The sequence below is a fragment of the Bombina bombina genome, chromosome 3 (assembly GCF_027579735.1).
Source record: "Bombina bombina isolate aBomBom1 chromosome 3, aBomBom1.pri, whole genome shotgun sequence".
Classification (NCBI taxonomy): Eukaryota; Metazoa; Chordata; class Amphibia; order Anura; family Bombinatoridae; genus Bombina; species Bombina bombina.
This window is the reverse complement of record NC_069501.1, coordinates 1,050,003,116-1,050,075,204: the sequence shown is the minus strand read 5'-3', so window position 1 is coordinate 1,050,075,204 and position 72,089 is coordinate 1,050,003,116. Positions and strand designations below refer to the sequence as shown.

The 72,089-nt window shown below is 37.2% G+C and overlaps 1 protein-coding gene across 1 annotated transcript; it reads left to right on the top strand.

The window, feature by feature from the left end:
- Positions 1-18,791: 18,791 nt before the first annotated feature.
- COPZ1 (COPI coat complex subunit zeta 1) lies at positions 18,792-45,713 on the top strand. Its single transcript, XM_053708278.1, has 9 exons — positions 18,792-18,838; positions 27,333-27,401; positions 27,653-27,734; positions 39,793-39,884; positions 39,999-40,054; positions 41,397-41,474; positions 43,824-43,875; positions 44,682-44,720; positions 45,084-45,713. Exons 1-9 carry the CDS (start codon positions 18,821-18,823, stop codon positions 45,129-45,131), a joined length of 534 nt encoding a protein of 177 aa, XP_053564253.1. The 5' UTR covers positions 18,792-18,820; the 3' UTR covers positions 45,132-45,713.
- The last annotated feature ends 26,376 nt before the right edge of the window (positions 45,714-72,089 follow it).

Sequence of the window (72,089 nt, the reverse complement as noted above, 5' to 3'; positions counted from 1 at the left end):
CTACCAAATAATAGAGCATTAAACATGGCGGGAAGAAGGCAGCAAGAAAAGAGATTAGTCAGGCGTAGTACAGAAAGTAGCCAAGATGCCTCTCAGGAAAGTGGAACAGAATTAGTTAACAGCTCAGGGTTTCTGAAACAAATTAGTGAACTTTTTCTACCTAAGTTTGAGGCCATTCAGTCTAGTGTAGATGCACTTTCACAAAATATTAAACAAATAGCGGCCAGAATAGGGTTAGCAGAACAGCGTATTTCAGATTTAGAGGACAGGGATATAGAGAAAGATAAAGAGCTAACAAATATTCGGAAGCAAGTTAAATTTCTAAATGAGAAAGCTGAAGACCTTGAAAATAGGTTGAGAAGGAACAATTTAAGAATCATCTGTATTTCTGAGGCACTGTCTGAGAAAAATCTAACACACTCTGCGGCAGTACAGTTACCTCTCCTATTAAAAATAACAGAAACAAATTTAACCTTTACAGTAGAGAGAGCACATAGAATATGTACCTTGAGAAATCAGGAAGATGGCAAGAATAGACCAAGACCGATAATCATTAAATATCTAAATTTTCAAGATAAAGTTAAAATTCTACAGGCATATAGACTACAGAAAGAAGTGTTTTTCCAAAATAAGAAATTTCTAATCTTCCAGGATTTTGCATATGAGAACTCGAACAAAAAGAAAGCTTTGTGCTCCAATTTGTTCACAATTGATTCAAGAGGGGAGAGTAGTGAGGCTTTTATACCCAGCTAAAATAAGTATTCAGACTAAGGAAGGATTTAAAATTTTTGAGAATCCCCAGGATCTGGAAAAAATTTTAAGGGATGAACATAGGTGAGAAATACAGGCCAAGGATTCTGATTGAAAATCTCTCACAGCAATAGTATTAATGTGGTTCAATTTGTTAAGAAATGATAATAAAGACAGCATTGAATGTTATGGAAGCTATGGGTTTAGGGGCTAGGGTGGGGTTTGTTCCCCCTCCCCCTTTTTTTTTTCTTCCCTTTTTTGATTTTGCTGTCCCTCGGCCTCCCTTCTCTCCTTGGATAGGCAAAATATTGGTGTTTAATGGTGGAGACATGTAGATTTGGATCATGGAATGTTGGTGGGTTTACCTCCCCAGTTAAGAGGAAGGCAGTATTACAATATTTAAATAAATTAAAAATAGATATAAGCTTATTACAAGAAACTCATCTGAATGAACTAAAAAGTCAAAAACTGAAATGGGGTTGGGTAGGGGAAGTGGTCTATGCTGCAGGTACACAACGAAAGAAAGGTGTAGCTATAGTCTTCAGGAAAACCTTACAATATAAAATCTTAAGACGAGAAATTAACCAACAAGGGAGGTTTGTTATACTCGAATTAGAACTAGGGCAGAAAAAAAATAGTATTATGTAATGTATATGGTCCAAATACAAAGAAAACCCCATTCTGGGACCTTTTACAATCCAAATGAATGGAATTTGATCAAAATATAATCCTTGGGGGTGATATGAATCTCGTAGCATCTGGTTTTTTAGATAGGAAACGGAATGGGAAAAATGTTCTGTCAGGGTGTAAAGTTACTAAAATCTTCAAAAAGCTTTGCTCTAACTTAGGCTTAATGGATATTTGGAGGAATGCTCATCCGGATTGTAGAGAGTTCACATGTTTGTCTAAAGCTCATAAATCCCTATCACGTATTGATATGCTCTTAGTTAGTGATAAACTTTTTTCTATAACTAAAAAATCAGAAATTCTGCCAATCACTATCTCTGATCACGCTCCAATTGTACTATCTTTGTCAATTATGACATTGAAATCATCCAATAATAGGTTTTTCTTTCCAACATATTTATATAACAATTTAAAATTTTGAAGATTCTTGGCCGGGGCTTGACTATTATGATAGAAATAGTGGATCAGTGTCGAATATAGAAACTATATGGCAAGCTTTCAAATCGGTAATAAGGGGGGAAATCCTTGCATAGACTCTCAGATTAAAAAAGAAAAATGATGCTGTCACGACCTTATAAAAATATCAAGTTGTTCTAGAGAATAAGAAAAACTTCAAATTAGACCACAGCTGCTGAGATGTAATTTTAGATTTATATGTGGCTTAGGATCATTTGGGAAGCACATAATTTACCTAATAGGTAAAGTGGGTCCCAGTTATATTCCTAAGCAGTTGTTATAAGTTTCAGGAATGATAAGGAAAAATGCTTATAACTGTCACCTGAGAGTGTTCACAGAAATACAGCTAAGCTACTGTTACTGAAACCAGCGTGGTATAATGACAGAAGTTGAGGAGAATGTTAATTAAGCTGAGGTACAATTACTAAGTATTAACTGAGATACACTTGTGAAACTGAAAATTAACATAGAATCCCTTTTCGGATAAGCTGAGAAGAAAATACACTATAGTGCTTTACAAACAATTAAGCAGTGGTATTGAGTGTAATACTTAAGTATGGATAGTTGTAGATACTACGTATAGTTCGTAGACTTAAAATAGGTTACCTTCAAAATAAGCCAGATGGTTAGGGTTCAGATTTAGATATAACTCCTAATACCCAGTTAAGAGGTCCGGTAACGATGAGCAGAAAGGCATTAGCCTGAATTGTCCGTTTCGTTGGCGTGTGACGTCACCGCGGATTGATCCAGTAGATCCGGCCGGAGTTGTAGTTGATATCGTAGGTGCTGGAATTGCCGAGTTGCGGTTAAGCGGCTTTGATGAATTAAAAGGTCATGTTGGTTTGAGCTGTAACTCACATAGGTGATAACTATAGGTAATTTGAGGAGCGTGGAATTAAGGTGTACTTCAATACCAAGCAATTTGCTAAGAGACTGATAGACCTTTATAGGAAACAGGAAGTGGGTAGGTCTGGAATTAAAGGGACAGCAGCTCAATGAACTGGTAAGCAAGTGATCCTTAAAGGGAATCCTGACAGAATCCCCCCTTCAAGGAGCAACTCCGGGGCTCAAGGACTGGGACGGTCAGGATTCCTGCGATGGAACAGTGCAACCAATCGAGGAGCAGAGATGTTGACAGCAGGCTCCCACGAATCATCATCCGGAGTATAATCCTTCCAACGGATGAGATATTGAAGAATTCCTCTATGGATTCGGGAGTCCAAAATAGATTGTACTTCGTATTCGATGTTAGGGTCCACAATAACCTCCGGAGAAATAGTAGCAGAAGAGGGATTCCTGAGAGCTTTATAAGGCTTTAATAGGGAAACATGAAAGGTGGGGTGCACCTTCATAGAATCGGGTAGTGTAAGACGAACAGCATTAGAGTTGACAATTTGAGCCACTGGAAAAGGTCCGATGAACAGAGGAGCGAATTTCCTAGAAGGGGTGTTGAGTCTAAGGTTTTTCGTAGATAACCAAACTAAGTCTCCAACAGAGTATATCGGAGACGGAATTCTCTTCCTGTCATAGTAGTACTTTTGAGTCTTCTTTGCATCCTCTATAGCAGCTTTGATAGTAGAAAAGTTAGATGTAATGAGAACGGAAAGATCAGATATAGTGGGTGATAAACTCTGATTGTCAGAGAGTAATTGAAATCTGGGATGGTAACCGTAGTTCACATAGAATGGAGTTTGTTTGGTTGTGGAGTGAGTGGTGTTATTGAAGCAGAACTCTGCGTAAGGCAAATGTTTTGACCATTGTAGTGGTTGCGAAGAGCAATAGATCCTAAGGAATTGCTCAAGCCACTGATTTGACCTTTCAGTCTGGCCATTGGTCTGAGGATGGTATGCTGAACTAAGCCTTTTATCAATTAAAAAAACCTTACAGAATTCATTCCAGAGTTTGCTGGAGAACTGAGTTCCACGGTCAGTAAGGATAGTATTGGGAATACCGTGATGTTTGAAAACATGAGCGATAAGAAGTTGAATGGTTTCAGATGCAGTAGGAAGTTTATGGTAAGGGATGAAGTGTGACATTTTACTGAAGAGATCGACAACAACTAAGATGGTAGTGTTATTGTCGGATTTCGGAAGGTCAACGATAAAATCTAGAGCAATCTCTTGCCAAGGTTTGCTAGGAGTAGGTAACGGAATCAAAAGTCCATAAGGAGCATGTTTAGCTCTTTTGGAGATAGTACATTCTGTACAAGTAAGGACATATTTCTTAATGTCTTGATAAATTCCCGGCCACCAGTATGAACGTGAGATAAGTTCTTGTGTTTTTTTAACTCCTGGATGTCCAGCAAGTAAAGATTCATGGGAAGACTGAAGAACTAGTTGTCTTAATGTAGGAGGTATATAAATCTTGTTCTTGAAATAGTATAATCCATCAGTTTTCTTCTGGAGCTGGGAGATTGGTTTAGTGGAGTCCAGAGATTGTTCATGAATCAGACTGGAGTTGGTGTCAGTGACGAAGGAGACAAAATTTTCCGCTGGGATGATAGTATCCTTTGGTAAATTGGATCGAGTATGTATGAGTAGGTAATCTAGACAAGGCATCTGCCTTGTGATTCTTCCCAGCTGGTCGGTATACAATCTGAAAATTAAACCTAGAAAAGAAAAGATTCCAGCGGACTTGTCTAGCGGAAAGTGTCCTTGTTGATTTAAGATATTGGAGGTTCCTATGGTCCGTATATATGATAGTGGGAAATGAAGTACCCTCTAGAAGGTGTCGCCAATGTTCCAATGACATCTTGATGGCAAGGAGCTCTTTGTCTCCAATGGGATAATTTTGTTCTGAGCTGGATAAACAGCGAGAAAAAAAGGCTACAGGATGAAGAGGTTGGTTTATGCCAGAACGTTGGGATAAAACTGCACCGACAGCTACATCTGAAGCATCGACCTCCAGAGTGTAAGGTAGTTCAGGGTTAGGAAATCTCAGAATCGGTGCAGTAGTGAACCGGATTTTTAACATATCAAAAGCTGATTGGGCTTCAGGATTCCATTTAAACGGTGTACCTGATTTGGTTAAATGAGTTAGAGGCTTTGTTATGTTCGAGAAGTTCTTTATGAACTTCCGATAGAAGTTAGCAAAGCCAAGAAACCTTTGTACCTCTTTCTTTGATTTAGGTGAAGGCCACTCTTTAATTGCCTGAATTTTAGTTTGTTCCATGTAAATTCCATTAGATGTTATAACATAACCTAAAAAGGTTATACTCTGTGTGTTGAAAATACATTTCTCTGGTTTGGCGTAGAGGAAATTGCTTCTTAACCTAGAGAGTACCTGTCTTACATGTAAAATATGTTCAGAAAAGGTCTTTGAGTAAATGAGTATGTCATCCAGATAAATGACAAGGAAAACATCTAGAAAATCTCTGAAAAGATCATTGATTAAATATTGGAAAGTGGCAGGGGCGTTACACAAACCGAATGGCATCACGGTGTATTCGTATAGACCATACCTAGTACGGAACGCCGTGAGCCATTCGTCACCACTTCTGACACGTATTAAATTGTAAGCCCCTCTGAGATCTAATTTGGTGAAGTATTTAGCCCCTTCTAGTCTTTCGATCAGTTCAGGGATAAGTGGTAAGGGGTACCGGTTCTTTATTGTAACTTTGTTAAGTTGTCTATAGTCTACAATAGGCCTTAAGGAGCCATCCTTATTTTTCACGAAAAATATACCCGCTCCTGCTGGAGAGGTGGAAGGGCGAATGAAACCCTTCCTTAAATTATCTTCTAGATAGGTCTTTAGATGTAAAAGCTCGGGTTTAGATAAAGGAAAAATATGACCGTATGGTATCTGTGCCCCTGGTACTAGCTCAATAGGACAGTCATACTTCCTGTGGGGTGGAAGGTTTTCAGATTCGGTTTTACTGAAAACATCTGCGAAATCCCTATACTGTTTAGGTAAAATTATCTCATCTTGTACAGGGGTGAAGTGCATGATATTAAGAGGAAAACATGTTGTACTGCAATATTTGGAAGGAAATTTAAGTGTCAAGTTTGTCCAGTTTATGTCAGGGTTATGTAAAACTAACCAATTCAATCCTAGTATGACTGGAGAAGCAGGTGAAGCAATTACATCAAATGTAAGATATTCTCTATGTTGTTCAGGGGTAGATACTAGAATTGGTATTGTTTGAAACTCTACTGGACCTGAAGAGATGGGCCTTCCATCAATACCCTTTAATAAAACAGGAGACTTTTTCCGAATAAGCGGAATTTTATTGATAAATGTATAATCTTTATCAATGTAACAAGCTGTCGCTCCAGAGTCAATTATTGCGGGCACGTTGAGACGGTGTTGATCCCACTGAAAAGAGAGTGAAAGCTTACAGTATATCGTTCTTGTGACAGACGTATTACAGCAAATATTAAAAGTTGTGAACTCACCCTTGTTAGATCTCTGTAGTGCAGGACATTCTTTAACTGAGTGTTCATCTGATGCGCAGTAGAGACACAGATTATTTTCTCTGCGCCTAATCTTTTCTTGGGGACTTAACGGGCCTTTCAGGAAGCCAATTTTCATTGGTTCAGCGTTAGTTTTGTGAGAAGATGTGGCAGACGTACTACCAGAACCCTTTTTAGAGTATGTCTCTGGATATGTTCTTTCATGTTGTCTTTCCCTTAATCTTCTATCTATAGTAATACTGAGCTTCATTAACTCTTCTAATGTGGCAGGAATGTCAGTGCGGGAGAGTTCATCTTTTACAGGATCAGATAGACCCAGGCGGAACTGATTCCTTAAAGATAAATTATTCCATTCGGAATCTTTTGCCCACCTCTTGAAATCTGAAATGTAATCCTCAACTACCCTTTTCCTCTGTTTCAGAGCCCTAAGTGCTGTCTCTGCAGTCTGCTGTTTGAAAGGGTCTTCATATAATTGACCCATGGCCAATAGAAATTGATCCAATGAATTGAGTATATTTTCATTGGTCTCAAAAAAACTGTTTGCCCAACTGCGTGGCTCCCCTCTAAGGAAAGAAATAATAGTTAGAACTCTGGTTCTATCATTGGGATAGGACTGGGGTTTTAACGTGAATAGCAGGAGACATGCATTTTTAAAGTCTCTGTAGTGTGCCCTGTCACCATAGAATTTTTCAGGGAGACTAACTTGTGGTTCAGGGGAATGTATTTTTGTCTCTAAGTAATCCTTTATATAAGCTTTAAGTGCTACATTTTCTGCTTTTAGTGTATTAAGGCCATCAGCCAGTAAATCAACTTTCTGGTTTAAAGACTGTATTTCTGCGGTCATCTCAGCTGGATCCATATTAAAGGGCTTGGTATTCTGTCACGACCTTATAAAAATATCAAGTTGTTCTAGAGAATAAGAAAAACTTCAAATTAGACCACAGCTGCTGAGATGTAATTTTAGATTTATATGTGGCTTAGGATCATTTGGGAAGCACATAATTTACCTAATAGGTAAAGTGGGTCCCAGTTATATTCCTAAGCAGTTGTTATAAGTTTCAGGAATGATAAGGAAAAATGCTTATAACTGTCACCTGAGAGTGTTCACAGAAATACAGCTAAGCTACTGTTACTGAAACCAGCGTGGTATAATGACAGAAGTTGAGGAGAATGTTAATTAAGCTGAGGTACAATTACTAAGTATTAACTGAGATACACTTGTGAAACTGAAAATTAACATAGAATCCCTTTTCAGATAAGGTGAGAAGAAAATACACTATAGTGCTTTACAAACAATTAAGCAGTGGTATTGAGTGTAATACTTAAGTATGGATAGTTGTAGATACTACGTATAGTTCGTAGACTTAAAATAGGTTACCTTCAAAATAAGCCAGATGGTTAGGGTTCAGATTTAGATATAACTCCTAATACCCAGTTAAGAGGTCCGGTAACGATGAGCAGAAAGGCATTAGCCTGAATTGTCCGTTTCGTTGGCGTGTGACGTCACCGCGGATTGATCCAGTAGATCCGGCCGGAGTTGTAGTTGATATCGTAGGTGCTGGAATTGCCGAGTTGCGGTTAAGCGGCTTTGATGAATTAAAAGGTCATGTTGGTTTGAGCTGTAACTCACATAGGTGATAACTATAGGTAATTTGAGGAGCGTGGAATTAAGGTGTACTTCAATACCAAGCAATTTGCTAAGAGACTGATAGACCTTTATAGGAAACAGGAAGTGGGTAGGTCTGGAATTACAGGGACAGCAGCTCAATGAACTGGTAAGCAAGTGATCCTTAAAGGGAATCCTGACAGATGCCTACTGAATCCAACTTACTAAACAAATTATAAATAAATATCAAAAATATATTATGAACAATAACAAAAATAACTGGATAGAATACTTAGAAGCTAAAAAACAAAGAGATAATTGGTATATTTCGAAAGAAACACAGAATGAGGGGAAGAGGAATAGTAATTACATGCAATATGGGAATAAAATAGGAAAATTCTTGGCTAAATTGGTGAATACACGTAAAGCTAATAGAACCATATCTCTTATAAAAACAAAAAATTAAATATGTACACTTCCCCAAGATATTTTAGAGGAATTTTTCCTATACTTTAAACGCTTATATCAAGATAAGGTAGTGGATCAACAAAAGAAAGATTCCTTTTGGAATGGGATCAAACTCCCCCCAATAGCAAAGGAGTATCTTAACTTATTAAACTCTCCGATTATGGAAGACGAGATTAAAAAAACTATAAACAAATTGAAGCTTAATAAGGCCCCAGGACCTGATGACCTTCCAGGAGAACTATATAAAATCCTTATGGAAGAAATCACCCCCATACTGAATAAAGTATTTAATTAATTTTTTTTTAGAAGACAAACCACCCTCTAGCTATTTTATTGAATCCAGAATAATTCTAATTCCAAAGCAAGGTAAAAACAAGGAACTAATGGACTCATATAGGCCCATTTCCTTGCTAAATGTCGATTATAAAGTTCTGACAGATATATTAGCTAATAGACTCCAAAAAGTTATAGGCGTAATGATTTATCCAGACCAAACGGGGTTTATTAAAGGCAGGACAATGTTAGGAAATTAGAAATAGCAATTAATTACTGTGAATCAAGAAAGAAAGCAGGACTAGCCATAACAGAAGATGTAGCGGTCATATCTATAGACACACAAAAGGCGTTTGATTTGTTATTATGGGATCATATGTTTACGACTATTGGTAACTTTGGTATACAAGGTAATTTTTATCAGATAATTGTGTTATTATATACAAACCCACTTGCTGCTTTAGGCATTAACTCTTTAACATCAGAGAAGTTTACCTTGCAACGAGGGACAAGACAGGGATGCCCACCGTCTCCTCTCCTTTTTGATTTGGCTCTGGAGCCTTCAGCAATATTTTTTAGACAAAAACTGGAGGGTATCAATATTGGAGGATATAGAATTAAACAGGCTATTTATGCAGATGATTTGCTTATTTTTACGCAAAATCTCCAGTTTAACCTGCCCCTAATTATGAATGCCTTAGATTCCTTTCAAGCCTTGGAATAAATAAAGAAAAATCTGAAATTTTGTGGCTTATCAAACAGAAAAATTCGCCACTAACACCATTTAAGGAGGTGAAAGATCATATTACATACTTATGGTTAAAATTTTCATCTGACTCAAAGAGATGGTACAGCTTAAATTTTATATCCGCTATTCTTTCTTTTAAAGAGGACTTAGAGAAGTGGAGGAAATTGCCATTATCACCATCAGGTCGAATACATTTAATTAAAATGGTATCTCTGCCAAGATTTATATATATGTCCCAGGTAATTTCATTGTTATTATTAAGGAAAGATCGTCTGATAATTAATAAATTAATAACACAATTTATCTGGGGAAATAAAAAGCCCAGGATAGCTCTTAGGCGTTTCTTTGCTAAAAAAGAGGCTATAGGCATGGCTGTACCGGACATTGAATCATACAACATAGCAGCTAACTTGAAATTTGTCTGGGACTGGCTCTCTGAGAAGGACCATTTCTCCTTCCTTAATATTGAAGGGGCCCTGGTTGCTCCCTTTGCGCTAAAAGCTCTTGTACACATGCCCTGAAATTAATTCCAAGAGTAACTAAAAGCTTTTTAGTTATAGATCAACCCATACAGGCTTGGCAAAAAATTTGTTTCAAATTAGGGGTTAATTATAGAGTCTCTTCTTTTTTGACGATCAGAGGCAACCCTGAATTTGAGGAAGGTTATGACTCTGCTAGGTTCAAGGCTTGGTCAGACTTAGGGATAAATTATCTTGCACAACTCATTAAAAAAGAACTTAACTAAAACCTTTGATGAATGTAAAATTGAGTTTAATATTCCAAATCATTTTTTTCTTTTCCTACTTACAACTACGGCACTACGCTGAACAATGCAGGAAAATGAAGCTTATAGAGTGGGATAATGATACACTTAGACAGATAAATAGTTTATGTCAAGTAGGGAAATTCTCTCTCTCTTATACATAACATGTCCTACTGTTGGCACAAGAACAAAGTAACTCTAGATATCTCAATTTAAAGTGGAGCCAGCTTTGCAAAAATCAAGTGGAATTAGAACTAATGAAGAGCTCAGGGGTCAGGTGGCTAAGGCCATGCAAGGGGAATATTTCAGGGAACAACAGGTAAAGATTATTTTTCAAAGCTTCTACACACCTCAGTGTATATCACGCTGGGACAAAACAAGCAATAAAATACTATGTATTAAATGTAAATTTTGTGCAGCAGATATGGTCCATCTATTTTGGACTTGTCCATCAATTCAAAAATTTGGGGGGAAAATTTCATTTTGGGCCACAAAATCTCTGAATCAATATATCCATTTTAACAAACATGATGTTTTTTTTCTACTAACACAGGATGAACTAGGCACTAATTGTTTACTGCTTAATTCCGCGGTTTTGATTGGTAGGAAACTCATTTTAAGGAATTGGCAGTCTAATAAAGAACCGAAAATTTAAGAATTTAAGAATGGGATGGTATACCAAATGTTCCTGGAACAAGCCTCAACGCAGGCGGAATTAGAAAATAATATTAAGTCTTTCTTTACTAAATGGGGGACATTTATTTAGACACTAGGATCTGAGACTCAGAAAGTAGCTATTCTACCTTTTAAAAACTCACTTTTCATAATGGAAGCTAATCTAAGGGGAGAATGGCAAATTACTTGAGAGGCTAGGAAGTGGAGGAGAGTAGGGGGTCATATTTTTTGGTGTTATTTCGTATATAGTTAAAAAGCCAATATTGAATATATAATTTTTAAAGTGGAAACATTTCTCTAGTTTTTTTCATCAGATACTGTTAGATGAGGTTTAACATAACGTATTTTTTGTTGGATTCTAATTCTATACTGTATGCTGGTATTTTTTGCCCTGCGCGGCATATCCTTATGTAATGTCCATAATGGCATATTTTGTTGGCTAAGAAAAATAATAAAGAAAAAAAAAAAAAAAAAAAAAAAGAAATCACAGGTTTATTAGTTTCCCACAAGGGATTAGCCCAGGCAAGGGCCGTGTCAGAGAGTAAAGAGATGAGAAATCCCACCTTAGCTCTGTCAGAGGGAAACGCATGAGGTAACATCTCAAAGTAAATTGCCTCCATAACGCTGAGGTAGAGGTGCAGAACTGGACATGCTCCTGGTAGGACTAGGTGCAGCAGCGGAAACAGAAGCAGCCATGACTTGTGGGACACTCTGGTACAAATGTGCAGTGCGAGTCAGCAGGGTTTGCAAGGCTAGTGCAAATTGATCCAAGCGGTGGTCCTGTTCATCAATCCTGGAAATAATTGTAGGTGAAGGTGGATTATTAGCACCATCAGGATTCATGGCTTTTGCGTAATGTCATGGTGCCAAGAATCAGACTGAGACAAGAAGTGCAAAAATAATAACACCTTTATTAATAACAAAAATAATAAAAAGTTCACAAGTCAAATAACAAGCCAGGAGTCAAAACCAGAGCTGGTAGTCAGACGAGCCGAAAACAGGAACAAGGAGAACAGCAAAGTCAGGAACAAGCCAGGGATCAGGAACCAGAAGAGACGTCAGACTAGCCAGGTAATACACAGGAACTCACAAACAGGTCTGAGACAACGCAAGGGCAAAGCATACTGAACAGAGGCCCTTTAAAAAATAAGTGATGACATCACAATTCTGAGACTGCAACCTGTCTCCACAGATGATGTACAACAGTCTGGAAATAAGAGGGTGTGCAGGAAATGAGCAGCATCACAGACTCTGAACCAGATTCAGCAAGAAAGGTTAGTAAAATGGCTGCAAGCAGCACATGGCAAACAAAGCAGAGAAAAAACCCTGACAGCCCTCTGCACTAGATTTTGTAGCCCTCATGAAAAAGCAGAACAATGTGTGCTATAGTTTTTGCGGCAATCAGAAAAAACTAAAATGTGAGCTTTGGGGGCTTCTGATGACTGGCCTAACAAGGTGGCCTCAACTCTCTGGAGGAGTAAAGCAGATTGAGGATAACTTGCAATTGTATCTAAATCAGACCTTGTGTCACTAGTAGGGTTGCTAGGTGTCCAGTTTTCAACCGGACAGTCCAGTATTTTAGCAGGCTGTCCAGTTAAATCTTCACAAAAATACTGGACACTTAAATGTCCAATTTCTTTAAAGTCCCTAAGTATTAGCTAATTGTAAATGGTCTCCTATGCCTCAACGTATTACAAATATGGAGAAGAAATAAGTGAGGGGCAGTCAATGAGTTAAATCACAACTGTTTATGTGTGTTACTAGCAACCAATGAGGTAACATTTTTTATTTTGAATGTTACTGGCAACAAAGTGATAAAATTACTGCCCAGTTGAGAAAAAAAAGCATGGTAGGATCAAGAGTGAGGGCTCAGGTAGAGCTTTTGGGGGTCATTGTGTGACCCCCAACTACCAATTTCCCCAGTCACCAAAAGATTTTCAGTATTTTTGTGGAGAACAGCGGCAAGCCTAACCACTGGACACTTTTCTGATTATTATTAGCATGTTTAATAGCCTTAACAGTATAAACGGGCCTTTAACCCCTTAACGACCAACAACGTACGGGGTACGTCCTCTAAAAAAATACAGTTAACGACCGAGGACTTACCCCGCACCTCGTCGGTCTTGGAAAGCGGTGGAAGCGATCCTGATCGCTTCCAGCTGCTTTCCGGTTATTGCAGTTATGCCTCGATATTGAGGCATCCTGCAATAAGGTTTTTTTAGCCATCCGATGCAGAGAGAGCCACTCTGTGGACCTCTCTTCCCCGGACATCGATGGCCGCAATCGTTGGTGGGTGGAAGCCGATGTGGGAGGTGGGTGGACAGCAATCGATGGTGTTGATAATGTCAGTATATGGCCGGGTTATAACACAATATATTTAATAATTATTCTTTATTCTAAACCCCAATAAAATATGCATATACCAAAAACCATAAAATTAATATAAATTCCTGAATTCTTTTTATTAGTTAATATTTATAAACACATTGAAATATATTTGTAGGAAAAAGAATATGAATCAATACTATACACATTTAAAACTATTAAAATATGCTATGCAAATCTCATAAAAAATTACCTTTAGAACTAGCCTTATTCACTCTATAAAATCAGAGTTGCATTTAAAATACCACAATGAGACCAAGATATAAGCTACTAACATTCATACAGTACAATCAGCTATATAGCTACAATTGATTCTAATACAATTCTAATTAGGACACTAAAAGTACATATATTCTTAATGTAAACAGTCTCTTTAAATGCCCATTTATTTAAGCTGAAATAAATTCTTAGTTACTTATAATTAAAACCAATTCTAAGATATATATATCTATATTTTGCAAAGATAAATTACTTAGCATACAAAAGACAAACTTAACACTAAACAGGACTATGAAATACAGTTTAAAATACTGAGTGCCCCTTTAAATCTATTAAAGGGACAGTCTACCATAGAATTGTTATTGTTTTAAAAGATAGATAATCCCTTTATTACCCATTCCCCAGTTTTGCATAACCAACACAGTAATATTAATATATTTTTTACCTCTGTGATTACCTTGTATCTAGGAACCTTCTTCCAGCCCCCTGATCACATGACTGTGACTGTTTATTATCTATTGTCTTAAATTTAGCATTGTTTTGTGCTAGATCTTAATTAACCCCCTGTGCCTGAACACAGTGTTATCTATATGGCCCACGTGTACTTTCTGTCTCTTTGTGTTTAAAAGAGATTTAAAAAGCATGTGATAAGAGGCAGCCCTCAAAGACTTAGAAATTAGAATATGAGCCTACCTATGTTTAGTTTAAACTAAGAATACCAAGAGAAAAAAGCAAATTTGATGATAAAAGTAAATTGGAAAGTGGATTAAAATTAAAAGTCCTATCTGAATAATGAAAGTTTAATTTATACTAGACTGTCCCTTTAACTACAATTTGACTATGGTCTTACCAATTACCTTTGTTTAAAATATTAAAAATTAGAACAATCATACATTACCCAGTTTATCCAACTCGCCTCAGAATACCAAAAATTAGTTTTTGCATGTGGAAAAGCAAGGTAGCTATTATGCCTTTTGTAACTGTATGTAACACAGCCAAATTTTCATCAGTCACAGTTTAGCACACTGACAGCCAGCCCTGAATTTTCTATGCTTGGGGATTTTATCATGTGATATCACCCCACCCCTTTTTGTTTTGTACCATCATTAGCGAATTGGATAGGCCCTCCGGATCTGCTTTGTGATTGGCCCTTAAGAAGCTAAGCATGGATTGGTTCATCTGGGAGTTATTTTTTAATCAGTCAAATCTTTTGACTGTTATACTGGATTTTGGCCATCAGGGGCAGCATGACAAACAAACAGTTTAATTTAATCATTTCTAACATTTAAAAACATTTCTTTAAAATTTGTAATTTAAAATGTTATGTCACATTATTTATTCTGATTATTTTAAGACCACATGTGAATTTATTCCACTTATAATATATAAAATGCATTTAAAACCATATATTTTATGAAATAACTTAAAATCATAATATCCTCATCCTGGATTCAATTTCCTTCTTCAGTCATCCGCTCAACATCACATACATAGATATATGTGGTTCTCACACAATTATATCTACATTGGATTATTATTGCATACAGATTAATATTTCATATCTGTATATCTATCTTTGAGAGGATAAAATATACAGAATATCATTTAAAATATAAATTATATGTGTACTTCTTAGATGCCTGAAATGAAAGAGATAATTGTTAGAATGCTCATTTTAAATCCTAAAACATTCTATGCTTCCAAAATATATATATAGGTAAAAACATTTTGAAATTTTAGCTCTCAGGTCTCCATGTTTAATATGTGTCTGAATATACTGTACATATGTGTATCCCACACACACAAATTATATATATATATACACACACATACACTCATTTGAGTATTCCCTTATTTATATAAAATCCAGCTGATTACACATTGTTATACACAAACGAAATTATATCAATTACTATAAAAAAAATGAATTCAACTAGCTACATTGTAAACATGTGTCTTTGCTGGTCAAACTTTCATTGTCTCAATACACAGCAGAGGTCATTTTACAAGTAGTTGGTAAAAGCTATAATTTCTTGAACATGTTTGTAGCTTCAGCCATTTCTCAGACATTGTGTCTGTGTAACACTGTATGAGGTTATCTATCCGACAATCCTGTTTTCAGATGTTCTGTTAATCAAGAAATTGAGATTTCTTGTTTGATCCAAGATTTATAACACACAAAAATATAGATGGTTTCAGAGTAGAAAGAAGGATTTTAAATTCACACCTCAGCGGGATATCTTTTGGAATCAATCCTTTGTTCTCAGATGTGGAATACATAGAATATACAGATAACTATCTTTTGAGGCAATCTGTCTTTTCTTGGAAATGGTTCAATGGTCCTATCCTATATCAAGCTATAAACCTCTGCTCTTCCTCAAGATAACTTTGACAACATTTCTTTTTAAGTGACTTTGTGACCCATCCTGTGTAATCAACAGAATTGGGGGAGGAGTGAATTTTGGTCAGTCAAAGATTTAATGTCTTATAAATGAATGAATCTGTTGGTCCTGATAGCCAAATATATAATAATATATATATTAATTCTCACATATACCTTGACAGTAAGAGGGGGGGCGGGATCGTGGATGGGGCCCACACGGATGCTTGCACCTGGGGGCGGCGGCGGGCGGGTGGGAACCGCTACACTACGGAAAAATGTTGTTGTAATAAGTGGGAGAGAGGGGGGAGAGAATTGGTAAATATAAGATCTAAGGGATCTGGGAGGGGGGAGCTACACTACAGAAAAACCACAACCTCCCTGATCTCCCCCCCCCCAAAAAAAAAAATCTATTTTTTTGTAAACTGGGTACTGGCAGGCAGCTGTCAGTACCCAAGATGGCTCCCAATAAGGTCGCGGGGGAGGATTAGAGAGCTGTTTGGGGGGGATCAGTGAGGTTGTGGCTAAAGGGGGATCCTACACAGCAGAATAATTTGTAAAAAAAAAACAACAAAAATAACTTATTTTAGTACAGGCAGCTTTCTGCCAGTCCTTAAAGGGACAGTATACACTCATTTTCATATAACTGCATGTAATAGACACTACTATAAAGAATAAGATGCACAGATACCGATATAAAAATCCAGTATAAAATGGTTTAAAAACGTACTTAGAAGCTTTCAGTTTAGCTCTGTTGAAAAGGTAGTTGGAAAGCCCACTGCAAGTGGGAAATAAGACACTCCCCCCTCCCCCTTCTTTTGCATATGAAAAGACCCTTTACACAAACAGGAGCAAGCTGGAGAAGGTAGCTGATGGTATTCAAATAAAACTTTGGGGCTTGGTTAGGGGTCTGAAAATCAGAGCAATGTTATTTAAAAATAAGCAAAATTATACATTTTTTTAAAAAAACTTTATGGGCTTTATAAATAGATCATCTACAAAACATTTATGCAAAGAAAAAATGAGTGTATAATGTCCCTTTAATATGGCAGGGACAATTGTGGGGTGGGGGAGGGAAGAGAGCTGTTTGGGAGGGATCAGGAGGTCTGATGTGTCAGGTGGGAGGCTGATCTCTACATTAAATCTAAAATTAACCCTGCAAGCTCCCTAATTAACCCCTTCACTGCTACACATAATACACGTGTGATGCGCAGCGGCATTTAGCGGCCTTCTAATTACCAAAAAGCAGCACCAAAGCAATATATGTCTGCTATTTCTGAACAAAGGGGATGCCAGAGAAGCAGTTACAATGATTCGTGCCATAATTACGCAAGCAGTTTGTAAATAATTTCCGTGAGAAACTTAAAGTTTGTGAAAAAGTGAACTATTTTTTGTATTTGATCGTATTTGGCGGTGAAATGGTGGCATGAAATATACCAAATTGGGCCTAGATCAATACTTTGGGATGTCTTCTAAATATAAATATACACATGTCAAGGGATATTCAGGTTTTCCTGACAGATATCAGGGTTCCAATATAACTATCGCTAATTCTGAAAAAAGTGGTTTGGAAATAGCAAAGTGCTACTTGTATTTATTGCCCTATAACTTACAAAAAAAGCAAAGAACATGTAAACATTGGGTATTTCTAAACTCAGGACAAAATTTAGAAACTATTTAGCATGGGTGTTTTTTGGTGGTTGTAGATGTGTAACAGATTGTGGGGGTCAAAGTTAGAAAAAGTGTGTTTTTTTCCATTTTTTCCCTCATATTTTATAATTTTTTTTATAGTAAATGATATATGATGAAAATAATGGTATCTTTAGAAAGTCCATTTAATGGTGAGAAAAACGGTATATAATATGTGTGGGTACAGTAAATGAGTAAGAGGAAAATTACAGCTAAACACAAACACCGCATAAATGTAAATATAGCCTTGGTCCCAAACGGACAGAAATCCGAAAAGTGCTGTGGTCATTAAGGGGTTAAGCTTCTAAAATACTGATCTTCGAAGTTCGACCCATATGTGTTTTGGAAATGTGGCTATCTATACAAGAGTTGTAATTTAAAGGTATCAAACATTTTCCCCAAAAATATAAACGAAAAATAACAGCAGTTGCGTATTTCACACAAATGCGTCCTCTTGTTTCCTGCAGTGTCAACTGTGCCACCTCCAACTTCCTGCTAATCGCTGTTCTATACGAATTGAACACGTGTGTACTTTATATACTGAGTGGAAAGTACCCAGCAGTTGTATATTAGTTTATGTACATTCCACCGGTTTTTAACATTCCCTTTTACAGAAAAAAAAAATCATGGTTAAATGTTCTCTAAGCGCCACTCTATTTGTACATTTCTAATTAGTATAAACATGATTTAAACTGATTTACTGCAATCCTTTAAGACTGCCATTTTGACTTTAAATACCGAATTTTATTTAAATACGTTAATTTAACAATGCGTTCAAAGCTTATGAAACATTGTCTTTTTCAGGTAACCATAAAACCTCCACGTAAACGGACAAGCACAGCCTGAACCAACCAAAAACACATAAGCTCGCTGTTAAAAAAAAAAGGGGGCGTAATTAAACGTCCCGGAAAACTACACCGGAAGTCACGTTTCCCATTGACGTTAAACTTTATACAGCTGCTGGGCCAATTAACTTTTTTTTACTAACCTTTACGTGCTTCTTATACAACCAATTATCTTATATCAGTAGGCGGGCACAAGTGTACTATAGGCGGGATTTTGCGTTCACAAATGAAAGATCGCTAATGACACCGCCATGGCAACAGATAAGCCAATGACAGCGTCTTCCTGTGCAGACTACTAAATCAGAGATAGATATTCTACACCAATCAGATACTTCAATTAAATAGTATCCCGCCCTCAACTCGTTTAGTCCAATCAGTAGAGTACAACGTCAGGGATTGCGTTGTAGATTAGCAGTTTAGTTGTCCAATCATTTTATTGCTCCACGTCGGCAAGAGAGAAGAAGATGGACGCTGTTCTGCAGGTGAGAGAGGTGGATGGTTAACGATCTGGTGCTTTATGGTGTATGCGTGAGTGATTCGTTGTGTAGTAGTATGTACTGTGTTGTGGCTTTTGTATGGGGATGGACTATAAGTACTTGGCACTGGAGTTAGTGACCAGATCTTTGGCTCACAGTACCTTGACAATATTGTTATTAAATTACCATGCCCCCTTATAAACTTACATCTTGTATTGAATATTTATTCCTTTTAAACTAATAAATATCGTGGGTTGAGATTTATTCAGTATTGTTAGCTCATGAATCGTGTTAACATAGAATTGTCACGATCATAGATAGGAATAAGAGGCATATTCTAATGAATTAGTAACATTGCAGTTGCTGATGTTTTATATTATTCCATTAATACTCTTACATATGGCTTAATTAAATACATTCTACCGATGTTCCCTGATTTTCACTCAATAAAAGAACAAGATGTTATTTTTTAAGAAATGTATTCTTATTAGGGTTTATCTGGGTGTTAATATTATCAGCCTTCAATTGTCAGTTTCAATAATACACTCTAGCCTGTGGTTGTCCACTCTAAGATCTAAGGATCACAGTGTGGCTGCATGAGCTTCTATGCTTGCCAGCTGCTAGGTCACACAATGCCCCCCCCCCCCAAAAAAAAAATAATAATAATAATATATATTCTACCTTAGGGCCCACTCTTGATTCCACATATATATACATTTTTTTTTACAGCTGTGCAGTCATTTTACCCCATGGCTGCTAGCAACATACAAATCCATACATTTACCTCTAGCTGTCATTAACACATGTAAACAGAAGTGATTTTACCCCCTTGACTGCTCCCACTTTTAACTGCTTTGTATTTGTACTATGATCAGGGATAGGAAGTTTTTTTTATATTTAGCAAACACACACGGGCATTTAAAGGTACATTAGACACTAAATAAATGCTAGATAGAATAATGCATTTAAAGAAAACATTAGACTGAGAATAACATGTAGATGTATTTGTTAAAGGTTAACCGGATGTTTAAACATTGACAAAATAAGTGTAAAGTCTATAAAACAAAGGGAGCGCCGCCATCTTGTAACTTAGGTTACCGTCTCTGCTGTGGCCAATTAGACAGTTCTAAATAGGTCACTAGAGTGTGTGTATGTATATAAGTGTTCTGCACTTCAATTTTTAGTAGAAATTGAAAAGCTCACAATTTCAGAATGGAATAACTGGAACAGGGGACAAAATAAATAATTAACGTATATATTGCAGATTTATATACACAATTCATCATTTTATATTACAATCTCAAAGTGTTTAATGTCCCTTTTTAAGTGTTCAGTATTTTTGAGAATATTTGACTGACCGGCCTGCTTAAATAGTGGACTCTCTGGTTGAACACATGTACAATTATTTAAATAGATTCATTAGTTCCCAAAGGCTCAGAAGTGTCTCCCTGTCTTTAATCTGTTTTGTTGAACCTATAGCAAAAGAAATAACAAACTGTGTGTGGTGAAAGGAGTCTATTCTATAATGAATGTCAATGTTTTGGAAAAAGTTTATTTTGAGGGGGTTGTTCTCTCCTTGAACATGGTGTAAGGTGCTGGGGAAGTATCAGAGGATTGTGTGTGTGTGTGTGTGTGTGTGTGTGTGTGTGTGTGTATGATGTCATTTTTAAATCTGCTTAAAATCTTGCAAAATGCCTGTATGGTTCAGACACAGTTATATTCTGTACTGTGGATATAATGTTTGGGATATCTTCCATAAAAAAAGATTCAACTAACAGAAAATATAAGGTACCTGGAGAATACAAGGAGGTATTCAATGGAGAGAAAACAGGGAGCCTTTGAGTCCTGAAATATCGATGGTAAACATTCACAATCTACAGGCAGTTAAAAGCCAGTTAGTAGAGTCTGGTGTCAATTAAAGGGTTACATTAAAGGGACAGTCAAGTAAAAAAAAAAAAACTTTCATGATTTAAATAGGGCATGTAATTCTAAACCAGTGATTTTCAACCTTTTTTTGCTGTGGCACACTTTTTTACATTAAAAAATCCTGCGGCACACCACCATCCGAAAATTTTACAAAATCACACATTGTAGCCTAATACAGAATATATATATATATATATATATATATATATATATATATATATATATATATATATATATATATATATATATATATATATATATATATATTCTAAACAACTTTCCAATTTACTTTTATTACCAATTTTGCTTTGTTCTTTTGGTATTCTTAGTTGAAAGCTAAATCTAGGAGGTATATATGCTAATTTCTTAGACCTTGAAGGCCACCTCCTAATCTGAAAGCATTTTGACAGTTTTTCACCACTAGATGGTGTTAGTTCATGTGTTTCATATAGATAACATTGAGCTCAGGCACATGAAGCTCCTAGGATTGGCTAAAAATGCAAGTCTGTCAAAAGAACTGAAATAAGGGGGGAAGTTTGCAGAGCCATAGATAAAAGGTAACCACAGAGGTAAAAAGTATATTATTATAACTGTGTTGGTTATGCAAAATTGGGGAATGGGTTATAAAGGGATTATCTACGTTTTTAAACAACAAAACTTCTGGTGTTTACTGTCCCTTTTAACTAGTTCTTGCAAGCAGAACCAGATTTGTTTGGATCTCAGATAGCAAGGGGCAGGATCCTGAGCTGCTGTGGAAAGCACACTGCAGTTAGAGGGACAGGCTAGCCAAAATTAAACTTTCATGATTCAGAAAGGGCATGCATTTTTAAACAACTTCCCAATTCACTTTAATCATCAAATTTGCTTTGTTCTTTTGGTATTCTTATTTGAAAGCTAATCCTAGGTAGGCTCATATGCTATTGCTAATTTTTAAGCCCTTGAAGGCCGTCTGTTATCTCAATGCATTTGAGAGTTTTTCTCAGATAGAGGGTGTTAGTTCATGTCTGCTCACGCCCGGGGAGTTACTTATGCAAGAATACTGATTGGCTAAAATACAAGTCTGTCAAAAGAGCTTAAATTAGGCGGCAGTCTGCAGAGGCATTAGATACAAGTTAATCACAGAGGTAAAAAGTAACCGTGTTGGTTATGCAAAACTAGGGAATGAGTACTAAAGGGATTATCTTTCTTTTTTTAACAGTACAATTCTGGAGTACACTGTTCTTTTAATTGTTGTACTAAGTAGTTATGGCTGCAAGAAAGCTGCTTTCTTTAAAGGGACATTAAACACCTCTTAATTACTAGACATTTCTGTTGTGTTTCTAAGAATAACATCAGTAAAATGGTTTTGATTTGCAGTTATCTGATAAAGTCAATTAGGGATAGATATGTTGCATAGTTAGCATTAAAGGATTACTTTCTGTTATAATTTTTAAGCTAAACAACTTACATATTAAAGTTAATAAACATTAATTAAAACTTACTGACCTATATTTTCTCCAAAACAAAGTTTCATAACGTTCTAAAAGTTATATCTTTTATTCGCCGATGATGTCACGTTATCCTGCCCACTATTTTCAGCACTGAGTGTTCAAAATACTTAAACCAATAACTTTGTGTTTAAAGCGCCATTTTGAAACCTAGGTATTGTAAACGAATTGGTACAGCGCAAAGGATACCCACGGAGTGGGTTTGGAAAACAATTAAATTTGCAGACAAGATTTCTGCTATACGGTAGAGATATGTTAATGAAATGCTATTGATAAAAAGCGTATTTGGGGTAGTTAGTAACAGGCATAGAAAATATTTACTTACAGTGGCCCTTTAAGAAGCCACCAGGGTGCATTTCTATTTCTGAGAATTAGACACTGACCATTTTCAGAGCTCAATAACATGAAAAGGAGACAAAATACACAAAATTATATTGCAAAGTTGTTTCATTACTCATAACTAAAATTATTATATATAAATCTTAAGGTGTTTACTGTCGCTCTAACTTCACTATACTATTATTTATGTGTTTGTTTTCAAAAAGGGTGACCGGTTAAACCATTTGAGTTTTGACAGTTAAATAAAATACTGGTCAAAAGTTTTTAATCGTAAACCACACACACACACACACACACACACAATATTTTAGTGTCATGTATAGGTTTGCTTTTGTGCACCTGATGAAATTCTTACAAAATTATGCATATTTTATTGGTCTTTGACTGATTACTTTTAAAATGTACACAAATTGCCTACATCGGAACAACTGTTCCGATGTAGGCAAATTGAAACCACGCGATCGTGCACACGATCGCAAGATTTCAATTATTGGATAGCGTCTGGGGGGGGCGTCCCTACAACCCTATGAACGCCCCCAAGACAGCGATCAAGTCCTGACAGCACAGAAGGCTTCAGGACAGCCGTTAGCTATGACGTTCTATTCCGTCATAACGGCTTTAAAGCCCAGTCTAATTATGACGGAATAGAACGGCATAACGACTTTAAAAGGTTAAAAGATCTCACACACACACACACACTTGGGCTTTTCTCTAGCTTAGCTCACTAGTGTCATAAGGCAACATGCTAGGGTTCTCAGCAAATGCGCACGCAAGCTCTGTGCTAAAATTAGTTAACAAGTGATAACTTTTAATAGAATATTGCAGAAATGTTTTTATATTCTGTAGACTACCCCCATATTTTACTTTTTTTTTTTGAGACTTGCATTTTAGCCAATCGGTGCTGACTCCTAGGTAAGTCAACGGGCGTGAGCACAATAAGAAATTAGCATATAAGCATTAGCCTACCTATGTTTAGTTTTCAAATAAGAATACCAAGAGAACAAAGCAAAATTGTTGATAAAAGTTAATTGGAAAGTTGTTTAAAATTACATTTCCTATCTAAATCATGAAAGTTTATTTTTGACTAGACTGTCCCTTTAATGAGTATTACTGTCAGTCAATGAGCATTTGCAAGATGTACCCAAATAATACAGCTGCTTGTTTTTTTTTTTTTGTTTTTTTTTTTTTTTTTCTCTTTTTAATCAACTAAAATCAGCATTTGGTAAAATACAAGTTAAGAAAATCATACATTTATATGAAACTTTGGAGTTGTTTAGTATATGGAAGGACTCAGTCACACAACTTTTCTGGAGATAATAAATGATGCCGAAATCTGTGTATTATAAATAAACAAAAACTTTTAAGAGATCAAAGTCAAATGTGGCTCCATGGTTTATGGCATTTGTCACATTTTGTTTTAGATAATTACTGCTGAAGAAATCTACCCAAACTGTTTAGGGTTGTCCACTTGTTGCCTTTGGATTTAATATTGTTTGAGCTTTGCACTGCATGTTTTACATGTACATCTCCAGTTAAAAAATTCTGGTAAATAATTTAGAGCAGTGCTTGACAAATCTGTTTAAAATTTAAGGGCCAGTAAGAATATTTAGGAGCCTGACATATTTTTAGGAGCCAGACAGTGGGATTTGTATATAGATATATGGAGAATAACTAAAAAAAATTAGGAGCCAGTGGCTCCCAGGCTCCTGGGTTTGTCGAGCCCTGTTATAGAGCACTGTTGTCATTTAAGACATTAGCTGGTACAAATCTAAGCATTTTTGAGCTTGGGTATTCTCTCCTATGTGCAGTCCCCACTACTTTATTTATTAAGCAGGACCTGAAAAACACTGGGTTTGTATCATAATCAATTATTGACACGTCCTTCATGTCCACATGTAAGTTCTTCATAAAATCAGTATGGTTGTTGGCAGCATTGTTTCCTGTGCTGTCCTTGCACCACTTTCCCTTTTTATTTTTTTGTATTTATTTTTAAATACTTGTTACTTAACCCTTGCCAGAGAGAGTGATTGCATAGTCCGTTTCATGCATCTTCATGTGTGCCCTAACTAACATTTTTTTTCTCACTTGGGCTCTTTTTATAACTTGCCCTTCTCATTTTTAAACTGAAATACATATATTGTGGGAAGTTTGAGGAAAGACTGAAGTTCATAAAGATTGTTCATCACTGTGGCATTTACCAAAAAGAAACAGATTGCGGAATGGCATTGTAAAAGGACATTGCTGCAAAAGTCAGCTTGGACAGGTGGATAATAGATATTTGTTTCAGCGAGGTGCATCCAGTACGCACTTGAAACCAGGGGCTGTTAAAGGGTATTTTCATGTCAGTCATGCAGAAATAATGGAGAAATGTCCATTAGCTTAGAGCTGCATATGTCGCACAGTTCTGTTTTTTTTTTTTTTTTATTGATTTGAATGAAAATTGATTGTTTTAATAACTATTGTTGGAGTTTATCAAATAACTACAATACTCTGTGTAACAGGGCTCAACAAATCTGCAGGAACCATGGTCGTTATTTTTTATTTTTATTTATAAACAGTTGGTACATAATGATACATTATAAAAATAGGTAAAGCAAAATAGTTACAAAATATAACGTTTATTCTAATAATGAAAAACCTAATCCAATCCATTGTTTGTGTACTTGTATGAACTAAATATCCAACCTGTTACTTATGGTTATGTGATTACAAGAAACATTCTGTCAGATTGCTCCCAAACTTGGTGTACATTTGTCAAGCCCTGCTCTTTGAGAAACTACTATAGGAAATATCTTCATGTTAAGAACATAGGTTGCAGTATTACATGTAATTCTATGGATTTTCACTTATTTTAATATATTGGCATTAACGTGTTTTTTTACTTTATGAAGTGAAATATTAGCTTTAATTGCAAATGTATCTGTAGCTTAAATGTACTGAAAGATGTATTCCCGATGACGTTGGCCTATGGCGCTGAGCTGTGCACTACTGAGAATCAGCGTTTGAGGTGAAGTTCTGTTATACACTCAGGCTGTGAGTATGTGGAAGTCAGTGCATCACAGAACTTTGTCTCGAGGGCTTTAGTGTTCCACAAATCGTAGCAGGCTGGCTACTTATCTCACAATGCAAACACTAAAAAAGTGATGTCATTTACTACATTATTGCTTTTTATATATGCACATAATATGTCAGCATTTAAAGGGACACCAAACCTTGTGAGATGTATTAATTTATCAGCAACTGGCCTCAGTAGAAAAGTTTGAACAGACTTTTAAAACCGTTACAGCATGACTACACCCATTACTTTATAGAAAATAAAACGTTAGTTATTTCTTCAATATTTAAAGGATATGAAACCCAAAATTTTTTTTATGATTTAGACAAAGTATACAATTTTAAACACTTTTTAACATTTTATTTTTTATCAAATTTGCTCCTTTCTCTTGCTATCCTTTGTTATAGGAGTAGCAATGTACTACTGTGAGCTACCCGAACACATTGGATGAGCCAATACATCCACCAATCAGCAAATTGATCCCACTGGTGCATTGCTACTCCTGAGCCTACCTAGATATTCTTTTCAGCAAAGGATACTAAGTGAACCAAGCAAATTAGATAACAGATGTAAATTGGAAAGCTGTTTAAAAGTGTGTGCTCTTTCTGAATAATTAACATTTTTAAAAAAAAATCATGTAGTGAAGTGATTGTTACTTTAGTTGCTGAATTGTAAAAGATGTGCATACAAAATAAGTTTTTATTAAAAGCATTTAAGAAGAATTAAAATGTGATCAATTTTATTTCACCTCTTGCACTCCTGCTTTGTTTGTTAAATTGATATTAAATGCTTAAAGGGACACTGTACCCAATTTTTTTCTTTCATGATTCAGATAGAGCATGCAATTTTAAGCATCTTTCTAATTTACTCCTATTGTCAAATTTTCTTTATTCTCTTGGTATCTTCATTTGAAAAGCAAGAATTTAAGTTTAGATGCCGGCCCATTTTTGGTGAACAACCTGGGTTGTCCTTGCTGATTGGACAGCACCAATAAACAAGTGCTGTCCATGGTTCTGAACTACAAATTGGCTGCCTCCTTAGCTTAGATTTCTTCTTTTTCAAATAAAGAAAGCAAGAGAACGAAGAAAAATTTATAATAGGAGTAAATTAGAAAGTTGCTTAAAATTGCTTGCTCTATATGAATCGCAAAAGAAAAAATTTGGGTTCAGTGTCCCTTTAATACATATTATGCACACACCCTAATTGTGAGTGCTGCCATTTTGCACTCCATTTATTGTTTAATGTCCTTAAATTCCTTTTTTTTCTGTGTGTTTTGTGTATGCTAATATAGGGTAAAATTATGTAACTGATGATTTGTTACTGTTCTTGGTGCACAAAATTAGTGTGCGGATATTCAGAATTGTAGGATTGTGCAAAGAATTAATGTATGAATAGGTGCACTGCAGAGCAGACGCACTTTGTCTCTTTCTTGTGGAATACATGCAGAAAAAGACTGTTTTTATTGGACATTGAGCTTCAGTAATACACTACTGGGACCTAGCTGAACACATGTTGTGGGCTAATGAAAAGATGCATTTGTTTGTAGCCACCAGTCACAAGCTAGTTCCCATTAGTAGAATGTATTGCACACTCTATAGGAAGCATGTTTCATGTTCCTTTAACAGAACTTCCCCCGGTTGGGAGACAAGTGAATGGTAGATGAATGACTTTATTTTTTAACTTCTTGTGGCAGGACCCCTCTCTGTATACAGTGAAAGCTGTCTTAATCTTAGACAACGATGGAGAGAGACTGTTAGCCAAGGTGAGCGCTAAAGAAATCTCTTGCAGTGATAGGTGAGACATTTATTGTGAGGTAAAGGTCACTTAAACTAGATGTTTGTTCTTTATTGCTGTTTCTCTTTTTTACAGTGGCACAGAGGTGGGTTGGCTTTATATATCCGGGTATTTAGTTCTCATTGCCCGACAAAGCTATGGTAGTGCCTCTTGTGATAATCTGTATTCAGAATTAGCGTGCAAAAATAGCTCTTAAACGTGTGTTAATTTAACCCACAGTACTATGATGAGACCTATCCCACGGTGAAGGAACAGAAGGCATTTGAGAAGAACATCTTCAATAAAACTCATCGAACAGACAGTAAGTGTAGAAGGCAATAAAAATTGTTTTAAAGAAAGAAGTTGCTTACAGGCCAATCTTGGATCTCAAAACTCTGAAAGTTCTAAGTTTTTAAAATGGAGATGTTTCACACTATATTACTTTTAGTGCAGGAGGGTCAATTTATGTCTACCATAGACTGGAAAGATGTCGATTTGCATATCCCTAATCACAGAGATCATACAAAATTTATCAGATTTGCCTTTCTCTTTTTCTCTTTTCTTTTTGTTTGTATTGAGGTTATAACACGCCATACAAGCAATATACCACAATAAATGTCAGGTACAGTACAACAGGAAATATCCAACATAAATATTAAAAAACAGTTCTCATATACATCAATATTTGGATAGCATGCCTGTCAAAGTATAAACCTTCTTAGTTATTTAGGAGGCCACTCTTGGACCTCATACAGATAGATAATGATTTTAAGATTAGAAGCTATTCTGATTTAAAGGAGACCGCTCAAAGGGCGTACAAGCAATGTACCACGATAAAGTACAGTACAACAGTGAATGTTTAGAAATATCTAACATAGATATTAGAAGACAGTTCTCATACATAACATTTGGATAGTGTGCCCATCAAAGTTCAAACCTTCTTGGGAACTCAGGAGGCCACTTTTGGACCTCATACAGATGGATAATTAATTTAAAAATAAAAGGTATACTGATTTCAAAGGAAACCGCTCATGGGTCTCATATGTCAAACCTAATTTTTTGAAAAGCTAGTAAGTGCTGATAGTATGTATGGTAGTATTAAGGGGTTGTATAGAAAAAAAAATCCTCATTTTATGACCTAGTAATATGCTACTAGAATGATCCTGTGGGGAACTCAAAACACATTCCCGGACTTATTTCCTAGTTTCAAAATCTAGCTATGTCTTTAGAAGGAAGCATAGGTAGTATTTATACTCTCCACATATAAGTTTCACCATCACTAAAGTTTAAAGCAAAAAAAGGATTGCTTATATATTGGCTGCTACTCTCAGAAATAAAATCTATAGTTGTTCAGTAGGTAAACTATAGATCCAATTCATATCCTAGTAGTTTATTTAAGTAGATCATGCTGTCTCGGCCGCAGACAGCACAGAATGGAGAGAGAAGAAAGAGAAAAATTAATAATCTGAGAGAGAGGCTTGCTATAGTATTGTAGGTAAAAAAAGTATTACTCTACAAAGTAGAATACAAACTTCTACAATAAACAGTTACTTATGCTTACTTTCACTATCATCTGCAGTATAAAAAAAAGCTCAACAATAGTCCATAGAGCCCCTTATGTACCAGTAATCCAGTCTTTCATATGAAGAGTAATACAAGACCATCATATAGGTACAGAGCAGGTATAACAGGGTTCAGATAAGGTGGGAATATGGTGGTTAAATTTGTAGGCCAGTGGCGTCAGGGCTCAGTCATTGAGGTTTTGGGTAACGGGGTATCCGCTTTGTGGTCGACTATGATTAGAGTGGATAGAATCTCACGTGGCTCCTTAGGAATACTTAAGGGTTCTGGTGCCGCATCTCTGTCGCTAGCCATAATTGAAGGTGTAGCCTTCAAGCTTAGGGCCCCATCGTCAGTCACCGAACCTCCCCCATCACATACAGAGAAGATCTGTAGTTTGAGATATCTCGCTGCAGCAGCGCTACTGGTGAAAGTGGCCCACAAGGTCTTGCAATGTGATAAGCCAGCAGGTCCCTGATTTTCTTGTATAATACTGTCCTCCATCCCCACAGGTTACTAGAGCAAGTGGAAGCAGCCAATTTTTATGATAAGTTGGGAACTTTCTTTCTGTAGTGACAACAAGAGAGCACTACTATGTAACGACAGACGCTGTCTGCTGGGGGTTATTTAGTAGGCTGCAGCCTAATGTAATTTCCGGAGGACTGAAGCTACAAACGATGTTTAAGATGGTAACATTAATCAGTAAGGCTTATTCTGCTATGTGGTATAAGGTAATAGTCAGTACCCGATGGGGCAGTTTAAAAGTATATTTGAAGCAGATTAGTTCTTTTGCTCCGTTGCAGCAAGCAATCTTGCGACCTGTCATGGTTGCTGCCCGGAAGTCCCCCCCCCCAGATTTGCCTTTCTTAACAGGCATTACCAATTTTCCCAACTGGTCTTCTCAAAGCTTCTGCGAGCTCTTTTGTCCGTAGTGATAGCTCAGGGCTTGGCAGTAGCTCCTTACCTAGACTATATTATGTGCTGCGTCTTTCAGATGGCTGAGATACATAAAAACACAGTTTCCTCAGTTCCGCCGTTCTCAATGGTTGGAAAATCAACCATCTGAAAATCTCTCTACTGCCACATACCAGAGTTCTCTTTCTGGGCTTCATCATAAACTCTGTAAAACTAATACTATCTTGCTCACAGATGCTTGCAGACTCAAATTGCAGATACCCTATGCTCTTCTCAGTCAAACCCTTATTCCTACACTGCTTCAATGTGTGGAAGTGGTTGATGGCACCTTCAGATGTCGTTCCATTTGCCTGATTCCACTTACATTCTTTGCAGCTCCAAATGTTGCAACAGTGGAATGGAGATTTCAACCGTCTCAAAAGACTTATTTAGACTTCAAGGCAAGACATTCCCTATCTTGGTGACAGACTTACCAGTTTTGATATAAGAAGCCTCTTTCCTCAATCTGAATTGGGTAGTGTTTGCCACGGATACTAGCCTGCTGATTTGGGACTCTGTCTGGAGTTCTCAAAGTTCATGGAGTTTGGTCTCTTTGGGGGTCGAGGTTTCAGATCAACATTTTAGAGCTTTAAGGCTGTCTTGAGTTTGGACCCTAATAAGACTGGAGTCTTTTCTGAGGTTTCAGTTAGACATTGTTAAAGTAGTGGCTTACATCAATCACCAAGGTGGTACTCAAAGTGCCTTTGCAAGGAAAGTAGTTCTGACTTGGGCAGACTGCCATCATTGCATCATTTCAGCTATTCACATTCCAGGTGCAGACAATTGGGAAGTGGATTTCCTTAGTAGTTAGTACCTTCACCCCAGTGAAGGTCAGACCTAGACCTTATGTGTTCTCGCTTGAGGTACAAGCTACCCCAGTATTTTGCAAGATCTTTAGATGCACTAGTGTTTTCCTGGTCATGAAATCTTATTTACATCTTTCCTCGTTTTGCTATGGAGGATAATAGCCAGGACAAAACATCAAAGGGCATTTTATATGCATTTGCATGGCCTCTCAGGACTTGGTACGCAGATCTGGTATAATTGTCCTCAAGCCAACAATCTTCCGATCATTGTCCCTTCTTCCATCAACATCTCAAATCTCTAAATTTGATGGCATGGCGATTGAACATCCTGATTTTTCAGATATAGTGAGACACTTTGATTCAGGCAAGTAAGCCTGTTACAAGACAAATTTATCACAAAGTCTGAAAAGTTTTTTTTTTTTTTTTTTTTGTTTTCCTGGTGTGAGTCTAAAAATTACTTTTGGAACTCTTTCAGATTTCTCTTATACAGTATATTTATTTTGCATTATGGTCTGGATAAGGGGTTATCAGCCAGTTCCCATTAAAGGCAAAATTTCTGCCCTTTTAGTCTTGTACCACAAGAAGAGTTTTAGACTTCCGTACATTCAAGCCTTTTGTTCAAGATTTGGTCAGGATAAGACCAGTTATCAGGCCTGCTTCCCCCTCTATGGAACCTTTAACTTCGTTTTGAGGTTTTCTTCTACTCGGCTGTTTTGAACCTATGCATAGTCTGGACATTCAACAGTTGTCTTGAAAGTTTCTCTTAGTACTTTTCTATCCAGAAGAGCATGAGTGATCTTGTGATTCTCCTTACTTGAGATTTTTTTTTTTTTTTTTTTAGCAATCCAAGGATTAGGAGAGATGCACAGACAGGCAGCGGGTAAATAAAAAAGTGTCCAATCTTTATTGTAGAAAAGGATAAAAAGCACATCATACGGTCAGAGATAAAAGCAGTACATCCAACAGGTGTGTGAACGTGGAGCTCCACGTCACACACCTGTTGGATGTACTGCTTTTATCTCTGACCGTATGATGTGCTTTTTTATCCTTTTCTACAATAAAGATTGGACACTTTTTTTTAAATTTACCCGCTGCCTGTCTGTGCGTCTCTCCTAATCCTTGGATTGCTGTTTTATTGTTCAGCGTGTATTGCAGACACGCTTGTGTGAGACGCTGACACAGGGCTCAGGAAAGGACTTCCTGCCCACTCTCCATTGCGCTGCGTGGATACTAACGGAGGCGGAGGTAAGACAGACGCTGCACTCCATAAAGGCTCGATACATTGTGTGTATTTCTTCTTCTTTCTTCTTTTTTTCTTCTCTTTCCCCCGCAAGGGACAGAAAATTACTGCAATCACCCTGGCAGCATTCATAAAGCTTTGATTCGCCTAGCGTACCTAGTTGTGGGGAATTCTCTCCCAGAAGGAATTACTACTTATTCTACCAGCGTAGAATTTTTAGAAATAAAAGGGATAGTCTAGTCAAAATTAAACTCCATCACATATACCTTACACTGGCTTTTGGAGCACTAAACTTTATACGTACTAGCTCCCCCCCCCCCCCCCACGCACACACATTCAGAGCCCACATCAGGGTTCAATTTAGGTGAATTATTTTCACCACAAACTCCCTTATTTTACCTATTCTTCCCTTCTGATCCCTCTTCTCCAAAAATATTGTATTATAGAAGAGTGAGTTCCCCAATGGTCAGATCTATTTTGGTTTCTTTAAAACAAAAACATTCAAGTCAATCTGATGTCTTCTATTTATATGACTGACTGAACCTTTCCACCCTAGTTTGACCTTGGGGGCGTAGGTATTCTATTTATTGTATTTGTATGTACTCAAGGGACCTGCGAGTCCTACTCAGTGTTTGACTTTGTTGATCTGTGTGCATTTGCCCATTATTGTACCTTTTTATTCGAAGATAAAAATGTATTAAAAAAAAAAAAAAAATGAAACGTCCATGATTCAGATAATGCATACAATTTTAAGCAACTTTCTAATTTATTCCTATTAAATTTTATTCCTGCTCTTGGTATCTTTATTTGAATGTAAGCTTAGGAGCCAGCCCATTTTTGGTTCTGCAACTGGGTAGCGCTTGCTTGATCGGCGGCTACATTTAGACACCAATCACAAAGCGCTACCCAGGTTCTGAACCAAAAATGGGCTGGCTCCTTATGCTTACATTCCTGCTTTTTCAAATAAAGATTCCAAGAGAACGAAAAATGTATAATGGGAGTAAGTTAGAAAGTAGCTTAACCCCTTAGTGACCACAGCACTTCAAGTTTCTTACCGTTTGTGACCAGGGCTGTTTTTAAATTTCTGCGGTGTTTGTGTTTAGCTGTAATTTTCCTCTTACTCATTTACTGTACCCACACATATTATATACTGTTTTTCTCGCCATTAAATGGACTTTCTAAAGATGCCATAATTTTCATCATATCATAATTTACTATTAAAAAATTACACTTTTTCAAAATCGGTTACACATCTACAACCACCAAATAACACCCATGCTAAATAGGTTCTAAATTTTGTCCTGAGTTTAGAAATACCCAATGTTTACATGTTCTTTGTAAGTTCTAGGGCAATAAATACAAATAGCACTTTTATATATATATACACTATATACACACACCCCGTATGTTCCGGCGTATAAGACGACTTTTTAACTCTTGAAAATCTTCTCAAAAGTCGAGGGTCGTCTTATACGCCGGGTGTCGTTTTAGAAACAGAGGCGGGCACCGGTGCTGTTAGGTCCTATCTACCTTTTATTTTTGTTACTGGCCCTTTATTTGTGGTTGTCCCGTTGCCTTATTTAAGTTCCCTGTTACCAGCATTCCTCACTGGATTAATTTTCCTCCTGCACTTGTGGGAGTGTTACCTATCGCCAATCCGGCTTCTCCATCCTCTCAGCTCCTCCTGCTGCAGCTGTCTTGCAGACTGAAGCGCTTGTCAGAACTTTGCTCCGTCTTCTCAGTGAGACGCCTTCTCTACCTGGCTACGTCATCAGCTGTGGCCGAACACGCTGCTCCTGTTACCTCTCTCAGGAAATTCTCCTCTACAGACGCGGCTTTCTCACGGACCTTGCAACTAATCCTGAATGTATGAATCAACATACGGTGAGCAGGTTGCTATTCATATATATTGCGCATAGTTAAGAGCTGGTTATTGTATTACCTTGGGCTTACCAACATAGCAGTCTAGTTACAACATCGGAAGTATACATTTCATATTACGATACTAGTCAGTGTCCCTTCCCTCATGATACGGTTAATGATATCTATGCCTTGACATTAGGAGGTACTATCCTTACTACTCTGTCACAAACCATTACCTAATCCTGTAAATAAAAATCCTTTCCTGAAAGATAAGAACTAGATAAGGTGTTTCTTGATAGGTGCAATTATTTGGTGTGCTTTCTGCATTCATTGAGGGGGTAAGGGGGTAGTCTTATACGGCGAGTATAGCACAAACCCTATATTTTTAACAGGAAAAGTAGAGGGTCGTCTTATACGCCCAGTCGTCCTATACGCCGGAAAATACGGTATTCCAGAAAGTAAGAATATAATAGCGGTTGCAACCGGGACAAACCAAGTCTGAAAGATCCTAATCGAAGTACCATACTCCCATGAGCCACTAAGACTCCAACCATCGGGAAAAGGTTCTACTGGGTAAAGATCGTATATATTAAAGCGACGGAATCCTGAGAAGGAAATCAGACCCACTTGCTTGAACCGGTATACCTGTAACATTTGGACTAGTGGGCACTACAGACAAGACAAAGATACTCCCTACATGAATAAATCTTACCTCATATGATTGGGGTAACATCTGGTAAGGAGACATCCTTTCAACTATCTATATATCCGAATAGACAAGTTACAGAACTCTAATAAGATTATTGTGTTTGCAAAACAAGACAAGCATTAATATATTAGAACTTTCTCAATTCTGAAGGTGTACTTTATTACCTACTACAGTGTTTACCACATCATTATTAGTGTGCAAATAACTTGTGTAAATAATTGTTTATTTTTATTTTTGTTGCGCTGTACCGCCCAGACATATCCGTTCTCTTTATTTATTATATATATATACCACACACACATGTATGTATGTAGTAGCACTCCAGCTTCAAATAGCTCCGTTGAGCTCTCCTTGCCCTGGGTGCACCTCAGAGTATAGATAAAGCAGCAAAGAGGAAGTCACTCACAGGGTCTTGCAAAAAGATAAAGTATTTATTTTGACGTTTCGGTTGTTACCCCTTTCTCAAAAAACAGCAAAGTGTGAAACAGTATACTCACCCCCCTTAAATACCCCTGCACAGCAAACGATCAGTGTGGTAAGCACCCGGAAGTAAAACCATGTCACATGACACAAGGTCAAGCCCGTTGGCATAGCAACCAGAAGCTCAGTAGTGTAAACCAAGTGAAAGTTAAAAACACCAGCAAAACAGATCGCTAGGAGCAATATACAAATACAAACATGGGTTTACACAAAAATGTTAACAACCAAACAAGCAGTAGTATATTATCATGCAGATAGCATTAATCACCAGGGTGACCGTAATCACACAGCATAAATACACGTAGCCATATACAGCCTCAACCATATCATAAAGTACAGGTAATGAACTACTGGACAATTTGCGGAGGCCAGGTATAGAACTACCAACAGCGGTCTTCTTAAGTCCCCAATGTCATTTCACGCAGGTAGAAGTAGCAAGGCATAGAGGCAAAACACACAAGCCTGGTCGAACCTGCAGTGACAGTCGTTATCACACACTCCATGTCACGGCACATAACCAATGCAGATACTCAAGGGAAGGTATCAGACAGCTTAGCAAAGCAAAAAATAGGACAACTTAAACAAAGTACACTTCAAAAAACATAACTTAAGAAAATACCCAAGAAAACGTAAACACATAGTTAGAGGCGGTCCCTTATATGCTGTACCTTACTTGATTAGATAATGTCCGATAGAACCAAAGGCAGGAACAGTCTTGAAAATAGAGAGGTGGTTCATTAGAGAGTCTTGTCCATATAAACAACAGTGCCAGTCAAGGTGGACATTGAGTTCCCGGGGGGTCATTGTCCCAAGATTGAAAATCGATCTTGACTCTCTTTGTAAAAGAATTTTAGCCCCGTCACCCCCCCCCCTGCTTAGTGGGGGGATGTGGTCGATAATATGTATTTAAGGTCGGTTACCTTGTGTCCTGCTTCCACGAAATGCCGTGCCACTTGCTGATCTGATGTGCCTTTATCCAATGCTACATGAATCACGGACCGGTGGTTGGCCATTCTGGTCCTTAAGTCATCCACCGTTTTTCCTACATAAAACATCCCGCACACACAATGCAGGAGGTATACAATGAATGTTGTGGTACAGGTTACCCTGTCTCTTATCTTAAACATTCTGGTGGAATACGGATGGATGGATGCAGAAGCTACCTGTAGAGAGACCTCCACAGGTGGTGCAACCCAGGCACCTAAAACAAGCTTTCTTAGTTTTAAGCCAGGTGTCATTGCTGTAACAGTTCCTGGGGTCAGTTTTTATTAGCTGATCCCTCAGTGAGGTAGCTCTGCGGTACTCAATTCTGGGTGGGGGCATGCATTTGAAAGGTAAGGTTTTTTTTTTATCAGATTATGAGTCCCCAGTTTTGCTTAAGGGTATCAGCAATCCCTTCTTTATTCTTTGTATAGGTGGTGGTAAACGTGAGTCTATCCTCAGGTGTGGTAGCATTAGTACCAGCAGGCAGGTCCTTTTGTGCTGTGTCCGATACTGCCATTATACTGTTTAAGAGATTGTTGTGGTTGTATCCCCTCCGTCTGAATTTAGTCATCATGTCAACCAGTTGTGCTTCTTTCAGCTCCTCAGTGGTATTATTCCTAGCTACCCTCTTGAATTGGGATAGTGGGAGTGCCTTCTTAAGGCTGGGTGGATGGCAACTGGTTGCATGAAGGAAGGAATTCTTAATATAAATATTAGACAACCCAAAGTATGGATCTAGGCCGATTTTGGTATATTTCATGCCACCATTTCACTCCCAAATGCGATCAAATAAAATAAACGTTCAATTTTTCACTAACTTTAGGTTTCTCACTCAAATTATTTACAGACAGCTTGTGCAATTATGACAAAAATGGTTGTAAATGCTTCTCTGGGGTCCCCTTTGTTCAGATATAGCAGACATATATGGCTTTGGCATTGCTTTTTGGTAATTAGAAGGCCGCTAAATGCTGCTGCTCTCCACACTTGTATTATGCCCAGCAGTGAAGGGGTTAATTAGGTAGCTTGTTAGGGCAATTTTCTGTAGCGTAGCTGCCCCCCTTCCCTCTCCCTCCATCCCATCACCTTCAAAGTAATTTTATTTTAAAGTACTTACAGGACAGTAAACTCAAAATTAAACTTTTAATTATTCAAATTGCAGTTCTTAATGAATTTTCAAATTCACTGCTATTAGCAAATTTGAGACGAGAGGGGCGCCTCGTGTGTGTGTGTGTGTATCGATATGTAAAACCAAATTAAAACATCTAAAAAGCCAAGTGGGTATTCACATTTGGCCTTAGTACACTTATGTACTAGTAGGTGCCGGCTAACCCTCTCCAGATGTACATAGGTCAAAGCAGGAGAAGCCTACTCTTCCGGATGGTACTGTGGAAAGTCAGTTGTAGCAGTATGGACTGCTATATATATGAAGGTGAACCAGTGCTTGTATTATAAAAATTAATTTATTAAAAACAAATATAAAAACAAATTTAAAACGTAAGCAAGCAAAGGTTTTAGATGCAACTCGTTTCTCAACCCCAGCATGGGCTGTTTCATCAGCCATAATGAACCTTCCAAATGACTAGCCATTTAAACTAAAATTTGACCAATGGTAAACAAAGACACACCCCTTATGGGTGTGTATAAAGATACACAGTATTAATTAGTTCATAATAGCAACATATTCACATAATTGTATGCAAAAAATACACAATATACAATACAAATTGATAAGACCCAAATATAGTAATCTAAGTATCATCCTATTATTATAAAACCATATATAGGAATCTATAAGTATCATTCTATTAATATATTGTGCTTTAACAAAGGTGCAACATGGGATGTGAATAAGTAGTTCAAATTATTTGGTGGCACTGAATGTGTATGAACTTTTAACACATACCCATCTCAAGATCTACATGAATGCAGGTTAGTGGAAATATGTTGATGACCAGATTAGGTAATAACAGTGGCGTGCTGCAAACTTTTTTTCACAGCTGAACTAACAACCAGATGGAATAGGCGTCTGGCGTCGGATCATTGTCTGAATACACACCCCTATATGCTGCAATCCCACTCAGTGAGTTGTTCTTAAAGCAGATGACATGATTCGCCCATGAAAGTATTGTTTGAACTACAACGATGCAAATTGATATAAATATATTAGTGACTAGATTTGGTGCTACAAAGCTTTTTCACACTGCTGAACTGACAGCCGAGTGGAAAGGGCGTCTGGCGATATTGCACCAATCAGATCATTGTGTCCGATCTACCCTCTGCTAAACCAATCCTCGAGTGTGTAGCTTCTATCACACTGTCAGTTCAGCAGTGTGAAAAAGCTTTGTAGCACTGAATCTGAGTAGGCTTCTCCTGCTTTGGCCTATCTACATCTGGAGAGGGTTAGCTGGTACACCCTAAGTTACTAGCCGGCACCTACTAGTACATAAGTGTACTAAGGCCAAATGTGAGTACCCACTTGGCTTTTTATATGTTTTAATTTGGTTTTACATATCGATACACACATGAGGCGCCCCTCTTGTCTCCTGTTTTTCATATAGCTCTGGATATATCTGTGAGGAGGAGAGCAGCCGTATTTCTGGTTCATAAAGGTTAGCCGGTACACCTAGAGTTACCAGCCTGCGTCTATTAGTACATATGTGTACTATGGCCTAATGTGAGTACCCATTTGGTATTCTTTCCTGTTTTTCCCTATGTGACATATTGATATACACATGAGGTGCCCCTCTTGTCTCTTTTTATCTATTATCAAATTTGCTTTGTTCTTTGGTATCTTTTGTTGAAGAGGTAGGCTCTTATGAACTCAGGAGCATGCACATGTCCTTAGCACTTTTGTGGCAGCAGTTTTTGCAAAAGTGTGTTACACTGTTACATAGATTGCTGCAATAGAGTGTTAGGCTTAGGAGGCTTACTACACTTTAAAAGGGGAGAGAATTAAAGGGAACAGTATACTGTAACATAGATTTTACTTTAATGTGTTTCAAATTTACTTTTTTTTTTCCAACTGCAGAGTATAAAATGTATAAGAGTTTGCTTTTTAAGTTTTATTTGTTTATATGAAAAAGCAGATTTTGTGTTTTGATGCCACAACCTAACAAAATGAGTTGAGCTTATAGATATAATCAGATCTCATTACTTTATCATATTATGTACATATACATACTTTCTAGGTGGGGGATACCACAGGCTAAATCAACTATTTTAAATGCCAATATAAGGGTAAATGAAACACTTGTAAATAATCTAATACACTCCAGGTAAAGTGGATTATTGGGAACAAATTAAAGGGGAGACCATTTTTGAATAAACTGTCCCTATAAGATACTTTGATAATGGAAGTAAATTGGAAAGGCATTTTTTGTTTTTTCCCTACACCATCTCTGAACGTTTAAATTTGACTACTCTCCCTTCAAATAGTGGATGTTTGGGAAGAAACTGTTCTGTCCTACTGTTGCACAAAGAAAGATTATCAATAATGATCAGCAACATAAAAAAAAGCACAACGCATTTTTTCTTTTACGAGCAGAACAAAAAGAAAACTATCATAACTGAAAGTGGAATAAAATATGACTTGGATACCTATATATGCGCATTGTGTTTTGGAGTATACAGTTTTATCAAATGAAAATCCTAATAGTACAAATTTCACTAATAACTTCTGTGTTTATAATTTAGCACACAATTTGCATGATGTAAGTGTAGACTCGTGGGTTCATATTGACTATTAAATAATGCCCCTCTAATTTCCTCTCTTTACCCTGTGCAGGTGAGATTGCTCTCCTGGAGGGGTTGACAGTGGTCTATAAGAGCAGTATAGATCTGTACTTCTATGTCATCGGAAGCTCACACGAGAATGAGGTAACCTCAGACTATGCGTAGAACTAAAGATTGTTTTATAGATAATTGGTTAGAAGTTTAATCTGTGAGATTAGATGGATATAAGAGGTGCTTTCTTACTTTTTATCCCCCCAGCTTATGTTGATGGCTGTTCTGAATTGTCTCTTTGACTCCTTGAGCCAAATGCTCCGGTAAGTACTATTTTCTCTTCCCTCAGCTCATATAGAGAAATCAGTGCATCTGATTACTTAGTTTTCTCTTTTTAAATATTTATTTCTAGGGTTGTATTTACTTCCTCCAATACCTCTATTTATCATTTGGTTTTTGAACAAATGCAAAATTGACAATGTTGCTATTTTTACATTCTTCAGAAATATGATGAACGACCATGTGACAATTTTTTGTCATTCGTGTGGTTGTAACCTTTTCTCTAAAAGTGGTAAAGCAGGGTGAATAAAAATCAGTTTAAAAAAAATTACAAAAAAATCTGCATACATATTAAAAACACATTTTATAAAGCAATATTTGTATTTTCCTATACCTGTTCACATCCCCTTGAAAAGATCTTGAGTACTATAATCTTATGTCCATTACTTCGTCCTATTAGGGATGGTTATAATAGAGTTTCTGCACGTATCAACCAATCACTGTGCAACATGTAGGAGAATCTGCGTTTTCCATTCCATCATTGTCATAAATACTCATTTAAATATTATTGTTTATTTGTAATGTGCCAAAAGATTCTGCAGCGCAATAGGAGGTACAATAAACCAGAACAGGGACAATTACAAGGCCCTTTTTGAAACATTTCTTAGAAATGGATCATGACCATTTAAGAGACATTAAAGTAATTCAGAAATTAATTAAAAAATATATATTAAAAAACAGTTTTAAAGGTGTATATATATCAACATGGTTTTACAGACCTAGTAACACATCCCCTGAATAGCTTCTGGTAATTATAGACGGGTAAACAAATCACTGTGCAGAATGTAGGAGGGTTAGGGTTCTGCATTATGCTTCTTTAGGGGCACTGGGAAAACTGCAGTAAATGTTTTTCAACCTATACATTTTTTTTACACATAGTACAGAATTATTTTACAGAAGGATAGTCCAGTTTCAAAAGTGACCTGAAAATACCAAATATGGCAACTAAAAGTATACTTACCTCTATAGCAAAGCGGTCCTCTTTGGATGGCAGTGTTTTTTGTTTTTTTTAACTAGCGCGTCACAGGCTCACTGTCTAATCACAGTGAGCCCAATTCAGCTACAATGCTATGCGCTCCTGCGCTAAGTAAAGCTGCTGTCTGCTTTACCTATCGCGTGATTGCACTGCATGTAGTTGAATTATGTAACATGTTGAAAAATGTTTGCTACCCTGTTAAAGGAAAAACAGGTAAAATATGAATGTGCATTTCAAAGTGGTTTCACTATATATAATTTTTTTTAAAAATTACCATGTATATACCTTCTATTTGTGTCTCTTTAATCTAGGTATCCTTGGTCAATAACTTCTTTTTTTCCTTCGTACAGTAAAAATGTAGAAAAACGAACTCTGCTTGAGAATATGGAAGGACTTTTCCTAGCAGTTGATGAGATAATAGATGGCGGGTAAGAGCAAATTTTGAATTAATTTTATAGAGATGCTCTCAAGTGTTCCATTATAAGGATTTAGTATTAAAACAGTGCATTGCTGAGGGGAAGAAAAAGATTGAAAGCTATATATCTTTAACCCCTTGAGCCATTTTGATGTAGGTACTACGTCCTACAGTAATTTGCCCAGCGTGTTGATATAGTACCTGCATCTAGCACAGAGGCGCATGCTGTTGTCCCCTCTGTCCGCTTAGACAGCGGAGACTGAAGCTGGGTGCAGAAGGCATCAGCCTTTATATAGTAAGGGAGAATTAATTGTGCTCTTTTACCATATGAAGGCAGATTACCGATTGTTACAGAGAGTAACACTATGTGTAACGGTCATCATTGGTGCTGAGTGGGAGGGACGGAGGGAGGGGTTCTATGCACTACAGCAAAAATTTGAGGGAGGGATTGGGTCCTACACTATGTCACAAAATCAGCTGGAGGGTGACCCTACACTACAGAACAGAAAAATAAAGTTAAACAAAAAAAAGTTATTTGTTACTGGCAGGCAGACTGTCAGTAACAAATATAGTGGTGGAGGGAGCTGTTGGGGAGGGTTGAGTGATTTGTACAGCAAAAAAAGACGATAACTGCATACTAGCAGACTGTGTCTCTCAGAACCTAAGATGGTGGTGACCAGTGTGTGTGGGGGGGAGCAGTGTTTGGGAGGGATCAGGGGGTGTGGAAGGTGTCAGATGGGAGGCTAATCTCTACGCTACAGCAAATTTCAGAAGTGTAGTGCAAAGCCATACATGTCTATTTCTGAATAAATGGGACCCCAGAGAAGCTTTTACAACCATTTGTCTTATGACTGCAGTAATCAAAACAGAGAAATATGCTTGGTCCTATTAGTTAGAGGTGTGAAGGCTCAGCAGTGAGAGTAATGAATGCACAAATTGTGGTGCATTATGAAACAGTTAGTCAGTCACAGTTCAGTAATGAGGTAACAAAGTTTTCCCTCTTCAGTGTGATAAGTTGATAATGAAATCGGGCACGTACCTCTCAATCCTCTGTGTGTGACATGTGGGGAGCGACGGGAGAAGAAAGAAAGCTGGATGACAATGGTGTCAGGTGCACCTATAGTTAGCGTCCTCTGTCTGGTAGTCAGATTAGCTCCAGAATTGGAGTGCGCGGATGGTACCATGATGAGGCTCCTCCTAGTGATGACGTGTGAGAGTGAAGGCCAAGTAAACGGTAACACTCACAAGCTGTGAAGGGGGTACCTCTGTGAATCGTCACTGCTGGTAGCGAAGACAAGTGCTGAACCGGTTCCAATCCTCAGGGCAAGCTCAGCCATAGACTCGAAGAAAAAGAGGACTGACTGGAACCAATGACCAAGTGGTTTTATTCAAGCTTTGAAAGCGGAGCACAAACAGTGTACAAGGCTTAGTAGTTACAGATCTGGCGCTCTGAGCATGCGCGAAACGCGTCAGTTCTGTAACTACTAAGCCTTGTACACTGTTTGTGCTCCACTTTGAAAGCTTGAATAAAACCACTTGGTCATCGGTTCCAGTCAGTCCTCTTTCCTTTTTTCCTCGAGTTTATGACTGCAGTAGTTTGGGTGCCATAATTTTAATTGTATTTTGTGACCAAATAGTGGCATCAAATATGCCAAAATGGGCCTAGATCGATACCTTTGGTTGTCTACTTTAAAAATATATTTAGTTTTCATAGGTAAATTAAACAGAGCCCTTTTTTTTTTTTTTTTTTTTTTTTTTTTTAACAGTGACCGCAAGAATGCTAAAATTAAGTTTTGTCTTTGAAATTCTTGCTAGTGAAGAGGTTAAACATTTAACATAGCCGCATTTAATGTTTCTTTTTGTTAAGATATGGCAGATGCAGCACTTCCTTCTAAATAGCTTTTGTATGATGGCATCTTAGTGGTTAAAATCCTAGGATGAACATCAGCGTTTCCGACTCAGACAAATGAGGACTGTAAAATTCTTCTGTAATTGTATATAGAAGTGTTAATCTGGAACTTGTACATTCTCCGTCTGCGCTTGTTTTTGTTTGAATTGTGATAGCGCAGCAGTTACCATCATAGAGACTCTGCGAGTGGAACAGATCCTAACAATGTCATTACAATGTAAGTGCTGCAATGTATCCGTGTAATGACATCATTAGGAATACTTCCATCATAGGGCTTCTGTAGATTGAACAGCCGTGCTTTGGATATTAAGAGATAAAAGTATGGTCTTCTTTTAACTCTTTCAGTGCGGAAGCCTTGATATAGGAAACCTTGTCTATAAAAATAAAAGAACAGCTGAAAATTATAAATACATTTATTATATTTTACATACTTTTTTTTTTCTCCCATTACAGAGTCATTTTGGAGAGTGATCCTCAGCAAGTTGTTCATCGTGTGGCACTAAGAGTAAGTATGCAGTTATTTTAGTTTTCTCATGTAGAAATTTATGGTTTATGTGTTTTTATTTTCTGTATCAGAAGCCAGTTATTGCAACTGTTTGCCAAGATATGGGAGAAGTGAAAATTAAATATATTGAATCAAACTGGATATTGCCTCCACTAACACTCCAAAAGATGTCTGGAATTTGTCAGGCCCTTATCAATGTATATAATATATATTTTTTTTATGTTCTTGGCTCATTTTACCCACACTGATTTCACCACTAGATTTGTAATATAAAAAAATTAGACTTTTAAGCTATAAAATAAATATATTATTAGAGGATATTTTGATCTTGGATATTATGGCTGGATGAACTTTGGAATGTGTTTATTGGATGGGCCAGTGCCGAAGTGGTTAAGTGCCATACTACCATATGGTGTTTCTCTCACTAGCATCTGTCCCCTGGGTACTTCTCACGGCTCCCCCTGAATGCCTGCTGAGCAGGCAGATTTATGGCCCCCATTAGCATGCTGTTAACATGTTTGCTGCATTCTCCTAGGGAATTATACCAAGCTACTGGCAGAGCCACCTGCAGTGCTGTGAGTAGATGAGTTTGGGGAGAGGTATCAGAAGCACTGTACTATAGCAGTCATCTGCGGGGTGTCTGTAGAAGTGAGGCCATTGATCTAGTAAAAAAAAAATAGCAAATGGGTCCCGTTTTATGTTTGAACAGGTGGTCTTATAATAAGTATAAGCCCTTAAGCATTTCCTGGAGGATAGGTGAAAAATGTAATTGTATCTATTTTCTGACCATAACGTGTCTTTTTCAGGGTGATGATGTCCCTCTTACCGAGCAAACTGTTTCTCAGGTAAGTGATTATTTCCATCTTATACCAAGTTTATTTATTGCTCTTTAATACAGAGATGCCAAAATTCAGTTCTTGATGCACCAGAATAAATGACCATAGTAACTTAACCTGATCTATTTAACTGTGTTCATTACATTTTGGATTGCTTTAGGCAGTTGAGGTCCTGATTTGTACATCCCCTGTAACTCTTGTGAATCTTAGCATTTTATTATCCCCACGCAAGTCAAATATTCGATTTAACATTTATGTAAGCTAGCTATTTGTCAGCGTCAGTGTCTACTGGAATATATCTCAACTTCACTAATTAATCCAGTGACTTGCAATATTTGTACTAAATGATGTTTATTCATGCTTTATTTCTAGGTGCTGCAGTCTGCAAAAGAACAAATCAAATGGTCACTCCTCCGATAGTTGATGCGAACAGTGCTGGACATGTATCCATGATTCATTCCATCTTGATGGGACCCCCCTCTTGTCCCTCCCACAACCCTTTTCCTCTATGATTACTATAAAGCACTATATGACTTTTTATTCCTTGCGTGTAGCAAGGGGCACAGAGGTTATTGCCTTGTTACCCAGAAAGCCTTTTTTTCAGTCACTTGCCCATAATTTTCCTGTAGTTTTTCGAAACCTCTTAACCCAATTATACCACAATGGTTGCAATAATAGCTAAAAGCTGTACCAAAATCACTATGAACAGAGCCTGTCAGGGAATTGGACACAGTCACCTGACGCCTCATTCTAGTTATTGAGAAATGTCTGTAATCTGCCACTGAGGGGCATACTGAACTACCATATTGAAAGGTGTGTTGTTTAAGGCAAAAGCATGTCATAGAGGAACAAGCGTACAGTATACGTTTTATAAGGGGAAGAAGTGAAAGATTATGTAGTGGACCAATTTGATGTACACAAGTTTTATACTTGGGCTAAAGAGCTGTACAAATGTATACAGATTCAGATTATTATTATTAAATAACATACTAAACAAAAAAAGCAACCGTGTTTTGTTTTCCCTTTAGTGTTATATAATGTAAACTATTCAGTATGTGTGTGATATATAGATATATCTTTTTAATCTATGTCTGAATGTTTTAATAGGAAAATTTAACAACTCTCTTTTGTGAACAACTTGTACTTTGTTCCATATTCCCTTGAGAGGCCAAAAAACTAAATCTTTAACCTAAGGTTTCAAAATGCTGCAACACTGTATGAACCAGTTGTTGATTTGCAGGTTACAAAATGTGCTTTTTGGCTTCTAGGATATGTTGAAGAACAATTTTCACACAAAAGCTTTAGAAGGAATGCAAAAACTAAAATCTTTTGTTTTTACATGTGTAAGATTTCTGTAAGAATGATAAAATCAATACGCATTGTCTAAAGAATCACACCCAGAGCAAAACGTGATAGAGTGCACTTTGTGTGCAGCATAGAGTTAATTAAGGAAGTGTATAGACATGCAGGTGAATCTGATGTGCAGCAGAATATATATTCTATTTTGCAGATAAAATTTATTTTATTCCATTAGACTGCCAGTTGTACACCACTGCTTCATACAATGTAATAAACCTCACAATTGTTACATCAATCAAACATTTTATTCTACTAGGGTCTGTGTCCCATTGCCTCAGCGGTTTAACCTTCATGTGCGCTTCTCTGAAACAGCAGGTGTAATAAAAGCTAAAATATAGAATACACATTGTATAACTAAATATTTGCAAATACCAGCATAATGTATGAGGGTGGAGATTTATCAATTGTCCAAATTACATTAGTGTTATATCTCCAAACCATCCATGTTTTCCCATAGCTATATATTGTGCGTGTGTGTGTGTGTGTGTGTATATATGTGTATATATATATATATATATATATATATATATATATATATATATATATATATATATATATATATATATATATATATATATATATATATATATATATATATATATATATATATATATATATATATATATATATATAGAGAGAGAGAGAGACTCAAAATGAAATGGTGGTGAGTAAAGGTTAATGAGTGATTGTTGTGCTACAAATATTATCTAAAGGATATGGTATTACTCTAGGGCTAGAGAGACCCCATTAGTGCTTAGACTATTACTTTTTAGAGGTTAAACAGGGGGCAGAGAGAGATGGCGAGGAAAAGTGAAAGTGGAGAAAAAGATAGTGTTAAAGGGACAGTCAAGTCCAAAATAAACTTTCATGATTCAAATAGGGCATGTAATTTTAAACAACTTTCCAATTTACTTTTATCACCAATTTTGCTTTGTTCTCTTGGTATTCTTAGTTGAAAGCTAAACCTATGTAGGCTCATATATACTAATTTCTTAGACCTTGAAGGCCGACTCTAATCTGAATGCATTTTGACAGTTTTTCACCACTAGAGGGCGTTAGTTTGTGTGTCGGATAACATTGAGCTCACGCACGTGGTTACCTAGGAGTCGGCACTGACTAAAATACAAGTCTGTCAAAAGAACTGAAATAAGGGGCAGTTTGCAGAGGCTTAGATACAAGGTTATCACAGACGTAAAACGTGTATTTTAACTGTGTTGGTTATGTAAAAGACCTCTCCACTATGGGAGTGATTTGTCCCATTCCAATACAGGGGCAGGAGTTTTACTCAAATCTCTTTGTGGTTACCAAAAAAGAGGGAACGTTCCGACCCATTTTAGATCTCAAAAGTCTGAACAAGTTTCTCAGAGTTCCATCCTTCAAGATGGAGACTATTCGGACAATTCTTCCATTGATCCAGGAGGGTCAATATATGACTACCGTGGACTTAAAGGATGCATATCTTCATATTCCTATCCACAAGGATCATCACCAGTTCCTAATCTTTGCCTTCCTGGACAAACATTTTCAGTTCATGGCTCTTCCTTTCGGGCTGGCCACGGCACCCAGAATCTTCACAAAGGTTCTAAGGTCTCTGCTGGCGGTTCTCAGACCGCGGGGCATTGCAATGGCGCCTTATCTGGATGATATTCTGATCCAGGCGTCGTCTTATCAACTGACAAAGTCTCATACCGACATGGTTCTGTCCTTTCTAAGGACTCACGGGTGGAAGGTGAATCTAGAAAAGAGTTCACTAATTCCACAGACAAGGGTTTCTTTCCTGGGAACTCTAATAGACTCTATATCCATGAAAATCTTCTTGACGGAAGTCAGAAAGTTAAATATTCTAAATACATGCCGAGCCCTTCAGTCCAATCCTCGGCCATCAGTGGCTCAGTGCATGGAGGTAATTGGATTTATGGTGGCGGCAATGGACATCATTCCGTTTGCTCGTTTTCATCTCAGACCTCTACAACTGAGCATACGCAGACAATGGAATGGAGATTATGCAAATTTGTCTCCTCAGATCTGGATCAGGAGACAAGAGACTATCTTCTTTGGTGGTTGTCGGTGGATCATCTGTCCCAAGGGACGTGCTTCCGCAGACCTTCATGGGTGATAGTGACAACGGACGCCAGTCTACTAGGATGGGGTGCAGTCTGGAATTCCCTGAAGGCTCAGGGTGTGTGGACTCAGTCGGAGTCTCTAATTCCAATCAATATTCTGGAATTGAGAGCAATATTTAATGCGCTTCAGGCTTGGCCTCAGTTGGCTTTGGCCAAATTCATCTGATTTCAGTCGGACAACATCACGACTGTGGCTTACATCAATCATCAGGGAGGAACAAGGAGTTCCTTAGCGATGACAGAAGTATCCAAGATAATTCGGTGGGCGGAGGCTCACTCTTGTTATCTTTCAGCAATCTACATCCCAGGAGTGGACAACTGGGAGGTGGATTTTTTGAGCAGACAGATGTTTCATCCGGGGGAATGGGAACTCCACCAGGAGGTCTTTGCCACCCTGTTTCTCAGGTGGGGCAGACCGGAATTGGATCTGATGGCGTCTCGTCAGAATGCCAAGCTCCCAAGATACGGACCCAGGTCCAGGGATCCTCAGGCCGAACTGATAGATGCCTTGGCAGTGCCTTGGTCGTTCAACCTAGCTTATGTGTTTCCACCGTTTGCACTCCTTCCCCGGGTAATTGCACGGATCAAACAGGAGAGGGTGATTCTAATCGCTCCTGCGTGGCCTCGCAGGACTTGGTATGCCGATCTGGTGGACATGTCCTCTCTGCCGCCGTGGAAGCTTCCATTGAGGCAGGACCTTCTTATTCAAGGACCCTTCCATCATCCAAATCTAATTTCTCTGCAGCTGACTGCTTGGAGATTGAACGCTTTATTTTATCTAAGCGGGGGTTCTCTGATGCGGTCATTGATACTTTGATTCAGGCATGCAAGCCTGTTACTAGAAAAATTTACCATAAGATATGGCGTAAATATCTCTATTGGTGCGAATCCAAGGGCTACTCCATGGAGTAGGGTTAGGATTCCCAGGATTTTATCTTTTCTCCAAGAAGGATTGGGGAAATGGTTGTCGGCAAGTTCCTTAAAGGGACAGATTTCTGCTTAGTCTATTTTGCTACACAAGCGTCTGGCAGATGTTCAATCTTTTTGTCAGGCCCTGAATAGAATCCGGCCTGTGTTTATACCAATTGCTCCTCCTTGGAGTTTGAATTTAGTTCTTAATGTTCTTCAAGAGGTTCCGTTTGAACCTATGCATTCCATAGATATTAAGTTATTATCTTGGAAAGTTGTTTTTGGTTGCTATTTCTTCTGCTCGCAGAGTTTTGAGCTTTCGGCATTACAATGTGATTCTCCTTATCTTATTTTCCATTCGGATAAGGTGGTGTTACGTACCAAACCTGATTTTTTTTTTTTCCTAAGGTTGTTTCTAACAAAAATATTAATCGGGAAATTGTTGTTCCTTCCTTGTGTCCTAACCCTTCTTCTAAGAAGGAGCATCTGTTACATAATTTGGACGTAGTCCGTGCTTTGAAGTTCTACTTGCAGGCGACTAAGGATTTTCGTCAAACAACTTCTTTATTTGTTGTTTTTGCTGGGAAACATAGGGTTCAGAAGGCTAAGGCTACCTCTTTCTTTTTGGCTGAAGAGTATCATCAGTGTTGCATATGAGACTGCTGGACAGCAGCCTCCTGAACAAATTACGGCTCATTCTACTAGGGCTGTGGCTTCCTCATGGGCATTTAAAAATGATGCTTCTGTTGAACAGATTTGCAAGGCTGCAACTTGGTCGTCTCTTCACACTTTTTCCAAATTTGATACTTTTGCCTTGTCTGAGGCTGTTTTTGGGAGAAAGGTTCTTCAAGCAGTGGTGCCTTCCGTTTAGGTTCCTGTCTTGTTCCCTCCCTTTCATCCGTGTCCTATAGCTTTGGTATTGTATCCCATAAGTAAGGATGAAATCCGTGGACTCGTCATATCTTGTAAAAGAAAAGGAAATTTATGCTTACCTGATAAGTGTGTTTCTTTTACGATATGAGTCCACGGCCCACCCTGTCGTTGTTTTCTAAAGACAGGTTTTTATTTTTGTTAAACTTCAGTCACCTCTGTTCCTTGGCTTTTCCTTTCTCTTCCTAACTTTGGTCGAATGACTGGGTTGGGGGGGGAAGGGAGGAGCTATTTATGCAGCTCTGCTGTGGAGCTCTTTGCCTCCTCCTGCTGACCAGGAGGCGATATCCCATAAGTAAGGATGAAATCCGTGGACTTGTCATATCGTAAAAGAAATTTCCTTTTTATGCACTATTGATGCTTCAGAGCAAATAATTGTTGCACTACAATGTCCCTTTAATATGGCTGTTGAATCTGAAAAATGTCAGCACTGCAACACTTCTGTAGCTACTGTATGTACTATATGTATGTACTGTAAGAAGTATTCATTGTAATTAGCTATAGCAATGTCCCAATACTCTTTTTTTTTTTTTTTTTTTTTTTTTTTTTTGAGTCATTTTATTTATGAAATAATGCACTAATATTCTGTATGAGTTTGTTTAAAAACTTTTTTTTTTTACAAATATTAAAATATAGTCTCCACTCCGTACAGCCTGAGTAGATGTTCACTGTGTGTGCTCGGCACACCCACTCTTACTGGCTGAGGCCTGCAGGCAAACTCTCAAGATGTTGCAGAGCAGTAATCTATTCTTATAAAAATCAAACAGCACAGATGCAATACATAGTGCACAGGGTCGCACAGACATTTCTAGTTGCTATGACAACATGTTCTATTCATTGGAAGTATCCTAAGAGTGCAAACGCTTGTGCATTTCACCCCTTAGCCCTATTTAAAGGGCCATAATAGTTTAAAAATTGCATACTCTAATTCTTTTGACACTACACTACTACCTGCAATTGGGTTAGATATGCAGTAGAAGTGACCATCGGGATCCGCAGAGCACTGTTACAGATGTTCTATCTAGAGGACATAATAATGCAATATTGAAATTATCTAATGTACTATAAGATGATATTGCATTTCTGCATTGCCTCTAACTATGGTATTGATCATTCTGTGGTTTGATAATAATCAGGGTAAAACAAAATGATCACAATTAGCCATTATCAATGATTACCAGTAGACAAATAAGACCCAGGAGGAAGGGGTTAACAAAGCAGAGAACTATTTTTTCTGTTTCTGGGAAATAATCCTTTTGAGCTTCAGGAGTGTTAACAGCAGAAGCATTTTAGGATTATGATCGCTGAAAAAAAGAATTGACAATACCGTCCAAAGTTAAAGGGACAGTCTACACCAGAATTCTTATTGTTTTTCAAATATAGATAATCTCTTTATTACCCATTCCCTAGTTTTGCATAACCAACAAAGTTATATACATATACTTTTTACCTCTGTGATCTAAGCCTCTGCAAACGGCCCCCTTATTTCAGTTCTTTTGACAGACATGCATTTTATCCAACCAGTGCTGGCTCATAGGAACTCCACGTGTGTGAGCACAGTGTTATCTATATTACACACATGAACTAACACCCTCTAGTGGTGAAAAACTGTCAAAATGCCCTGAGAGAAGAGGCGGCCTTCAAGGGCTTAGAAATTAGCATATGAACCTCCTAGGTTTAGCTTTCAACTAAGAATACCAAGAGAACAAAGCAAAATTGGTGAAAAAAGTAAATTCAGACAATTGTTTAAAATTACATGCCCTCTCTGAGTCATGAAAGTTTATTTTGGACTAGACTGTCCCTTTAAGGAATCACTATCTGCTGAAAACAAGACTGATCACTTCCTATGTGCAAAAAAAAAACCCAAAAGGCTTTAAGGTAAAAGGTTAGTCACCTTGGTTATTTGCAGTAACCAATTCTGCAGGAAATGTGTTGCAGGTACAAGCCTGAATCCGCTCAGAGACGTCAACAGCAAATGCTACAAAAGGTCACAAATAGCGCCACCCTTAGTGCAGGAGACACACTTGGCATTATTAACAGAAGGGGTTTGTAAGCCCTCTGCACTAAACTTAGCACATTTTCCTGGATCCAACTCGGACATAGGGATATACACATCAGCAGCGCTAAGCACTGGACTTCAGCTGCCTCCACAGTCTTCAATTTAGCACACTTGCACCCTCACAGCAACGTTGCCCCGCAGCACACCTGTAAGCCAAGACAAAGGGGCATGAAACACAAAATGTGCCCCATGGTACACCTGTAAGCCATGACAAAGGGGCATTAAACCCAAAATGTGCCCCGTGGCACACTGGTAAGCCATGACAAAGGGGCATGAAACACAAAATGTTTTTCATGACTCAGTGTGTAATTTACTTACATTATGCAATTTGCTTCATTATCAGTAGGCAGACTCATAGGCTCAGGAGCATGCACATGTCTGGAGCACTAGCTGTTTGCTTTTACCAATGTTTACATTGTGAAAACACTGGTGCCATCTAGTGTTCAAAGGTATTATTACAAAACTTGCCATATAGTTCTCCATAAACGTGACTACTGCCTACACAAGTATTCTCTTTAACAAAGAATACCATGAGAATGGGGTCAATTTGATAATAGAAGTAAAGTGAAAGAGAACTTCTGGGATTATATTTCTTTAAAGACGTAGCTTAGGTCTGTTCAGGTGTGGCATGGCTGCTTATGGGTGATTACCCCATATGACACTCCTAATATGCTCACTGTCCATGTCCATCTTGGAGCGAGCTTTAACTATGTGTTTAACCCCTGCATCCAGCTATAAAGCATCATTTAATATATCTGTAGTATCTCCTTCAATGGAGTGATGCAACAATGTATATTACAGCAAGCACAAGTCTAAATAATCTGTTCACTCAGTATAAAAATGTAATCTGGTGCCTCAGTATTTTTTCAGATTTTTATTATTTTTCTAACTGAAAAACTGTGCTTTATTATTTATTTGCTAAAATACATACATTTACTCTAACAAATGAGATTAAGAGGATCAAAAATCTCCCCATAATTAAACAGGAATAGCTATTTATTTGTGTGGTTTTATTAAAGTATTATTTTTTATCATACCCAAAATGTTTAACTATGCAGACTACGCTAAACATAACATTGCAATTTCCCTTTAATTTGTAATGCACCGTAAAGTCAGATAAAATTGTTGGGGCCTCTTTAAGGATGTGGAGAATAGAGCTAGTTCAAGACTTTGAAGGTGTTTCTAATGTCAGCTTCAAAGACGAAATATATTTTCATTTTGACATTTTAATGTCAGCAAGGAAGGCGTTAGCAGGGAACACGCTTCTACCTTACTGAATTCCAAGTGTTCTGGGCTTGCAAAATTGTAGAAAGGTTTCTCCGCTCATAGTCAAGGTCAAGCTCTATTTAACTAATAAAATGCTTTTGTTACTTTCATCTGACTTTTAGTCAAAATGTACCTTCATAGACAGATTGGTAACCTTAGTCTGTCAGGTAGAGAAACACTATAGACATGCAATAGTCATGCTACTTTTTCTGCCAATACTTTCTTATTAAAGCGATTATGTGTCGGGTGTTACAATCTTTTCACATGATGGCCTATCTGGATTATTTTATCACAATAAATTGTAGATATTTAATATATATATATATAAATTCTTAGTGCACTATTGCAGCAGATGAGTGAGAAATTAGGCTTCTGCCTTTATTTATTATCTGATTAATAACTTTTTCTCTGACTAGTAAACTATAGTAATAATTGTCAAGCAATATATATAATGAGAGAGAAAAATAATAACATTCTCCTTTAAAGAAAGGGACATAAAACACTGAATAAATGCCCGAGATAATAATATGAATATATATAAAATTTTAAATTATAGTTTTGAAATATTGAAGAAATAAGTGTAAAGTTTGTTTCCGTGAAGAAATGTTTCCCCCCAGGTTTCTAGTATCTTCTTTCCTCTTCTTAGGCCAATTTAGACCCAATTGTTGTCAAATTAGCACTCTCCTCATATGTCACTTTTGTTGTAGCTAGAGCGCTGATTGGACAATTCAAACCTTTAGCTCACAAAAATATATTTGAAGTGGGCGGCGGAGTTCAGGGAATTTGAATTTCATATCTATATTAAAAATTAAGTTATAGCGCAACTTTGTTACAACTGGTTATTTAAACTCCATCTACAATATCACTAACATTCCAGATCTGTTTTTATAAAGGGGACAGTTTACCATAATTTTAAGGTTAGATTATGAGTGGCGGCGCGCGTTAAGTGTTGCACGCAAGCGAAAAGGGGTTTATCACAGTTGTTTGCGCGAGTCATGTTTTTCTCTCGTATTACAAGTTAAAAGTAAATGCGATCGCTTGAGTGTAATGGAAGTTAATGAGTGTCAGTTCAGCGCAACCTCAGAACTCTGGTAAACTGTTTTGCAAAACAAAAAAATTCTCACAAAACACATCAAAAGTACATTACTGAGTACAGGTACACTCATAACACCATCTAATAAAAATGATTTAAAAAAAATATTGCAGAACAAAGTTATATGGACTCCAAGATATGAGGTCTCAGGTGTTAGAAAAAAAGGCAGACAAAGGGCTTTAACATGTCTAAAGATGTATATGTATGTATATATACATGTCATGTATGTATACATATGAATTTATGTATTTATATGTCTATATATGTATTTACAGACATATATACACATATAAATACATATATACAGATATATAAATGGCAATGCATTGGACCCCTTTGCATTTAAAGGGACATAATACTCATATGCTAAATCACTTGAAACTGATGCAGTATAACTGTAAAAAGCTGACAGGAAAATATCATCTGAGCATCTCTATGTAAAAAAGGAAGATATTTTACCTCACAACTTCCTCAGCTCATCAGAGTAAGTGCTGTGTAAAAAGTTATACTCAGCTGCTCCCAGCTGCAGGTAAAAAAAAAGAAATGAACAGCAGCCAATCAGCATCAGCAGTGCTGAGGTCATGAACTCTTTTACTGTGATCTCATGAGATTTCACTTAACTCTCATGAGATTTCATTGTTACACTGAATAGGGAAATAACATGAGAGTGCACGAGGCTCATCCTTTCAGCTGTCCCAGGACAGACATACTAATATGCTGCTTAGAAATCCTTTACAATGGGAGGTGGCTACTGAGGAAGTTTTGAGGTAAAATATCTTTCTTTTTTACATAGAGATGTTCAGGTGATATTTTCTAGTCCGCTTTTTACAGCTATGCTGCATCACTTTCAAGTGTTTAAACATTTGGGTATTATGGCCCTTTAAGTAGATGGAAATATGAAAAAACATATTTATGCAATATTTATATTTAATAATGGTTTTAACTATGTATTTACTGTAAATATTTCACATTCCTATATTCCTATATTCTGCACATTTGTTTTAAGTATTTTTAAAAAGATATTCCTATATATATCTGTATATATCTATACCTACAGGGAGTGCAGAATTATTAGGCAAATGAGTATTTTGACCACATCATCCTCTTTATGCATGTTGTCTTACTCCAAGCTGTATAGGCTCGAAAGCCTACTACCAATTAAGCATATTAGGTGATGTGCATCTCTGTAATGAGAAGGGGTGTGGTCTAATGACATCAACACCCTATATCAGGTGTGCATAATTTTTAGGCAACTTCCTTTCCTTTGGCAAAATGGGTCAAAAGAAGGACTTGACAGGCTCAGAAAAGTCAAAAATAGTGAGATATCTTGCAGAGGGATGCAGCACTCTTAAAATTGCAAAGCTTCTGAAGCGTGATCATCGAACAATCAAGCGTTTCATTCAAAATAGTCAACAGGGTCGCAAGAAGCGTGTGGAAAAACCAAGGCGCAAAATAACTGCCCATGAACTGAGAAAAGTCAAGCGTGCAGCTGCCAAGATGCCACTTGCCACCAGTTTGGCCATATTTCAGAGCTGCAACATCACTGGAGTGCCCAAAAGCACAAGGTGTGCAATACTCAGAGACATGGCCAAGGTAAGAAAGGCTGAAAGACGACCACCACTGAACAAGACACACAAGCTGAAACGTCAAGACTGGGCCAAGAAATATCTCAAGACTGATTTTTCTAAGGTTTTATGGACTGATGAAATGAGAGTGAGTCTTGATGGGCCAGATGGATGGGCCCGTGGCTGGATTGGTAAAGGGCAGAGAGCTCCAGTCCGACTCAGACGCCAGCAAGGTGGAGGTGGAGTACTGGTTTGGGCTGGTATCATCAAAGATGAGCTTGTGGGGCCTTTTCGGGTTGAGGATGGAGTCAAGCTCAACTCCCAGTCCTACTGCCAGTTTCTGGAAGACACCTTCTTCAAGCAGTGGTACAGGAAGAAGTCTGCATCCTTCAAGAAAAACATGATTTTCATGCAGGACAATGCTCCATCACACGCGTCCAAGTACTCCATAGCGTGGCTGGCAAGAAAGGGTATAAAAGAAGAAAATCTAATGACATGGCCTCCTTGTTCACCTGATCTGAACCCCATTGAGAACCTGTGGTCCATCATCAAATGTGAGATTTACAAGGAGGGAAAACAGTACACCTCTCTGAACAGTGTCTGGGAGGCTGTGGTTGCTGCTGCATGCAATGTTGATGGTGAACAGATCAAAACACTGACAGAATCCATGGATGGCAGGCTTTTGAGTGTCCTTGCAAAGAAAGGTGGCTATATTGGTCACTGATTTGTTTTTGTTTTGTTTTTGAATGTCAGAAATGTATATTTGTGAATGTTGAAATGTTATATTGGTTTCACTGGTAAAAATAAATAATTGAAATGGGTATATATTTTTTTTGTTAAGTTGCCTAATAATTATGCACAGTAATAGTCACCTGCACACACAGATATCCCCCTAAAATAGCTAAAACTAAAAACAAACTAAAAACTACTTCCAAAAATATTCAGCTTTGATATTAATGAGTTTTTTGGGTTCATTGAGAACATGGTTGTTGTTCAATAATAAAATTAATCCTCAAAAATACAACTTGCCTAATAATTCTGCACTCCCTGTTTATATAATTTTTATATAGATATATATTGTACCAAAATACCATCAGATATATGTAGAAATATGTATTTATGAATAAATAGAACAAATTATACTATGTGCAGAACATTGGAATGTGAATTATTCATATTTTCATGTCGGTTAGCTTACTTGAGAATATGATATTGTGTTTGGGCGCGAGTAGGATGTTAGGTTTTTCCACTTTTTTTTACTCCATTGACTTCTATGGAAGTGTTGATAATATACTCACCCTGGACTGAATAACTTGTTCAGACCAAGACAGGTTAAAAAGAGTTTGTTTATTGATTACACACTGCAGTATGGAGAGAAACAATACAAAGTTTTCTCTGCAGGGGTCAGTCCCCATCCCAAATATTTATACACAAAAGACAGCGCATTTCCTGAGCTCCATATCTAGGCTAATACAATTAATGATTGGCTAGCTACAAAATGCAAGGATTTTAACAAATATGGTTACAACATAAGTAAATAACAGTTCTACACATCAGAATTGTAGGTTTAACTGTGTTTGACCATACATCAAGAAAAAGGCAAAGGTCAGGGATGAACTAGTGTCTACTTTTTATGAGACCTTCCCTATATTTACAAAAAGTTGTGTACATACATTCATATATCATATAACCAGGAAACTTAAGTGTTTACTGATACTAGCTGGAATGCAAGAATTTAAACAAGATTAGAAAAAGATTAGATTTAGAAAAATAAACAGACATACACTCAGAACTAGCTACATTTTATAGCCTCTTAAACCAGACTGGCCTCTCCTGACTAATAATGCCCGTATACAAATTAACCAATTCAGACCTCACAAGGCACTGCAAAAAACAGAGACAGATATTGCTTATTATTTTCAACAGAAGAATAGGTTATCAGACACGATATTGTAAGTTTGGCTTTTCACACTCAGATTAGCACACAAGCAAAAAGTTTACTTTCAACTTGTAATACATGTGCAACCTGACATGAGCAGAAAGCTTACTTCTAGCGCAGCTAATGTCCACGCGGGAGCGTTAAATAATGCTCCACTTGTATTCTGGCCCTTTTTTTTTTAGACTTCCCCACTTAGGGCAGGAACTACTATTGTGCTTCCAGAAAACATTGCTCCTTTTTCCCTGACAGCACATATAAGTGCACTTATGCTTACCCACTGGCCTAATTTGTTCCAAGAAATATCTCTGGAAGTAGCTGGTTCAGTGCTTTCAGTTTCTTCTATGGAGGAAGTTAAAGGAACATAAAACAAGTTGGGATAGAGACAAAATATAATCATATGTAATTTAATTACTTTACCTGCAAATTTATACTGCAGTGCCTCTCCATTAACCCTTTCTTTTTAGTTTCTGAATTGTAAAGCTCGAACTCTCCCCACACAATTCCTTTTATGGCTGTATCTATGTTTATTGTGCTTTTGGTAGAATGCAAAAGTGAACAGGGATTATCTGCTGGAGCATGCCTAGTAGTTGTGAACTCAGTTGAAATACAATGCCTGTGTCTAAACACTGATAAGAGGGGTGGAGTTAGCGGCTCCAGGCAGCTTAGCTATGTAATTAATTTAGCTTATTTTTGAAAATTATTTTAAAATACTTGCCAGCAATTTTTAAACATTTTTTATGCAAACTATTTAAAATTAATTAGCCCTTTTAGGAAATGCACAGATCTCAACCTGTTTTATGGCATTTTAAAGGGACATGGACACAGATAGAGGGTACACTTAAAATATATATATTTGTTCCATTTAACACTTTATTTTTGTAGGCTCATAATCATTTATGTGCCTTGAGCACTATATAGCAGCCATGTTTGTAATTATGATATACATTGTTGCAGTTATATTGTTCAATACAGACAGCTGTAAACACAATCTTCAAAAACTGAATAGTATTGTATTTAATGTATCCAGAAAGAAGATTTACCTCATTTTAATTCTATCTGTTTAAATTATTTCTGGAGAAAGAGTAAGCCACGCATATCAGTTTATAATTTTTACAGCTCAAAGAGTGTGGTGGTTTAGCATTTGCAAATCTTAAACAGTATAATAGGATCTGTTTGGCTAAAATAGCAGTAGACTGTCTGAAAAGAAAAAAAGTAGAACCTTTAATTTACCCTTATTCACTTAAAGGGACAGTAAACACCAGCATTTTTGTTGTTTAAAAATGTAGATAATCCCTTTATTACCCATTCCCCAGTTTTGCATAACCAACACAGTTATAATAATATACTTTTTACACCTGTGATTACCTTGTACCTAAGCCTCTGCAAACTGCCCCCTTATTTCAGTTCTTTTGATAGACATGCATTTTTTAGCCATTCAGTGCTGGCTCCTAGGAGCTTCACGTGCCTGAGCTCAATGTTATCTATGTGAAACACATGAACTAACGCCCTCTAGTGGTGAAAAACTGTCAAAATGCTTTCAGATTAGAGGCGGCCTTCAAGGTCTAAGAAGCTAGCATATGAACCTCCTAGGTTTAGCTTTCAACTAAGAATACCAAGAGAACAAAGCAAAATTGGTAATAAAAGTAAATTGGAAAGTTGTTTAAAATTACATTCCATATTTAAATCATGAAAGTTTTTTAAAGGGACAGTATACACCAGTTTTCATATAACTGAATGTAATAGACACTACTATAAAGAAGAATATGGACAGATACTGATGTACAAATCCAGTATAAAACCTTTTATAAACTTACTTAGAAGCTCCTAGTTTAGCAATGTTGATGAGGTTAGGCTGGGACACCCACTGAAAAGGGCTGAGAAAGCAGGAGCGGCAGACCTTCCCCTCCCCTGCATATGAAAAGACCCTTTACACAAAGAGGAGCAAGCAGAAGGCTGTAGACTTGGGTCTACATCTGACACTTTGGGGCTTGGTTAGGAGACTGAAAATCAGCACAATGTTATTAAAAAAAAATACAACTATACATTGCTACAAAAACACTCCCAGATGGGCTATATAAATGGATCATCTACAAGACATTTATGCAAAGAAAAATCTAGTGTAGAGTGTCCCTTTAAATCACATTTACATACTTCTAAGCGAGACTGGCCTAAAGAACTATAAAACAGACGGATATTCTCAAATGCAATTGAAGCCTGGCACAAACTGAGTAAAGAACTGCAGGTCGATAGTTCCTTGTCTAACTTTTTGCCTTTTACTGGCAACCCTAATTTTGATCCAGGCGTTAACTCGTTCATTTTTCAAAAGTGAAAATTATAAAGGATTAAAGTATTTGAATCAACTCAAACATCTCCTGCCCTATGGATTGTTGTTTTTATGCTTTGGTGTTTCTGCTAATAAATTGAATGGACATTTACCTCCGTGCCCGCCTGTCCTGTTTGCTAGACATTTTTATTATGCCTGGTCTAAGAAGTGTGTGAATGGTTGGTCATTGGGTGTATTAGAACAAAACATTAAGTGTAAAGACATGAGCCACTACATCTCTTATTGGTATAGGATATTAATGAGTAATCAAGGACAGCTTCATGTATCTATTCTATATAATAAATAGGTAAAAGATATTGATGAGGGGGGCGGAGCCTGTAGCTGTTGCGGCAGGACGTGTTTGTGGAGAGCTCTTGGATTATATTTGTGTACAAAAGGTTCTTTACTAAATTTAATACAGTATTCTCTACTGTTCCAAGGTATCCAGACTAGAGAAACTATAGAGAAGTCTAGGGGTTCATAACATAAAACCGGACCTGCCTATGTTCTTCAACTTAACTGCATAGAGGCAGCCACGACGCATAGGCCGAATGCCTGATTCTTTGTGCTGTTGGGGCTGCCCGCATTATTAACCCCCCCGGAGTTTCTGATTCTGGGTTACTAAGCCAGATATTTAACGCTGGCCCTACTTCTACCTAGTGGGACAATGGAAGAGTTCCAGTGCGCAGTTCAGCGGATCCTACTGGACTTTGAGCAAAAGTTCTGCGCTACACTAAAGGAGGCATTTCAACCCCAGCTCACCTCTGACTATGGAGATGAAGAGAAAGTCGACTTCATGCTTCCAATGATGGATACTGAAATGTGCCCTGTCTTGGGCCGGGATCAGAGAGCCTCTGATCCAGTGCTCCGGCCGCAACCTGTCTCCTCTGAGAAGCCAGACATTGAAGCTGAGCGTCGACCGGCTGCACCAGCAATTAAGATGTCTGACCATTTTGACAGTATCCGTCACCTCAATAGAGCCCAACAGCTGGAGGGGCCGACGGGGCTGACTCGGATGCAAGCAGAAACTCGGAGCCTCGACTCCCAACAAGGTCTGTTGCTATTACTGCATGAGGACAGCTCCGTTACGATCACACCGCAGACAGGGCATATGAAGCCACCTAGCCTGCGATTCTTAAAGCCACACTCTGCCTATATGACAGCTACCGAAGAGACAGGTATAGGATAAAGCTCCAGTAATATAAGGTCATATTTTGGTCACGATCTTGCCATGGCTAACTAATACCGTCCCAGCGCTGCCAATTGTGACTATACCTCTAGATCATTTCTCTCTAACCTGGCTTGAAACTAATGACGGCAACTATGCCTGATGTATGAGAGACATACAAATCTACGCCTAATTCACACCTTTCAGAACTGGTCTAGGTTAAATGATGATTTTATTTAATGGACCGTGTCTGCCGGACACCTTGCCTGAACATTACAGTCTGCTTTCATATGGCATATGCAGCCACAAGTGAAAACATGTCTATAATACCTGACCTCAGCTATATACTCTGTTTATGTGAGTGAAGCAAGCCAAACCATGGCCCCCCTAGGTGGCGTTTTACTAACATTTCATACCTGTGAATTACTTGTTGCATTTCACGCTTATCACAGATACCAGTGAAAATCTTATATATCATAACAAATCTGTATATGCCAGCAACAACTGTATATGTGCTTAATTTTATGTAGCCCTGTTTCATATTGATATGTGTTACTCCAAATACCTCTACATTACTGTCATATCCTGTGTGCCAGTTAAAATTTCTTGAGCCTCATAATAGGATGAACACTGTGTAGCTTAGTATTTTAGTGTTGCCGCAAGGATAATTAACCATTATTCTGACTGACTTATTGTGACTAATAGCTGTATAAACATTCACTTAGGCTTTGTTTATAGGAACAGCTTAAATTACTCTATATTTTAGATATGGCTCTTGATACAAATAGTAACCTGCTCATTACTACTCACAAGGAGAATGAGATACTTGCAAATTGTGGCTCTGTATGAAATATAGCTTGGCTAGGATCAATGTTATTTTCTATGGGGGTAAGCTGGTACTCAACCACATAACTATACTCTATCTTGTAAAAGTATTCGGTATTGGCCATACAATGTTGAATATTCAAAGTTAGTGCTTTCCTGCATAGTCACAACCTATATTGTATGTTTGAATCACAGATAGGTAGTATAAAAATAAAATAAGGTTCACTATCTGGGACCCAAGAGTGGTCTGCTATCTGAGTTTACCCACTATTCTTGTGCATTCACCGCCATATTCAGAAGTCCAAGAGAGACTTCACGTGTCACCTTGAGGGTATATAGTCTATTAGGCAATTGTTGATTGTAGTACATGTGCAATTTGTCAATTGAACATATAATGTACTTATTTGTTTTTCCTAGTTGTATACTTTGAAATTGTTTTTCTGTATCACTTTTTGACAATTACTGCTTGTATGCCTTATTTGAACCTCAATAAAAACTATAAATAAAAAAAAAAAAAAGATATTGATGAGTTAGAGCAGGATGGTCTCAGCAAGAGTATTTCTTGAGTGGAGAGAACCACAGTTTAACTTCCCTGAGTGAATCACATATGCTGTTAATTAGGATCTTATATTACACCTTTTGTTTTGTATAATTGGAAGTTTACTGAAAAGTGCAGCTGTTTCAGGTGTAACCACCATTGAGCTGATTTAGTTCACAGTTTTTGGCAATGCCCAAAAATTCAGAGACTTTGGCTTAAGATCACTTTTTGGTTAAAAAGATTTGTAAATAAAAAACATGATAGAAAAACTTCATACATTTTCTTATGTTCTAAATCAGATAATTTACAGAATGTAAGTTTAATTAATGCAGCTATATTGTTAGGCCGATATCTGATTTTAAAATCTTGCAAATCCAGAAATAGTCCTAGATTTAGGGCATGTATTCAAAAAATTATATATCAATTAAATCTTAAAATGAATGTCAATTTTGATGCTAAATGCCTGGTTTTTAAAAATTTGATTAAAAACAGGAGCACTTTAATTCATCAAAATTTACATTTCACTTCTGTTGTGAAAAAAAAACACCTTTTAAACTTGACAGCAGCTCCAGCTTCCTCCGGTCGTTGCAAGCCATTTCTGACGCCAGAAATGATGGATAGGTCATCCTCCAATCACGGCTTCCCCCCAGCAGTGATTGGAGGAAGCCGAATTCCTCATTTTAGACCCAGGAAGAGGCTTTGCGACGGGTGGAGGAAGCTGGAGCGGCTGTCATGTTTAAAAGGTACGTTTTTTTCCACAACAGGAGTGAAATGTAAATTTTGATGAATTAAAGTGCCCCTGTTTTTAATCAAATTTTTAAAAACCGGGGACTTTAGCATCAAAATTGACATTCACTTAAAACAATTTGACCCATAAGCTTTTTTTCTGTGAAATGGGAAGAACTTACAAAATATTTGCCCAATAACACACAGTTTCAGATCATATTTCCTTTGTAAATCACAGTATTTCAATACTGCTCTCAATCAAAATCAATTTCCAGCTTTTTTGGAAGAGTACCCCTCATGTCAATATGATGGATTTTTGATATATTTTTGTTTTAGATATTTGTGACGTTTAATGTTCTATGGAAATAATGGTTTGGCCTGTGGGGGAGACGAAAGGACTAGAGTTCTTTGTTTTAACTTATTATTAAAAATGAGAGTTATGGTTATAGTTGTTTTTCTCTAATCCAGGGATATATGCATCTTAACAACAAATGTAAAATTGCCTTTTGCACTGTGTATATAGAAGTCACTGTGAGATTTGTATGTCATAATGATGTACATTTTCTGTTCTTTGTTTTTCTTATTGGTGCATTTTGACTGATCTCAGATAATTTTATAACTTATTAATAAAAATATTAAATATAAAAAAAGTATTGTTTATCAATGTTTTGACACAGTATATACATTATGGGCTAATGTGTAGTTAACACATTATGTACAGTATATCTATATATATATATAGATTTCTGTAGGTCAGCAGTCTTTAAAGGGACATCAAACCCAACATTTTTCTTTCATGATTCAGATAGAACATTTTAAACAACTTTCCAATTTACTCCTATTATACATTTTTTTGCTTTGTTTTTGTGTTATTCTTTGTTGAAAAGCAAAAAAAGTACATTCAGGTGTATTTGTCTGCAGCACTTTATGGCAGTGGTTTTGCAACAATATTATACATAAGCAACAGCACTACATGGCAGCAATATGTCCTGTCATGTAGTCTCCAGACATTTACACGTTACCTATCTAGAAACTTTTTTTTAAATTGTATTCTCTATCTGAAACATGAAATAAAAAAAATAAGAGTTTCATGTCCCTTTAATAATAGGATTCTAATATGTCCTCTAAATTGATGTAAATGGTGAATTGTTGCAATGCTTAGATGATGTATGCTTACTTATAATACCTACATGTAACAGGTATAAGCACAATGTATCAGAGGAGCACTGAATGAAATAATAGAAATGTCCTGGCACAGTATGTACAGGTGAAAATAATTAGCTGCATATGTAACTGGGATGTGGTTTGTCCCTGTAAATGTGATTTTGTCAGTATGGATTACTATGAGCCATTGAGGAAGTTGTGTAGGATCATACAAAACACGTTGGACTCTTTTCTACTCATTTTTCATTAATACCCAGGCATGAGTGCAGGGATTTGTGTTTTTGTGATTGTTACAAGTACCACTGCTATATAGTGCTGCAGACACATGTAGGCTCCTAGTGATTCCTTGGAACTTCAATCTTAAAGGGACAGTGTACTGTAAAACTGGTTTCCCCCTTAATGTGTTACCAATAACTTGCAATACCAGCTGCAGGGTACAACATGTATGATGAAATACTCCTTTATGTTTTGTTTGTAATTTAAATAGCTGTATTTGTTCTTTAAAATCACAATCCATCAAAATAGGCTAAGCTTGCAGACAGATCAGACATCCTTATCTTATCACTCAAATGTTTCCCTTTGTTATCTCTGTCTCTATACACTAGTTACAAATAACAATAGAAAATTAACATTTTTACAACATTTAACAACTTTATCTTTCTCACACCCCATTGGGAGTGCACATTCTTCTGATGGTTGTGTTTATATAGCTTGTCAAAAGCCTATACTTAAAGGGACATAACACCCCCAAAAAATTGCTTCAGGCTAGAGCACACAATGTTAAACAACTTTCCTATTTACTTCTATTATCTAATTTGCTTCATCCTCTTGGTATTCTTTGATGAATAGCATACCTAGGTAGGCTCAGGAGCTGGGAGCTAGCTTCTGATTGGTGGCTGCACATATATACCCCTTATCATTGGCTTACTGATACGTTCAGCCAGCTCCCAGTAGTGCATGGTTAGCAGAAGATATTTGAAAAGTTGTTTAAAAAGGTATACTCTATCTGAATAATAAAATAAAAATCTGTGTACTCTTTAAAGGGACAGTCTACTTAAAAAATGTTATTGTTTAAAACCATAGATAATTCCTATCTTACCCATTCCACAGTTTTATATAACCAACAATGTTATATGAATATACTTTTTACCTCTATGATTACCTGTATCTAAAACACTGCAGACTCCCCCTGATCTCAGTGTTTGTTACAACATTGCCTTTTAGCCAATCAGTGCTGGTTCTTGTATAACCATTATCATTCTCCACGGAAGGGAGCACACTGTTATATATATAATGTTGTTCAAGATTTAAAACGCTAATAAAAAGCACTGAGATAAGAGGATGCCTGCAGAGGCATAGGGACACGCAAAAATAGAAGTTATAAAGTATATTAATATAACTTTTTAAACAATAAAAAAAAACAAGTACACTTTTTCTTTAAAGTATAGAAACTTTCAGTATAGGTAGGGATACCACAGGCAAAATTGGTTATTTAATATGCATATTTAAAGTCAAATGAGCTAATTGTAAACAATTTAATACACTGGGTACAAATTAAAGGGGAATTGTTTTTATGGTAAACTGTCCCTTTACTGTTATCTTTCCTTCAATTGGTTGTGCTTGGGTGATTAAACAGCTTCAGTCTTGCAGGCCCATTTATCAAGCTCCGTATGGAGCTTGAAGGGCCGTGTTTCTGGCGAGTCTTCAGACTCGCCAGAAACACAACTTATGAAGCAGCGGTCAAAAGACCGCTGCTCCATAACCCTGTCCGCCTGCTCTGAACAGGCGGACAGGAATCGCCAGACATCAACCCGATCGAATACGATCGGGTTGATTGACAGCTCCCTGCTGGCGGCCGATTGGCCGCGAGTCAGCAGGGGGCGGCGTTGCACCAGCAGCTCTTGTGAGCTGCTGGTGCAATGTTAAATGCAGAGAGCGTATTGCTCTCCGCATTTAGCGAGGTCTTGCGGACCTGATCCGCAGTGTCGGATCAGGTCCGCAAGACCTTTGATAAATGGGCCTGTTGGTCCTGAAGGACTTGGTTTGTGGACCTTGTTCTCCTTGCAAAACAGAAATACTAATTACTCATTTTATTCTTAACCTTCTGTCTGTTTCATTATACAGAGATTAAATGCTTGCACTTACAGTTTGGGTATTGAGTTTCTAATATGTTATGGATTTTTCAGATCAGGTAATTTCTACTTTGTGTGCCAAGGAAGTTAGTAATAGAGAATACTTATTACTAAACGTTAGCCAATGTTTCCAAATGGTGCTAAAATTAATCATGGTCTATAAATAAAAATTGCGAAGAATTGCAAAGAACTTGACCTATGTACAGGTTGGAGAATGGAAGGAAGACAAGTGAAATGACAAAACATTCAAGTATATTCAGGATTAAAAAATATAATGGGAAAGACTTTTTCTTTATGCCAGAAAAACAGGTCAAGATATCAGTTTGGGAGTGGAATATGCAGTAGTAGTATTGGTAAATGCTTCTTTACAGAAATAGCGATTGACCCATTGTTTTATATTATTTTTACCAGACATGCATTAAAAATACTCTGATTAAATACCTTGCTCTGTGCTTCATGGGGTTCTCAGATATAAATCCATTCCAAATCATTCTGAAAAACCCACTATAACCAAGTCATCACAAAGTTTTCAAATGCAATGTGACACTATGCACACAGATAGTTTGAAAACAATAATCCAATCAATCAAATTCTACAACTGTGATTTTTACCTATTTTGAATTGTTTTTGGTATATTTTTTTCATGTTCATTGATAATGTTTTGAGTAAATTTAATTCATATCATAATGAATGCCTCCTTTTTTGTATTAAAAGTTAAAAATACAGTTCAATTGCACTTTTAAACTATGAAACTAGTGTACAAATTAAATATGATCATATACATGCTGATTTTTTAGTCTAATATATTTGGAGGGTTCAATTATTATTCATTGTTATTAATGGTTAAAAGGACAGTCAAGTCCAAAAAAACCTTTCATGTTTCAAATAGGGCATGTCATTTTAAACAACTTTACAATTTACTTTTATCACCAATTTTGCTTTGTTCTTTTGGTATTCTTAGTTGAAAGGTAAACCTAGGAGGTTCATATGCTAATTTCTTAGACCTTGAAGGCCGCCTATAATCTAAATGCATTTTGATAGTTTTTCATCACTAGAGGGCATTAGTTCACGTGTTTCATATAGATAACATTGAGTTCATGCACATGAATTTACCATAGAGACAGCTCTGATTGGCTAAACTGCAAGTCTGTCAAAAGAACTGAAATAAGGGGGCAGTCTGCTGAGGCTTAGATACAAGGTAATTACAGAGGTAAAATGTGTATAATTATAACTGTGTTGGTTATGCAAAACTGGGGATTTGGTAATTAAGGGATTATCTATCTTTTAAAACAACAAAAATTCTGGTTTTGACTGTCCCTTTTAACAGAAATAAATCTGTACACACACATTTTAGGCAGTCATCATCAATACTGTATTAGGCCTAGTTTCCATTGAGGTGGTGAAGTTTGGAAACTGGTGCTAACACAAAAAAATCTCCATAGACTTTAATAGAAATAAATGTTTTAACCACCAGTTTCCAAACTTTACCACCTCAATGGAAACTAGGCCTTAGTTAGCTAGTATGCCATAAGCCACATAGAGGACCCCCCCCCCCCATTGAAAAGCACATTATGTCTCTTATTCTTGTAGGTTTTTTTTTGTTATGGCTTAGAAAATAAAACAAAAAAGAAGAAGCTATTTAGATACCTCCTAACATCTTCCAGATGATTTCTAGGATGTGAAAGGTTAAATTCATGTGGGCTGGTTGTGCATGGGGGGGCAGGTTACACATGGATGAGCTGAGTTATAGAAGGTCTGTGTGCATGTCCAGGTGGGCTTGATTAATCACTTAAAGTCGGCGGGACAGCAGGACATACCTCCCAACCTGTGACAATACTGCAGGATGCGGGACGTTTGGGAGGTATAGATGTACTATGTTTTCACATGCAAAATTCTGATGGTTTGGAATCACATAATTAAAGTCGTGCTCAGGAGCCACAATGCTTAAGAACAGCTTGGATCAATCCGGACAGATAGCTCAGCATGCTAAGGCACTGTGGCAGAGCTCTGTAGCAACCCAAGGGTTGCAGGTTCGATCCCCGGCGATGTCCACTCAGCCTTTCATCCTTCCGAGGTTGATAAAATGAGCAGCGCCTTGAGACCCTTATGGGTGATTAGCTGCGCTTTACAAGTACCCGATACATACATACATTTAAACTATGTGTATAACCACTGTTATTCCTATAATAATTAAAGTGCTTTAACTAGTTACATGATTGTATCACTACTTTGATGTCACTATAAGTGTATATTGGTATAGTTATAAGTTATATTTGTATATATTGTGGGCAGTGGGTACCAATGCAACTCCTTTTAAATATCACATTAAAGCTGACCAACAGCAATTTAAAGACTCACATTATTTCAAATTTGATGGGATGATGTGTGACATTTCATTTTTTTTTTAATTTTATCGAGGTTCTTGTCAAGACATACAACATTATAATTGTAATTATTACATGAAGCAATATCTGGTATACAATGAACACATGTAACAAAATGAGAAAATAAAAACTATATGCAAGGTAATATAATTTTTATATGGGTAGTAAAGAAGGAGTATACCAACTATTGACTTCCCAATTGACACACGAGGCCACTCTTGGACCTCCAAGAATAACATTTGAAAGCTACAGGGTGTCATTGAAACTGAGGAGACCACTTATGGGACTCAGATAGCAACCTCTTTTTCTGAGAAGAATGAAACATCTCCAACTCAAACCAAAGTCACTTTTGGACTTCTAACCATCTTAAAATAACTCGGCAGGAGATATAGAGCTTGCATAGGCCACTTTTGGACCTGATTAAATATTTAAAATGTTGTTCAGCTGTTATAAATATTACTATGGTAAATAAAAAATTCACAGGCCTTTTAACCTTAATTTTATCTGGGATGTTATGTCCCATTATGTAATAGATTCTTGAGAAACTGCGATTTCCCCTTACTAAAATGCATAAGCCTCATATAGGCTGCTAACTGTGAAGTTAAGTTAGAATGGGGATTGTAAGGGACCAGGAGTAGAAGGGCCATTTGCAAGTCTATTTTCTATAATTAACAGGGATTATGAGGAGGAGACTGTTAACTAAGGAATTTCAGGATAACCACACAAAGCAAGAGTTTGACTATAATATTCTTAAAAAAAAAAAAGATGCCAAAGGGAAATATATGACTATAGTTATGTATTAAGATCTGTGGAGCTAACGGTTTGGTACGCTGAGGCAGATGCATATATCATCTTCCTGGAGGTAGATGTAGGGAGCCTGAGAAGCGGAGGAGTTAAGGACAATATATATATTGTTAATAGTTTGGAATTGCCAATTTATATTAAAGGTATTTGTACAAAAGTATTATAATATTGAGGTTAGTGGTCATCTCATGCTTCAGGTGAGAGCAAATTTGAACGAACAACCATCATTCTAAAAATGGCTATCTACATTATAGGCTATCAAGTAAGGGGCTAAATGAAGTTGGGCAGTATATGTTGACATGGCATAGTTTAGTGTTCTAGTATTATAAGGATTTTTTTTCCATATAGTGTCAAAAGGCATTGTCACAAGGCAGGGGTATCATCTCACAATAGAGCACACTAGTTCAATATTACTAGCCAAATTCCAAGAGTATCAGTCCTGGTTAACACTTCTTGCTTATCCCTTTCCATGGTGTGTTTTCTCAGGAACAGTACATTCTAGCAAACTTTCTGTTAGCCTATTCCACTGTGTGATTTGATTGTGGCTTAACTCCAACCCGTGGCTGCTTTTGTTACTTTCTGGCAGGCTTATTATACCTATTATCTGCCCTTTGTTCAGGCGTACTGAATCTGACAATAAAGGAAGCTCTTTGTAGCTGACTCCCTTTAAGGCAGTCCCAGATATTTCCCAGTAAGCATTCACTTTGTTTAGTAGAGCCAGATCACTTACTGTCGGGTAGGCGCCATCTTGCTGAAGTAATAGTTCGGGCAAATCTTGTATGGATCCAGGCAGATCTAGGTCATCCACAACTGACATTGAGTGCTGGGATGCTTCGGTATCGCTTACCGCATTTTGCGCAGCTGCATGCTCAATGATGGGACTTTCTGTTGGACTGATATCAGAGGAGGGGTTGAATGCCTCGTGGATGGTCTGGAGAAAAGCTATGCGGTGGTTATCAAGTAAAGTATTTATTGCATTAAGGAGAGTAACAGTCTACATATTAGGAAGATAGTGAGAATAACAGTCAGAACCGACTGCACTACCCGGTGTCCTGGGGGGGGGGGGTCGAGGTTGTATAAACGGCCACCACCATAGGCCTCGACGGTCCTGTCTAGGATGCTGAGTTCATCAATACAGCAAATATTATAGTTATTGATGCCTCTCCTTGTTAGGGAGCTTTAGCAATTAGTTGTAGTCGAGAATGCTGTAAATATAGGGTCATATTCGGAATTACCATTTTCTTCTCAGCAGCTCCAAGAATTGCAACCTACAGGGATTGCTGCCCAGACACGCCCCCGACATTTCATTTTTAAACCATTTATTTTCCTATTGAGTGCTTAAATGCTGATATATTATATGAGATTAAAAGAAAATTCAACTCAAAACTGAATTTATGATAAAAAATTTAAAGGGACAGTCAACACCAGCATTTTTGTTGTTTAAAAAGGTAGATAATCTCTTTATTACCCATTCCCCAGTTTTGCATAACCAACAGAGTTATAATACAAGTTTTACCTCTGTGATTACCTTATATCTATGCCTCTGCAAACTGCCCCCTTATTTCAGTTTTAACAGACTTGCATTTTAGCCAATCAGTGCCTACTCCTAGGAGCTTCACGTGCGTGAGCTCAATGTTATCTATATGAAACACATGAACTAACACCCTCTAGTGGTGAAAAACTGTCAACATGCTTTCAGATTTGATTCCTTTAAGGTCTAAGAAATTAGCATATGAACCTCCTAGGTTTAGCTTTCAGCTAAGAATACCAAGAGAACAAAGCAAAATTGGTGATAAAAGTAAATTGGAAAGTTGTTTAAAATTACATGCCCTATTTAAATCATGAACGTTTTCTTTTACTTGACTGTCACTTTAATTATGCATTATCAAAAAAAAATTGCAACACACTTTTGGTTTTTCTTTTTTCTTTCTTTTACTGTAAAATTTGTAGTGTTCCCACTCCCCCGCAGAGAAGCAGCTGTAGGTCATTCCCTGGAATGCAGAACCCTGATACTCCTAAAATGCAGTACAGTGATTGGTTGATGTATGCAGAAACTTGTTTATATCTGTTT

Excerpts from the sequence above, each read along its gene's own strand:
- COPZ1 (XM_053708278.1), top strand. Across the intron at positions 27,735-39,792 it reads TAAAACTCATCGAACAGACA|GTGAGATTGCTCTCCTGGAG; the intron begins GTAAGTGTAGAA and ends TACCCTGTGCAG. Across the intron at positions 40,055-41,396 it reads TCCTTGAGCCAAATGCTCCG|TAAAAATGTAGAAAAACGAA; the intron begins GTAAGTACTATT and ends TCCTTCGTACAG.